The 72,089-nt window shown below is 44.7% G+C and overlaps 1 protein-coding gene across 1 annotated transcript; it reads left to right on the plus strand.

Annotated features, from left to right (window-relative positions):
- Positions 1 to 1,248: 1,248 nt before the first annotated feature.
- PPP4R3B (protein phosphatase 4 regulatory subunit 3B) lies at positions 1,249 to 58,728 on the plus strand. The gene is given in 18 exon segments (XM_040351159.1): positions 1,249 to 1,602; positions 19,833 to 19,888; positions 21,024 to 21,122; positions 23,147 to 23,770; positions 29,277 to 29,354; positions 29,479 to 29,595; positions 31,356 to 31,472; positions 33,253 to 33,384; positions 35,944 to 36,046; positions 37,080 to 37,121; positions 37,391 to 37,549; positions 42,523 to 42,692; positions 50,382 to 50,521; positions 53,854 to 54,038; positions 55,976 to 56,116; positions 56,119 to 56,177; positions 57,082 to 57,094; positions 57,097 to 58,728. Coding segments are annotated over 18 exon segments (2,457 nt in total). The 5' UTR covers positions 1,249 to 1,460; the 3' UTR covers positions 57,177 to 58,728.
- Positions 58,729 to 72,089: the final 13,361 nt, after the last annotated feature.

Here is a 72,089-nt window from a genome sequence, read left to right on the forward strand (position 1 = left end):
CGCCACCCCGGGGCCGGGTCCTTCGAAGCTGCCCCCGCCTGCGCAGTACGGGGGGGGGACCTTATCCGCCGGGGGACTTTTTCGGGAGGACGCTGAGAAGCGGGGGGGTGGGTGCTGCCGTCGCCGCCGCCGCTAATGACGTTGAGAAAAGGGGTGGGGGGTTGCTGCTGCCAAGAACTATCTCACCTCCTCTTCCCTCTATTTTTTTCTCTTTTTAATATGTGTTTTCCATGTGTGTTTTTTTTTTTCCCTGCATCAAAAATGTTGCAACACACTGGATGTGGTGTGAGTAGAGCTAACCTCATCAATTTATTGGGTTAAAAAAATAAATAAAAATTCAAGTCTTGATGAGTAGGTACACCTATGTGAAACGTGTCCACTGAGTACCTTTTTTTTTTTTAAATGTTGTTTGTCATGGTCAAAATAATTTATTGAAAGTCCATAAAATCAAGCGATTTTATTTCCGCATGTGCTGCCGTTCTTCTTTGTCTCCATGCTGGGAATGCTAACTGTCACATTGGCTGTACTATCACCCAAACTGTCAAATGATCAACTGACTGTTGTTCTAACTGATCACTTGTGACCGTTGCGGATCAAGCAAATGTCAAGGTGGAAGCTTCCTTGGCTACAAATGATAGGAGCAGATCTGTGTGCTCTTAAAAAAAAAAATTATAATAATCCAGTTTACTTTATTTTTTGTGCTCTGTTTGAAAAAAATCACCAAAAAGATGCCTTCTATCATAGTCAGTTTGAAATGCACCATTGTGGGGTTTTTTTTGGTCATGAGTAAACATGTTTACCCATGGAAGCTGGTATGAAACGCATGTAAAACGTATTATTCATTGCGTTAAAATGTAATGCAACACATTGAAAACACAAGATGCCCTTTTTAAAAACAAAATGCATATGGCATGTTACAATGCACTGGTAGGAATGGGTCCTTAGGGTGAAGGTCTGCTTTAGAATTTATTGTACATTACTTGGTGCCACTAATATAGATTGCATAGCTGATCAGATGCTGTGATAAAGTCAATGATCAGAGAGCACTCGGGAATAGAGCAGTATTGGGGTGCCCAGCTCCTCTATGGCTGTATAGAGGTGACAGGTTCTCTGCCCACACTAAACATGTCCTCTGCGGCTTCCTCTAGCCTGGTAGACTGATAGCGCCCCCTGCCGGCGCTCATATTTCGGCGGAAGTCACAGGGGACATTCTTGGCCCCTGAGCGACACCGTAGCCCCTGCCAAGCCGGCCCGTCCAACCTGTTCCATTTCTCGTTGGAGGAAGAGAAAGGAGAGAATCGGGTTACAAGATGGCGGCGGTGTGATCGAAGAGCAGGACGGAGGAGGCTGGGGAAGGAGTTCGCCGAGGAATCGCCCACACTGATACCGGCAGCCATGATCGGCGGCGGAGGGAGCCGGGAATAGAGCCGAGCCGGGGGGAGGAGGAGGAGTGCGCCATCATGTCCGACACCAGGCGGAGGGTGAAGGTCTACACTCTGAACGAGGACCGACAATGGGACGACCGGGGCACCGGACACGTCTCCTCCACCTACGTAGACAGGCTGAAGGGGATGTCCCTGCTGGTCCGGGCTGAGTCTGACGGTGAGGAGGGGGGTCGGGGGTACTACAAGTCCCAGCAGGCTCTGGGGGCCTTTTATTGTATGTCATGGGCACTCCATTACTGAGAAACTACAAGTCCTAGCAGGCCCTGGGCTTCACGGCTGAGGAGCTCCAAGGATTAGTGTGCCATGGGGCCCCAGGACTGAGGGACCACAAGTCCCAGCATGCTATGGGGGCCTTTTAGTGTATGCCATGTCTAGTACTGAGAGAGAAAGTGATGTGAGCCTGCTGTGTTGAGGGACCAAAAGATTCTGGGGCCCCTCCAGGACTGAGGTACCACAAGTCCCAGCGGGCTCAGGGCTTCATGTATGATGTGCTGAGGGACCAAAAGATCCTGGGGCCCCTCCAGGACTGAGGTACCACAAGTCCCAGTGGGCTCAGGGCTTCATGTATGATGTGCTGAGGGACCAAAAGATCCTGGGACCCTCTAGGACTGAGGTACCACAAGTCCCAGCGGGCTCAGGGCTTCATATATGATGTGCTGAGGGACCAAAAGATCCTGGGGCCCCTCCAGGACTGAGGTACCACAAGTCCCAGCGGGCTCAGGGCTTCATATATGATGTGCTGAGGGACCAAAAGATCCTGGGGCCCCTCCAGGACTGAGGTACCACAAGTCCCAGCGGGCTCAGGGCTTCATGTATGATGTGCTGAGGGACCAAAAGATCCTGTGGCCCCTCCAGGACTGAGGTACCACAAGTCCCAGCGGGCTCAGGGCTTCATATATGATGTGCTGAGGGACCAAAAGATCCTGGGGCCCCTCCAGGACTGAGGTACCACAAGTCCCAGTGGGCTCAGGGCTTCATGTATGATGTGCTGAGGGACCAAAAGATCCTGGGGCCCCTCCAGGACTGAGGTACCACAAGTCCCAGCGGGCTCGGGGCTTCATGTATGATGTGCTGAGGGACCAAAAGATCCTGTGGCCCCTCCAGGACTGAGGTACCACAAGTCCCAGCGGGCTCAGGGCTTCATGTATGATGTGCTGAGGGACCAAAAGATCCTGTGGCCCCTCCAGGACTGAGGTACCACAAGTCCCAGCGGGCTCGGGGCTTCATGTATGATGTGCTGAGGGACCAAAAGATCCTGTGGCCCCTCCAGGACTGAGGTACCACAAGTCCCAGCGGGCTCAGGGCTTCATGTATGATGTGCTGAGGGACCAAAAGATCCTGGGGCCCTCCAGGACTGAGGTACCACAAGTCCCAGCGGGCACAGGGCTTCATATATGATGTGCTGAGGGACCAAAAGATCCTGGGGCCCCTCCAGGACTGAGGTACCACAAGTCCCAGCGGGCACAGGGCTTCATGTATGATGTGCTGAGGGACCAAAAGATCCTGGGGCCCCTCCAGGACTGAGGTACCACAAGTCCCAGTGGGCGCAGGGCTTCATGTATGATGTGCTGAGGGACCACAAGTCCCAGCGGGCTCGGGGCTTCATGTATGATGTGCCCCAGAACTGAAGTACCAAAAGTCTCAGCTTGTTTTGGGGCTTTTAGTTAATGAGGAACCACAAGTACAGTGTGCCATGGGGCCCCTTCAGGACTCGGGTACCGCAAGTCGAGCTTGGTATGGGGGCCCCTCCTGTACTGAGGTACTAAAAGTCCCAGCAGGCCTCTTAGTGCATGGCAAGGTCTCTCTAGTACTGAGAAACCACAAGTCCCAGCATGCTCTGGGCTTTAAGGCTGAGGAACTAAAAGACTCTGTTTACCATTGGGCCCCTCGTGGACTGAGGTACCCCAAGTCCAGCATGCCATGGGTCCCAGCTTTTAGTGCATCCCATGGGCTCTCCAGTATGAAGGAACCACAAGTCCCAGCATTATCTGAACCTCCTAGCTGCTGTGCTGAGTAATTAGAGGACCCAGCGTGTGCCTTGTACCTCAGTCCTGGAGGGGACCCCAAGTCCCAGCGTGCTCCGGGGGGCTTTTACTTAACAAGGATCCACAAGTGCAGCATACTTTGGGGTCCTCCAGCACTAAGGTACCACAAGTCCCAGCGTGCTCTGGGCTTCATGGCTCATGAGGCTGAGGAACTAAAAAACTCAGTTTGCCTTTGGGTTCCCTAGGACTGAGGTACCAAAAGTCCAGCATGCCACGGGGGTCCCCAAGACTGAGGTACCAAAAGTCCAGCATGCCACGGGGGTCCCCAAGACTGAGGTACCAAAAGTCCAGCATGCCACGGGGCCCCCAGGACTGAGGTAACAAAACCCCTGCATGCCACGGGCCCTCCCCCCCCCCCCCCCCCAGGACTGAGGTACCAAAAGTCCAACATGCCATGGGGTTCACCAAGACTGGGGTACCCCATATCTAGCATGCCTCCTGGACTGAGGTACCCCAAGTCCCAGCTTTTTCTAGGAACTTTTAAAGCATTCCATGGGCTCTCCAGTACTAAGGAACCACAAGTCCCAGCAGGCTCTGAGCCGAGTAACAAGATCCAGTGTGCCTTGTACCTCCAGTCCTGGAGGGGCCCCAAGTCCCAGTGTGCTCCGGGGCCTTTTACTTGATGAGGTTCCACAAGTGCAGCATACTGTGGGGTCCTCCAGCAAAAAGGTACTACAAGTCCCAGCGTTCTCTGGGCTTCATGGCTCTCATGACACTAAGGAACTAAAAAACTTAGTTTGCCATGGGGCTCCCCAAGACTGAGGTACCAAATGTCTAGCATGCCACGGGGCCCCTCCTAGATTCAGGTACCCCCAAGTCCCAGCTTGTTCTAGGGACTTTTATTGCATTCCATGGGCTTTCAAGTACTGAGGAACCACAAGTCCCAGCAGGCTCTGAGCCTCCTGGCTGCTGCAGTAACCCAGTGTGTCTTGTACCTCAGTCCTGGAGGGGCCCCAAGTCCCAGCGTGCTCTGGGGCCTTTTACTTATTGAGGATCCACAAGTGCAGCATGCCATGGGGTACTCCAGCACTTGGGTACAATTCCCAGCATGCTCTAGGGCCCTGTAACTGAGGAGGAAAAGGCCGAAAGAAGTCTTTGCTTCTTGAGCCGAAGAGCCAAAACACTCGGCATACCTTTGGGCCCTTCTGATGAGTCTGGTAATCTATGGAACCCAGCATTCCCTGAGCCCTCTAAGCCGAGGCGCCAATGTTCCAGTGTGCCTTGGGGCCCTCCAGCTGCTGAGCCAAGGGATCCGAACTCCCAGCAACTCCTGGGCTCCTCTGGCAGCTGAGGAACCAGAAATCTCAGCATTCCCAGGGCCCTCCAGCTGCTGAGCTGAGGAATCGGAAATCCCAGCAAGTCCTTGGGGTTCTGTGGCTGCTGAGGAACCCGAAGCCCTAGCACTCTGCGACCCCCTTGGATGCTGAGGAACAAGAAATCCCAGCATGCTCGGTCCACTAGCTTCTGAGGCACTGCATGTCATAGCATGGTGTTCCTCCCTCTGTGTGCTGGTAACCCTAAACCCTGTGGGGCCCGCTGGCATTTGAAGAAACTGTAAAGCCCATTGGCTGCTGAGGGACTAGATATCAAAGTGTGCATTGGTGCCCAGAGGCTGCTGATGTGGCCAGTGATCTGTATGGGTTGGTAGAGCAGAAATCCTGCCATGCCTTGAGGATCTATACCAGTGTTTCTCAACTCCAGTCCTCAAGGCGCCCCAACAGGTCATGTTTTCTGGCTTTCCATTATTTTGCACAGGTAATTTGATCAGTTTCACTGCCTTAGTAATTACCACAGCTGTTTCATTGAGGGAAATTTAAACATGACCTGTTGGGGCGCCTTGTTGTCGGAGGGCAGCGTCCTAACACGGCAGCAGCTGGTGTGTATGGATTGCAGCACATTGCACTGTTTACTTTTTCTTCTTTTTTTTATCAACTTTATTGGAATGCCACAAAATGACATTCCATTCATGTTTGTGGGTTGCGATTTAGGTGTAGCGTACTGCATGTCCAACTTCTCTTTTCTGTAGCGCACACCACTGCACTGTGAAGTAAACAAATAGGACATAAGGCCTTGAGACTACGCGGGGTGAAGGCAGCCCAATGCCCCTGCTTTTTCCACACTTGCCAAAACTCTGCAATGCCGTCCTCGTCACACTGAGGTGAACACAAATGCTGGACTGTCCTTGTTTACTTCCTTACCACTCAGCTAAATGTTGTGCATATTCCACGAGCTGGGAGGAGGCCTAGAAGTGTGTACAGGAGAGCACACTGCTGAATGCAGAAAGCCCATATCACCAGCACACCATGGATTTCAGCAAGTGATGTGGGATCCCTTCATGGGGTGTGTGTCCCCCAATCTTGGATATCGCATGCCTGACAAAGGGATCCTGCACAGCTCCAGAATGCTGCACTTACACATGACGTGATTGATTAAAGCTCTGGCATTATAAATGGATCCATGCAGTGCTGGTCACATAGGCTTTCTTGTATATTGGTCATCCAAGCAATCATTGCTGTAGCACCCTCATATTCAGAGTGTGATGGCAATACATCCATGACCGATCCCTAATGTGGGCACAGTGTGATAGGAAGACATCCATGGCCGTTCCCTAATTATGGGCAGAGTGTGATAGGAATACAGTATATCCATGACCGATCCCTAATGTGGGCAGAGTGTGAAGAGTAACTTGATTTATAATGCTGTAATACTCCTTTGGGTGTCATGGCGGTCCCCATCCCCCTTCCCAATCCTAAAGGATTAGTTCACCTTCTTTACCTGCAGCCTGTAAGGCCTCATGTACACTGCTGCTGGTAAACTGATGTTTAGGAGCAGTTGGGCATTTCTTTCAGCTGCCCCTGAACTCTCCTCTGTTATCTTATCAGTACAGGTACACAGGGTCATTTATAGTCTTTCTAGGCACTAGAGTTTAGAAGCTTTGTTTGGAATGCAAAAAAAGCGTTCAAGGCGGATGTTCTGAGGCATTTGAAACGCTAAATGTCTAACGGCTTGTAATCGCTGCTAAACGCACTAACTGGCGGCTTTTATCAACGTTTCTTTTTCATTTTAACATCATTTTTTTTATACCTGTGTGTGTGTGTGTGTGTGTGTGTGTGTGTGTGTGTGTGTGTATATATATGTATGTGTGTGTGTGTGTGTGTGTGTGTATGTATGTGTATGTGTGTGTATGTGTGTGTATATATATATATATATATATATATATATATATATATATATATATATATATATATATATATATATATATATATATATATATATATATATATACATATATACATATATACATATATACATATATACATACATACATACATACATACATACATATACACAATGTGTGTGTGTGTATATATATATATATATATATATATATATATATATATATATATACATTATACTTCTAGACACAAACACAGCTAAACAGACATTTTTAGACGTCAGTTTCTAGCTGTTAAATAGTTCAGGAGAGGTTAAATCGCATCCTGTGTATATGAAGTTCAACCACTTGCTTACTGGGCACATATACCCCCTTCCTGCCCAGGCTAAATTTCAGCTTCCGGCACTGCGTCGCTTTAACTGACAATTGCGCGGTCGTGCGACGTGGCTCCCAAACAAAATTGAAGTCCTTTTTTCCCCCACAAATAGAGCTTTCTTTTGGTGGTATATGATCGCCTCTGCTGTTTAAATTTTTTGTGCTATAAACAAAAAAGTGCCAGTTTTGAAAAAAACTAAATTTTTACCTTTTTGCTTTAATATCCCATTTAAAAAAAAAAATACAATTTTTTTCTCAGTTCAGGCGATATGTATTCTACATATTTTTAGTAAAAAAAATCGCAGTAAGCGTATAGTGATTGGTTTGTGCAAAAGTTATAGCGCCTACAAAATAGGGGACATATTATTATTATTATTATTTTATTTTTATTTTTTTTACTTGTAATGGCGGCGATCTGGGTTTTTTTTTTATTGGGACTGCGACATTATGGCGGGCACATCGGACACTTTTGACACATTTTTGGGACCATTCACATTTATTCAGCGAACGGTGCTATAAAAATGCACTAATTACTGTATAAATGTGACTGGCAGGGAAGGAGTTAACACTAGGGGGCGAGGAAGGGGTTAAATGTGTTCCCTGCTAGTGATTCTAACTGTAGGGGGAGGGGACTGACTGAGGGAGGTGACTGATCTGTGTCCCTATGTACAAAGGACACGGCATCGGTCTCCCTGACCGGACATGGATCTGTGTGTTTACACACACAGATCCACGTCCTTATCTGTGTAAAGGCCGATCGTGGCCGCCAGGCACGCGCATCGGCACCACAGTGATGCGGTGGGCGCTAGCGCGCCCCCCAGTGACCGGAGGAGCTGAGGACATCCATAGACGTCCTCCCGGCATTTGAGAGCCACCTTGTGGCCGTCTTTTGCCACTGTGGTTGAAGCATTGCACCTGTTACCTGCAGATCTGGCCCTGCAATGCTGTGTCTTTTTTAAATTGTACCAGCGAGTGGGGTAGGGGGTTTCCCTGGTCGCTGTCACAACAGAGGATTGGCGAGTGCAGGGGCTGCTGCATCTGTAGCATGTTACACCCTGAATATGGATGTACCATGTTATCCACCAAGATGTTCCCTGTGTGGCTTTTACCCCAGAAATGAAGGTGACTGTTTAGAGAAAAGGCTGTGGTGCAGATCTCAGCAGTGTAAGGAAAGGAACTATAAAGCCAACCATAGATGGGAAGAATCTCAGCTGGTTCAGCAGGGACCACCCGAGAGTCGATCCATCTATGGACAGGCTGGTTGTACTAAAGTCGATCCATTAATCTAACAGGCTGGATGTTCTGAAGTTGATTTTGTTATGTGAACACTGCCACCGGCTATAGCCACCAGCAGTGATCGTTTCCGGCAGAACACAGCCTTGTGGGAGGGATTCCATCCATTGACCATCTATGGTGGAAGGAAAGAAAATGGAATAATCTGAGTTGTTTAAGTCCTGGTGGGGGAAGTTTATGGTAACTGCAGTAAAAGTGATTCATAATATTGGAGCCGAAGACAGCCAGGCAGCTGAGCTAAGTCATCCGAAATGGAAAGCTGCATAGTTTTCCATTAAAAGATATTTTTTTTTTTTTATAATATGCATTTATTTTATTGTTTTTACTAGGAGCCTGGAAAGCACTGCACCCATGATCAGCAGATCACGGGTGTTATGCAGGACTCCTGCAGCCTGTCAGTGTAAGCTGTTTTCTTGTACATCGTAGGGGCAGGAAGTTACACAATAACAGGGAGAGACCATGAACTATCAGAGCTCAACAGAGCCCATGGTACTTTATTGAGAACTACAAGTCGACAGCAGCAATGTTGTAGTTGTACTATTCACAGAACTCAGCCGGGTGCATCATTAAAAAAAAGACAGTGAGTTTGGGGAGAAGATCCCCGGCTCGATGTCACTAGAGGCAGTGGATTGGGGAGCGGCTGCGGGAGTAGGAGCATGTTGCATGTTCCTAATGGTGATATTATCCTTTGGGGCATCCAAAAGTGTATGCTTGTGTAGGGCCATATTTACCTAGAAAGGGAATGCAAAGGTTTTCCATGCATCCCACTGATAGAAATTGGGACGCAGCTGCAGTACGGGCGCAGCCACTGCTCCCAATCTGCGTGGGTTCAGAGACATGCACCCATACCGACGTGATTCTTGCGGGCGGCTGTAATCGCTGTTGCACAGTCTGTGTCTAGGGTTGACGTGTCTGCAGACAAACTGCTGCTGGGCTGTATACAAACTGGCCGCAGCTATTCAGCCAAGTTTGTCTGCAACCGTAGAAGACACTGCTGCTGTGTCTACAGCCAGTATTTTAGCTGATTCCGGCAAAGTGTCCGCACATGAACTCCCATGCGAATGTAGCCGTATAGATTTAGAAATATGTCTTTTTCCACATTACATCCTGCCTATAGATAACTTGGGAACTGTCATGGTGCCTAATGGTAAGTTCATTTAAGATAATGCTCCTGGGGAATGCCTCTATCCTAAAAGTAAAGAACTACACTATATTAGTAAAAGTATTGGGACACCTGCCTTTACACGCACATGAACATTAATGGCATCCAAGTCTTAGTCAGTGGGGTTCAATATTGCGTTGTCCCACCCTTTGCAGCTATAACAGGATGAGCGAGTTTGGGGTGGAGGAACTTGATTGGCCTGCAGAGTCCTGACCTCAACCAGATAGATAAATTAGAGTGCAGACTGCGAGTCGGACCTCGCCTAACTACAGTGACTGACCTCACAAATGGAAGAATGGTCAAACACTCCTAAACCTTGTGGACAGCCTTCCCAGAAGAGTTGAAGCTTTTATAGCTGCAAATGGTGGGCCAACTCAATATTGAACCCTACGGACTAAGACTGGGATGTCATTAAAGATCGTTCATGTGCGTGTGAAGGCAGGTGTCCCAATACTTTTGGTAATATAGTGTATTTTCTTCACTAAATGCTGCACTGGCTCGAAACGCTGTATGTAGCTTCAGCTATATACAGTTTTGGGTTTCAGCTGTGAGACAGAGAATTCCCGTCTCACACCTGGAACAAGAGTCCGTCTGAGTATTGGCCAAGCCGCAGTGACGTCACTCCTGTGCACGGGAGTCACGGCCGTTGCACAGAGTTCTGACTGGACTGTGCTTTTTCTGGACTTAACAGCCAGGCTTATAGGTTGGGATAGGAGCTTTCCCTGCCTATGTCCAAACTGTGCCTGTGTAGTATGCTGTGGGCAGAGAGGCATGTGAACTAGTTACCAGGCTACAGGCAAGCTTAGCAGATGATATCCCATTGCCAGGTCTAGTCTGGCTGAGATCTGAATCAGTTTTCTATATTTTAACGTGTTGCAATCCCTTAGGCACAGAACCCACGCCACTTTCTGGTTCACTTTGAAATGGACACCAGCGGGAATAGACCTGTTGTAGGACCATCTACATGCGTTAACCATTTCCTGCACCATTCTAATGAAAGCTTCAATTCCCCCATTGTTTGGGCTTTGGAGCTGTACTCTACCACTCATCTAACCAAAGTAAGCGCCATTGTTTACAGTTAGGGTGTTAATGTGGGTGGGGTATGGTAGTTACAAAGTCAAGGATATAGTTGACATTAAAATGAGGCAATCACCACATATAAGATTCCAAAGTTAAGGGGTGTCGGAGGGCAGAACAAACAATGGAGTCCCTAAAAGATATCAACTTCAGTAGAACGGGAACCTGGTTTTGTCAGGTATCCTCCCCATCTCCGGGAGACCTTACTACTGTGAGATCTCTCGGGACACTAATAGAAGTCACAAGACTGCTATATACTGCTGATGAGAAAAAGATATTTATCAGTTTATATTTACTAAAATAATTGTATTTCCATGTACTGTGGGAGACTAGATATAAGGAATGCAGGGTCCTGGGTTTAGTAACACATTAACTGACCTGGCAGTGAAATAGCAAGGATTTGGCCCCAGATTGCCATTTGATTTATTGTTCTAATGGTTGAAGAATTGCTTCATCTGAGGGGCATGTACAATCTCTGCACACTTGCAGGCTTTTCATAGAGCAAAATCCTTTAGCACTTTATATCTTTATACATTTGCATCATTTTCAGTAGCTTGTAGAGTGTTTTTGAAGTTGTTGACTTGTTGGCAGACACCGCCTTTAAACTTGTTCCATAGCTTCCAGATTCAGCCATACAGTTCTTTATTTTTTCTCCTCATTCAGCATGGATGAAGGAATCCTCTCTGCCAGATAAGATACCTGGTAGTGACCACACTGGTTTTGATGCAGTCACTTCAGCAGATCATAAGCTTTTTCCATTTCTTTTTTATGTGACTTGCCAGGAGTGGTGCTGACAAGGCTAGCCACGGCTCGATTTTCAGACAATGCAACAAGAATTGGGTCAAAATTTGAGCTGTGTTGTTATGCTTGCACATGATGAGAAAATCGGACGAAAAATACAGCTTTTGGAGCGATTGTACCATAATCTGATCGTTGGTACACAGCTTTCGAGAGCCGATCACAACAGTTTGTGCAAAATTAATCGAAGCAACAAACACAAAAATGTTTCTCGTACGATACCAGAACGCACAATTTACATCTTAATGAGTGCAGTATTTGTCCAAACAAAATCGTAAGATGAACACCACGCATGCTTGGAAACCAAATATTAATTTCAATACAACTGATTACATCACTTACATAGTTGTATTCTGTCGTACAATTTTTTTTTCTAACTTTAGCAACCTATTGGTTTTCGATGTTGGACTAGCATGCAAAACAAACAAATGATCATTTGTCCAATAAAGCGTGAGACTTTGGGCTTGTTCAAAGCAGACCTTCACACTGAAAGGTTACTTGGCTCAAAACCACTATTTTTATTTTATTTTTTTCTTCATTTATGTTCATGTAGGTCTGGACTTCTGGAATAAGTGACATGTAGGGTTGCACCATTAATGATTTTTCATTACATGACATGCACCTCACTGGACTAAATTCATAGTTAGCCAGGACATTTTAGAAGGTGGACGAATTCCTGAAGTTCAGCTTTTACGGCCAGTTCACACCACATGCAGTCCAGTGCATATTTTCCTTGGAACGTGCAAAAAAAAAAAAACATGCTTTGCACTTGCATTGCCATTTATTAAGTGCAGCCTTAGTTCACACTTGTGCGATGCGGGAAGGATCGTATAAGTGTAAACGTATAAGTGTAAGGACTCGGATCGTATAAGTGTAAACGCCTTTGCGATCCGATGCGGGCCAAAAAAAAGGGTCCTGTGCGAGTTTAGTCCGCATGCGATGCGATTTAAGCCATACTATCTGTATGGCTGAAATTGCATCGCACAGACATTGCATGTGATGTGCGGTGTGAATCACATGCGATCTCACACCACGCAGCGGTGTAAACCTTCGTATTGCTACTGTAGTGCGCACAGGACAGCCTAATAAAATGGGCTGCTATTGCTTGTCATGAAAAAAAATGTGCCTTTGAAATCGCTAGGTATGATTGGGACCTTAGAGGAACTTTTCTCAGCCATCAATAAATAAGTTGGTACTAAAGTCCTGTAGTTTCTAACTTTTAAAAAGCATGAACTTACCAGCCCAGAAAGTCCAGCGCTGTCATCTTTAGACTCGGTTCACACCTATGCAGTTTGCTTCTGATCGGTTTTGCTGTGCGTTTTTATTTTTGGCCAATTTGTTGTTGGGCAGATTAAAAAACGCAAATCACTGCAAAAACACACTACGTGCTTTTCTGCAGCCTATCTGTTGGAGTCTATTAAACCAAAGAAACAGTTTCGCACTTAAAAAAAAAAGTCCCAGGCCCTTTCCAAAAACGCAGTGGCTGAAAAAAGCATAGATATGAACGTGTCCCAAAAGAAACCCTGTTAAAAACTGTAGTGTTTCTGCAAAAAAAAAAAAACACATAGGGTGAACCACGCCGTACACATGAATTCCTTGCAGATTTATTTTTTTCTCCTGCATTGCCATTTTTGGTTTGGGAGCTAGCTGTAACTTACTGATCACTTACCTGCCCTTCCACTATGAAGCGCAGCTGCACATGTGAGCAATTGTTGACTGAGAGAGGGTGTCCGGAATCCTCCTGGCTGTAGGTGGTCCAATGATACGTCGTCGCTGCCCTAAAAAATACTTATTTTACTGGTGGGGGGCAGGATTTTTTTTAAGTTTTATTGATGTGTGGAGGTCAACAATAAGTTGTGTTTACAAGCCGTCATTAGTTCTCCGTATTGATTTAATGAATAGTGATTTGTTCATTTGTTTCTTGAAAAAGTGAACACCGTAAGCATGTATTATAAAACCTCAAATCAGAGGTCAGTAGGCTTCTACTTCATAGTGTTCAAGCTTTTTTTTTTTTTTCTTTTAGTTTTTTTGAGCTTAAAGCGGAGTTCCACCGAAAAATGGAACTTCCACTTTAAGTGCAGGTGACCCCCCGACATGCCACATTTGTCATGTCGTTTTTTGGGGGGGGTCCAGCTCCCACTTCCTCCCGGGCTCAGCGGCACCGGAAAGGAAGTTCACCTCACCCCCCTACCTCCCTGCAATCTTCTGGGACATGTCACAGGTCCCAGAAGATTGCCCGGCCATTCACGGCTCGCGCATGTGCAGTGCTTGCCTGGCTGTGAAGCCACAACCGGACGTCCAAGAATGAGAATGCCGGGGAGAGGAGCAAGGCTTCGTTCGCCCACATTGCTGGACGAAGAGACAGGTGAGTGCCCAGTTATTAAGTCAGCAGCTACACTTTTTGTAATCACAGAACTGGCATTTTTGATTGATCGGCCAAATGTTGGGTGATAAATATGTAAATGAGAAACGGATATATATATATATATATATATATATATATATATATATTTCTCAGTTTCTGTATGTTGTCGGTAAACATACCTGGCAGTCAATTGTCCAATTTGGCCCTAGTATGTGTGTAACATGTGATAGAGGGAGCTTAGATTGTAAGCTCCTTTAAAGCAGAGGTTCCGCCGATTTTTTTTTTTAAAGCCAGCAGCTACAAATACTGCAGCTGCTGACTTTTTAAAAAAATCGACACTTACCTGTCCAGCGTGCCCGTGATGTTGTCAGCCGAAAGACAATCAATCGCTCGTCCCTCGGCTGCACCCGCCGCCATCCTCGATTAGGGAATCGGGAAATGCAGCGTTGCAGCTTCACTGCCCGGTTTCCTACTACGCATGTGCGAGTGGCGCGCCATCACTGGCCCCCGCTATCTCCTGGGAACAGTGTGTTTCCCAGAAAACAGCGGGGGCTGCGGGTAGGGGCGTGACTGCCACAGTCCCGTATTCCCAGAAGTGGGTGCAAATACCTGTCTTAGACAGGTATCTGCACCCCCCTCCCCTGAAAGGTGCCAAATGTGACACCGGAGGGGGGGAGGGTTCCGAAAAGCTGAAGCTCCATTTTTGGGTGGAGCTCCGCTCTAAGGCAGGTACTGTTGTAGAAGTGTGTGATATATATTATACTCTCTATAACTACTAGGGTGGCTAAAAATCTCTGGGATATCCGGCAACTAAATTCCATGAGCTGTCAGTGGAATCGCAAATTCTGTCTTGTACATCTATTGGCTGCTAGTCCGCATAAAGCGGTTGTAAACCGCCGGAGGTTTTTTTCTTACCCTGCAAGGTAATGTCATAATGTGTTGGTATGCATCGCTTACTAGCACTTTATGTTAAACTTTCCTTAAAACAAAGCTCTTCCAGCACCAAATGTCAGAGCTGCAGGCGCTTCCGGGTCCGCAGACTTTGTGACTGGCCGGAGCTGCGGTGATGTCGCTCCCGTGCATGCCAGCGGTTACGGCACAGGGCGCTGAAGGAACGGCACGGGTGGCGTTTCCTTCAGAGCGCATGCGCCAGTGATGTCACTGGTTGCATGTATTGTAAATACTGTATTTATTGGCATATAACACTTGCTTTTTCACCTGAAAATCGGTAGCAAATAGTGTGTGCGTGTTATACGCTGATACTGCAATTTGGGATGAGCGCCATCAGAGTACATACAGCGAGAATCTCCGGTTTACTCAGCGGCCTCTGTAATAGGAAGTCCTGTCTCCTGGGCTGGCATTGGACCAGTGGTCTGTCTATCATAGAAGCCAGTCCTGGAGACGGGACTTCCTATTACAGAGGCCGCTGAGTAAACCGGAGATTCTCGCTGTATGTACTCTGATGGCGCTCATCCCGCCCCCCTCCCTGTCTCCTCTGAGTCAGCAGTAATCTGAGGTGAGAGGGGCATTAATCAGGCTGCATTCATGGCAATGGTGAGGCTGCAGATGGCATTGATCAAGCCACATTGATGGTTACTGACCCTTATTTTTCTTCAAAGATCTTTATTTAACCACTTAGGGACCGCCTAACGCCGATATACGTCGGCAGAATGGCACGGCTGGGCACAATCGCGTACCTGTACGTGATTGTTAAAATCCCAGCCGTGGGTCGCTGGCGCACGCACACGGTTCTTATCGCCGCTGGAGTCCCGGGATCGGTCCCCGGAGCTGAAGAACGGGGAGAGGTGTGTGTGTGTAAACACACCTTCCCTGTTCTTTGTTGTGGCGCTGTCATTGATCGTCTGTTCCCTGATATAGGGAAAGGCGATCAATGACGTCACACGTCCAGCCCCACCCCCTACAGTTGGATACACATATGAGGTCACACTTAACCCCTTCAGCGCCCCCTAGTGGTTAACTCCCAAACTGCAATTGTCATTTTCACAGTAAACAATGCATTTTTTGCTGTGAAAATGACAATGGTCCCAAAAAATTGTCCGATGTGTCTGCCATAATGTCGCAGTCACGAAAAATATCGCTGATAGCCGCCATTAGTAGTAGTAGTAAAAAAAAAAAATTATAAAAATGCAATAAAACTATCCCCTATTTTGTAAACGCTATAAATGTTGTGCAAACCAATCGATAAACGCTTATTGCGATTATATATTTTTTTTTTTTCTACCAAAAATAGGTAGAAGAATACGTATCGGCCTAAACTGAGAAAAAAAGTTTATATATATTATATTTTTTCTTTTTTTTTCGGGGGGATATTTATTATAGCAAAAAGTAAAAAATATTGATATTTTTTTTCAAAATTGTCGCTCTATTTTTGTTTATAGCGCAAAAAATAAAAACCGCAGAGGTGATCAAATACCACCAAAAGAAAGCTCTATTTGTGGTAAAAAAAAGGACGCCAATTTTGTTTGGGAGCCACGTCATGCGACCGCGGAATTGTCAGTTAAAGCAGCGCAGTGCCGAATCGCAAAAAGGGGCAAGGTCCTTTACCTGCATTTTGGTCCAGGTCTTAAGTGGTTAAGATTCAAGTGTTTTTTTTTTTTTTTTTTTTTTTCCTGAAACTTCTTAAAATGAAGATGCGTGTTATATACACCTGTGCATGTTCTATGCCGATAAATACGGTATAATGGTGCCCGTTTAGGAGATATTTACACTACCTATAGGTAAAAGTTAGTTCTGGAAGTTTACTTCCACTTTAAGCACTTCTCACATACTTGTAAAAATCCTGTGTTTGTTTTGCTAGAAAATTACTTGGGACCCCCAAACATTATATATGTGTATATCTAAATTTTAGTAGAGGCCCTAGACCTAGAGAATTAAATGATGATGGGTTTTGTAAAAAAAATTTATGTCAAACGGTATTTGCGCAGCAGTTTTTCGAACAATTATTTTTTTTTTTAAATAGTTAAATTTTATTGCACACAAACCCAATATACCGTACTACCCATTTCTTTGGTAAAATGTTAAAGATGTTACGCCAAGTGAATAGATACCTAACGTAACCCTTTAAAATTGTGTCTGCCACTGAAATGGCACCAAACTATAGGGCCAGATTCACATAGAATTGCCCAGGCGCAGCGTATCGGAGATGCGCTACGCCGCCGTACCTTACCTGGCTCTAAGTCGAATCCAGGAAGATTTTGCGCCGTAAGTTACGGCGGCGTAGTGTATTTCTCGGCGCGTATTTCAAATTGGGCGGGTAGGGGGCGTGATTCATTTAAATGAAGCGCGTCCCCGCGCCGATTGAACTGCGCATGCTCCGTTTTGACATTTCCCGCCGTGCTTTGCGCGAAATGACGTCGCACCGACATTTTTTGAACTTAGACGTGAGTTGCGTCCTTTCCTATTCACGGACGACTTGCGCAAAAAAATAATTTAAAATTTGACGCGGGAACGACGGCCATACTTTAACATGGCAAGTCTACCTATACGCCACAAAATAGCAGCTTTAACTATACGCTGGGAAAAGCCGACTAGCGACGATGTAAGAGACTGCGACGGCCGCGCGTACCGCGTGGATCGACGGAAAAAGCTAATTGGCATACCCGACGCGAACTCCACCCAGCGGGCGCCGAAGTATTGCACATACGATCCAAAGGCGTACGAAGCCGTACGCCTGTCGGATTGAAGCCAGAAGCCGTCGTATCTTGGTTTGAGGATTCAAACTAAACATACGACGCGGAAAATTTGAAAGTACGCCGGTGTATCAGTAGATACGCTGGCGTACTTGCACTGTGAATCTGGCCCTTTGTACTTAAAATTCTCGATAGGCAATTGCTTTAAAAATGTTTACAGGTCACCAGTTTAGAGTTAAAGGTGTTCACCATGTTACCTTACGTGTGTGGTGTAATCACTGTTTGCATATGGAACTTGCGTATGCGTTCACAATTACACAAAAAACAGGGAGGGTCAGGGGTGTTTTAATATAAAAAAAAAATTAAAATCATTAGCTTTATTGCCATCGTAAGGGATGAACAACATTACTTTTGACAGCTTGTGCTGTGATAGGTCCTCTTTATGGAGAGATCTGGGGTCTCTATTGGCCTCCAGTGCAGCTGATTAGACACTGATCGGCTGTTATCCTGGCCGCTAATGGCCAGTTAAACAGAGAGGCGGAGCTGTAAGTAACGGAATCCTTGTGTTTCAGGGATCATAGAGAGGGAGGAACAACGTCAGTTCCTCCCTCTGTGCAGTGCAGCCGCCAGCCGCAGTGTTCCTGGGCTCCGCGATTGGACAGGAGAGCCCAGAAAAGACTCATCACTTCTGTCTTGCATACCTTTCTGCAGCTAGTCCGGTCCCACGCTGAGCTGTCAGCGGCGGCTTCTCTACGTCTGCTGGAGAGGAAGCCGACAACAGGAGCCCCATAGTAAGTCATTTCCCAGCCGGCTGTCTCTTCCATACAGCATTTGCTTGCTGCTGGAATGTGCCCGCCAGTTGAGTTATACAAGATCCAAAAATCGGACGACAGATTTTTTTATTTTTTTGCGTGCTAGTCGTATATCGAACCTGAAGAGTTTATTGAAGTTAAAAAAAACTTCTCATACAACAGAATAAAATAATGGAAGTGATGTCATGTGTTGTAATGTATTTGTATTGTATTTTCGGACAACTGTACTAATTAAACTAAAATAGTAAACTAAAAAATTGTGTTTGTCCGATCGGATGAACTGTTGTGATCGGCTCTCGAAAGCTCTGCACCAACGTTCCGATTATCGTACGATCGCGTTGAAATCTGTATTTTTCATCCGATTTTCGGATCGCGAGTAAAGCCTTGTACACATGATCAGATTTTCGGACGACCGAACGTCTGTTTTTTGTGCTAGTCTCATGTCGAAAGTGAAGAGGTTACTCACAATACGGAAATTTTCGTACGACAGAATACATCATCAGAAGTGACGTAATGTGAGTAGTTTTGTATGTATTTTCATTTCTGAGCATGCGTAGTCTTGATCTTACGATTTTTTTTTTTTTTCGTACAAAAACCATACTAAAGAAACAAAAATCGAATGTTGAGTTCACATCCGACAAAGTTTTTTATAGTCTGCTCATCCAGCTTTTGTCTGACGAAAAAGCAAAATCGTCTGTCAAACACCATACTGACTGTCCGAAAATCGGCATACAGCTGGTTGTATGAATTTTTTCATTTGATTTGCTGTGTACGAGGCCTTTAGTTCATTTTTAAGATAAACTTAGACTTTAAGTATCTTCTGTTGCCCTCGGTATCGTCACTCTTGGGTGCTGGCGCCTCCATCTTGGCTTGGCTTTACAGCTGGTGAGAGAGAACTTCCTGCTGAGCTGAAAGTTGGAGTGGGTACCTGACAAAACTAAGTACTTGGCAATTCTGACCAAATTATCTTTCTAGATGTTTGATTTATGCCATGCATGATGTGAAAAATGAATGTCTCTAAAATGTCTTACTTTCCATTTGACATTTTCCAGGCAGGAAGTGGGGAAAATCTGTAACCAAACAAACATGACAATAAAAAGCGGACAGGGATTCTAATCTCCTTAGAGAAGCTCATTCCGAAAAAAATTGTCAGCAGCTACAAATACTGTAGCTTGACTTTTTAATACTGGGACACTTGTCCAGCGGTGTCCTCACCCGAGCCGGTTTACCTCCACTAAGGTAAACTGGCAGTGAAGCCTTGCAGCTGGTTACCTACTGCGCATGCGTAAAGAAATGCTGAGCTTTGTGAATGGGCCAGCTGCTGGGGAAGGAGGAGGGGTCCAGATATCCGGCTGAGTTCCCACAGCGAGTGGGAGCGGGTACCTGTCAAAACCAGGTACCCACCCCCCCTCCCCGCCCAAAAGGTACCAAATTAGATTTTCCTTCCCTACGTGTCCTGAGGACCAATTTTGCCAAACGGAGAATTTTTTTAACGGAGCCTCTGAGAGCCGTAAAAACTCTAATGGGTTCTAATCCTTCACTGCATTATCCAAAACAGAGAAAAAATGTTTTTTAGATGCTTTTTGTTTTGTAACTTTTTTTTAATGTCATTAAATTGGTTTGTATCTCTTTCAGGTTCGTTGCTTTTAGAATCAAAGATAAATCCGAATACCGCATATCAGAAGCAGCAGGTAAGAGCAAACACATTCATATGTATGATCAATGTTCTGAAGTCACTCTAGTCCAGTCACCTGATCTCTCCACCAGCACCGGCTTCAGTGTACAGGAGGGTCTGCAGATAACGCCTCTAGAGCCTGTGTGATGCTTTCACCCATAGGCTTACTATGGGGCATCTGTTGGCTGTCCCTGCTGTACACTGAAGCCAGCGCTAGGATCTGTTCATGTGATGAGGGCTATGATGTGCAGGGAGGAAGGCGCTTGTGCTAGGGAATTTATTCTTCTGGAGTAGTCGCATTTCCAAGTAAATCCAAAGGCACATTACAAGTGAATAAAGAAAAAAAAAATCATCAATTTTTGTCCCCTATGGGGGGGGGGGGGGGGGGAGCTTAACCCAAGCACACAGCATCCCCCTCAAAAAAAAAAATTGAGGCCCCAACCCCCACGTAAACGCACATGTCTGGATGCTTACGCGTGAAACGCTGATTGGGATACACATGTTGCATACCGCTTCACATGCCGGAATTAGAGCAATAATTCTAGCACACGACCTTCTCCATAACACTAAACTGATGACCTATAGGGGGCATTTGAAGCGTTGCCTATAGAAAATCTAGGGTACTGATGTTTGTTCCCATTTCACGGGCGCACACAAATTTTAAGGTTTGACATGTTGGGTATCTTTTTACTCGATGCCCCCTCATTTTTAATATTTTGTCAAAAATGTCAGTAGTTTTTGTGTGTCCTAAATTTCACTTTAGTGTGTTTGGGTATTATTGTATTATTATTATTTTTTACTGAAACTTAGCATTTTCTAGACCATTGCAGTAACATCAAGTGACACAAAAGTGTCTGCTTTCAGAAAATATATGTAATCTTCATACCTAAAGATTTTTTATTTTTTTATTGTTTTTTTATTTTTTTTTAAATGTAATGTGTGAAATAAATGCAAAACTGGCAGTGAAAAGGTTAATGTGTATTTACATATGGTAATCATGTGGACCAAGTGAAGAGGGCGATACACAGCATCATTTGGAATGTCCTGGGCTATGTTCCCAAAACACATTTGATAAAACTTTATTGGTTGAAATAAAAGAAAATGCACCTTTTTATATTTTTAAATGATTGATGTAATTGTTTTTTTCTCAGGATACGCTGATTGTTTGGTCTGAAGCAGAAAATTATGATTTGGCTCTCAGCTTTCAAGAAAAGGCTGGTTGTGATGAAATCTGGGAAAAGATATGCCAGGTAAATATATTTTCCTTTTACTGATAATTCTTTATACAGTCATTTGGAATGAAGAAAGGCTAGCCATAGACATGCAGTAGCCTGGCAGTTCAGTCGTCTGTGATTTACATGCGCAGGAATGCTCACATATCGATGTACTTTGTTTTGCGTGCCTATTTTCTATAGCAGCACCAACCACCATGTACAAGCTGAGTGGCGCTGACTCCCTGGCATTGGTCAGTCAGTGACAGCACAGTATTTAGTAAACATTGCTTTGCCTCTGCTTATTCCAGTTGGGAACCAGAAAGAACCATTGTACTGCTGTTAACTATCACAGAATAATAACAATTTTACATTTTTATTAAAACTATTCATTATTTCCAGATGCTAATTGGCATGTCAGAGGTTCAGAAACCAGAAATCCAGACCATGCTAAAATAATTTGATCACTTTTATTAGGCATTCAAGCTCACTATAGACTTTCCAATCAGAAAATGCAATCTCTATTCAATCTTTTTGAAGAAAAAAAACAATCCAGTAAAAGCCCTGCCTGATCAATTCACTCAGTAGCTAGACATGTAGGCTCTTGTACTACATATTGGTAGATCTCAAAAATATTGTTTATTTAACCCGTCATACAAACCTGGCAGCTGGAGATTCCCAGAGGCTGCAGCCAGCAGGATTGTGTGTAAATCAGACAAGCAGACTCCTCTGCCTGTCAGGTGGAAGCTGCCAGATTGCTTCCACGTGGCCACTCTCACCCCCCCCCCCATGTATCTTGGGCTCTGCTTGTCCCCATCTGTGGGCCCAGGACCGACATATCGGGTGCTGCCGGGTGGGTAGATGGAAGGAAGAGTGCACACACCTCCGATCTCTTTCCCTCCTCCTCCCGTCCTTGTTGCTGACCTAGAAAGCAATGTCTTTGGTGTAAATAGCAAACATATCATACTTGCCTCCACTGTGCAGATTGTTTTGCAGTGTAAGGCCATGAACTTCATCTTCTGGGGTCCCCCGGCAGCTCTCGCTGCTCCTCGCATCAGATAACCCCCTAGGAGAAGCGGTGCCGAGTCCAGCAGTTGAATCTATAGACACAGAATGCCAGACTCGTCGCCCATGTCATTGGATTTGATTGACAGCAGCGGGAGCCAATGGCTGTGCTACTATCAATCTTATCCATTCAAGAGAGCCAAGAACCCCAAAACTGGGGGGCTGCTAAGTGTCAGATGTTTTTTCACCTCAATGCATGGGATGCATTAAGGTAAAGAAAAACAAGGGTTTACAACCCCTTTTAAAGAGAACCTGTCACCAAAAAATCATCACATTGGGGACCTTTTTTTTTTTTTTTGTCCCCTTTGTGATGAAGGAAAAATTCAGGGTAAAAAAATTGAAGTTACGGCCAAGTACAAACAAACCGTGAGAAATATTTCTAGCATCAGACCTCTCCTGTAACCCTAACATGATGACCTATAGGAGGCTTTTAAAGCATCGCCTATGGAAAATATGCTGAAGTTTGTCACCATTTCACAGGCGCACACAAATTTAAGGTTTTGCATGTTGGGTATCTATATACTCTGTGCAATCATGGTTTATATTTTACCCAAAAATTGGGTACTTTTACTACGTTCATGTGCTCTAAAATGAACTTTATTGTATTTGTTTTACTGAAATTTTGCATTTCTTAGACCTTTTGCAGTAATATTGTGTGATATTAAAAAAATTGACTATCACTATCTTATTCTCTTGGGTCTCTGCTTTCAGGAAATATATAATGTTTTGGAGGTTTTATGTAATTTTCAGGCCTAAAACAATTTTTTTTTTAAGCTTTAAGTGTGCAAAAAAATCAAAAGCTACCCTGACAGCTAAAAGGTTGACAGCCACTAGCAACCAAAGCAAAATTTGGCAGAATTCTTTCTTAACTGAATCACAGGTAAATTCTATTCCCATGCGTTAGTATATTTTCCAGTTTATATGAGGACAAAGCTGTAGATTTTGTATACACCTGTATGATTAGTATGACTTGACCGGTCTTTGATTTTGATTTCTAGGTTCAAGGGAAAGACCCTTCTGTGGAAGTCACACAAGACCCCATTGACGAGTCCGAAGAGGAACGCTTTGAGGAGATGCCTGAAACGAGCAGCTTGATTGATCTTCCTGATTGTGAACTCGGTAAACTTGAAGAGATTGCTGACCTTGTTACCTCAGTCCTGTCATCGCCTATCCGTAGGGAAAAGCTAGCCCTAGCCTTGGAGAACGAGGGCTACATCAAAAAGCTCTTGCAACTTTTCCAAACCTGTGAAAACTTGGATAACGCAGAAGGATTGCACCATTTATATGAGATTATTCGGGGAATATTATTTCTCAACAAAGCGACTCTGTTTGAGGTGATGTTTTCGGACGAGTGCATAATGGATGTTGTGGGGTGCCTGGAGTACGACCCAGCCTTGGCTCAGCCAAAAAGACATCGAGAGTTTTTGACTAAAACTGCAAAGTTTAAAGAAGTAATCCCCATAACGGACTCTGAACTTAGGCAAAAGATCCACCAAACGTACAGGGTACAGTACATTCAAGATGTTATCTTGCCCACGCCATCTGTATTTGAAGACAATTTTCTGTCTACACTCACGTCTTTCATTTTCTTCAACAAAGTGGAGATTGTCAGCATGTTGCAGGTGAGTAGACCCATCCCACAGATCTCTTTTCACATGTCCTCGATTGTTGGATCTGTAAAAGGACTCCTTTTTTATTTATTTTTTTATTTATGTTTTTTTTTTTTTTTCCCTTCGCTCTTTATTCTGCTCATAAAAGAAAACGAGAAGTGTTTGACTAATACCATGGCTTTAAAACGTAATTCCAGTTTCAGCTCTGAACTGATCACATAACATAACCTCCCTGTAGTTTTGGATAAACGTACCCTTTTTTCTATAGCACATTTATGTGGTTACTGTGACTCAACATTTACCCGTGGGACCATTCTATCTTCTTTACATGTCATAGCTGGATTTGGAAAAATAAATTTTGTTCTTGTTCCTAAATACTGGTTTGCCATGTTGAGAAGCTAAAAGGAGAATGATGGCCCTGGAGATTGTACCTCATGTGAAGAGTGATATCTCCTTATCTTTAGAATGAAGTGGAAGCCGATTCTGACATAAGGTGCATAATGAGCACATGGCATTTAAACAGTAGCTCTGCCATTAGAGATGTATGTATGTTGCTGACTTCATAAAATGCCAGTTGCCTGGCTGGTGAGCTGACTCCCCTGGCTTTAAGGTGCATAACAAGGCAAAGTGATAATAAATAAGGACGCTTGGTACATCTGCAAAACATGCCCATTTCCATTATGTTTTGTTTCTTTAAACACCCCGATAGTACAAAATAAAATAACTGGATGTGACAAGTAGTGGGAAAAACACACAGGCATAAGGCAGGTGCCATTCTTCCCAACTGAAAAAGGTAGATGATCCTGCTTCTTGTTAGGGGGCATAATCCTCTTTGCATTTAAAACTCCTCACTCCTAATTACCAATGTCTGCACCACACATATGGAGAGGTGGATCTACATGCTCTGGCTCCCTCTGACTATTCCCCCAACTGCTATAATTATTGGAGAAGGCCGAGGGCAACAAAGTACTTTAAGTAGAAATTCAGCCTAAAACTAGCTAACGTTAAGGCCCCTTTCACACGGGGTGATAGAATTCAGCTGCAATAGATGACGTTTTTTACCACACCTAAACTCAGACAATGCTTTGCTATGGCCCCATTCACACACACTGTTTAGCATCGTTTTGTTACATGGGGTTTTCTGCGGTTAGAAAAAAAAATTTGACTGCGTCCAGGACTGATTTATCACAGCTATCTGTACATAACCGCAGGTTAATGCAGTGTACTATTTCACCTGCGAATGGCAGAGGCAACAAGTAAAGAAAAACAGGAAGCACATCAGAAATGGCAACAATGTTCCACCGCAGTTAAATGCAGCCGCATGTAATCGCAATGTACAACTGCAAGTGATCGCTGTGCCTGGAGTCTTGGAATTTCAAAATAACAAAACATGTTATTAACAGCGGCAGAACAGCTGCCAATGTGAAAGAGGCCTAAATCTACTGGCAGACATATTCTAAGAATCTAATCCTGTAAAGCAAAAATCGCTATACGTACATTTTTCTTTAGCTGATCTCCAGGGGTGGATGCTGTGTGGAAGAGACAGCCGGCTGGGAAATGCCTGGGAAGTGAAATCACCCATAGAGTAACTATGGGGCTTCTGTTGTCAGTTGCCTCTCTTGCACACTCCTACACGCTGAAGCCGCCGCTCACAGCTCAGCATTGGACCGGACCTGATCGGCTTGCAAAAATGTGCGTACAGTAGAGCTGCACGATTAATGAGGATAGGACTGACTGGGGGAGGAGACCTATCGTTGTTCCTACTTGGTAGGAACAAACTATATGTCTCCTCTCCCCTGACAGAACAGGGATTTGTGTGTTTACACACACAAATCCCTGTGCTGGCACTCGCGCCTGCCCCCCGGCGGCTTTTAAATGGTACAACGTACCCATACAGGGCTTCGCCCAGCAGAGCCATTCTATACGTAGATGTATATCGGAGTGAGCCGGTCAGCAAGTGGTTAATGATTAAAAAAAAAACGAAACCGTAAAGTTAACCCAAATTTTTTGTTTAATGTTAAAAGATGTTGCACCGTGAGAATCGGGAGCCAATTGTGATCTTTATTCTAAGCAAAAAAAAATGCAAATTTTAAATTTTTCCCAGAATCGTGCAGCTCTAATGTACAGTTTCTCACTAAATAACTCGACACACAGCCAATAATGTCTAAACTGCAGGTAACAAAATTGGTCTCAATTAGCCAGTTTCCCTCCCGGGTGTTATGTGACTTGTTGGTGGTACAAGGTCTCGGGTGTAAATGGGGAGCAGGTGTGTTAAATTTGGTGTTATCGCTCTCGCTCTTACTGGTCACTAGAAGTTCAACATGGCACACATAAAAGAGGAATTGTCGCTCTACATAAAGATGGCCTTGGACTATAAGAATGACAAGACCCTGAAACTGAGCTGCAGAACAGTGGCCAAGACCATACAGCGGTTTAATAGACAGGTTCCACTCGGAACAGACCTCGCCATGGTCAACCGAAGGATATAAGTGCACGTGCTCAGCATCATATCCAGAGTTTGTCTTTGGGAAATAGATGTATGAGTGCTGCAGAGGTTGGGGCAGTTATCCTGTCAGTGCTCAGACCATACGCCGCACACTGCATCAAATTGGTCTGCATGGCTGTCATCCCAGAAGGAAGCCTCTTCTAAAGATGATGCACAAGAGAGCCTGCAGTTTGCTTAAGACAAGCAGACTAAAGACATAGATTACTGGAGCCATGTCTGTGGTTTGATGAGACCAAGATAAACGTATTTGGTTCAGATGGTGTCAAGCGTGTGTGGCAGTAATCAGGTGAGGAGTACAAAGACAAGCGTGTCTTGCCTACAGTCAAGCATGGGTGGGGGAAGTGTCATGAGTGCTCCTGGCACTGGGGAGCTACAGCTGTCTAGGAACACTTCCTTACAAGCCAGGGATGCACCAATATATTGGCCGCCAAAGTGGGGTTATTGGTGTTTTGCCGATAAACCGGTGCTGATAATTGCAGCCAAAAAAGTGCAGGATTTGACTGCGTTTTGATGCTTTTTTAATGCATTTCAGTAGGTAGGTGCTTTTTTTTCTTTTTTTTACCAAAAATGTGGCAAGCAGGATTTTTAACGCTACAATGGAAGCACAACGGACCAGTGTGAAGAAGTGCAAAGTATTTAAAGGCATGCGCTTTTCTTGTGCTTTTTGCTTCTTTTTTTTTTTATTATGCAAAAGCACTTAAACAGCTCAGTGTGAGAGCATCCCATTGGCCGAACATCCATTGATCCTATCTGCTACAAACAGACGGATTGGGGATCCGTTCTCCATCTATCTGGTGAATTGAATGACTGTCAGATGTAAATGGACAGGCGGTCTGTTTACATCTGGCCGCCCATAGAGCGGGCTGTGGCCATATCTGCTCTGCATCACCGGAGTGTATAAGAACCTGTCGTCCGCCTGCTCAGCGGAGAGATTCCCCACTGAACAGGCGGATCTGTGAAAGGGGCCTATAAGTGCTTCTTAAAGGAAATCTGTACAGAAGAAATTAGTCAAACGTGATAGTCTCTTCAGTACTTTTAGTCTCTGCTCTAAAAGGCCAGGATAGTTGGAAAAAATAAAACTTAAATTTAAAAATTTAAATCTAAACATCTGAGCTATCATTAGATGCAACAAGTGGTGTCAGAAAAGGCCAGTCTTTAATAAATATTGTTGGCTGTTGCATACTTTCTAGATCAGTGGTCTCTAAACTGTGGCCCCGGGGGCCAGATGCGGCCCTTTGCTTGCTTTTATCCAGCCCTCGGGGCACTATTTCATCCACTGATGACAAAAATGGGGCATTATTGCCCCCCCCCCCCCCCACTGACACCACTGAAGGGGCACAATTCCTCCCTGTGAAACCAGCGATGAGGCACAATTCCTCCCAATGATACCAAAGATGTTTTTCTCACTGTCAGGAACTTTTCTACTCCCAATGGCTACAGTTCGGGCCCCCCATAAAGTCTAAACTAAGCCCCTTGTTTAGAAAGTTTGGAGACCAACCACTTCCATACTGGGCCTTTTCTTTTTGTTTACAAGTTCAAATCAGTCATTTTTGCTAGAAAATTACTCGGAGCCCCCAAACATGTCTTTTTTTAGCAGAGACTCTAGAGAATAAAATGGTGGTCGTTGCAAATTTTTTTTTTTTATTAACAAAACAGTAAAGTTGGCCAAATTGTTTTGGATAATGTGAAAGCTGATGTTAAGATGAGTAAATAGATACCCACCATGTCACGCTTTAAAATTGCAAACACTTGTGGAATGGTGCCAAACTTTGGTATTTAAAAATCCCCATAGGCGACGCCTTAAACTTTTTTCTCTTTAAATGTTTTTTTTATTTTAAACATCCCTTGTAATAGGAATAGTGCGTGACATGTCCTTTTTTATGGAGAGATGTGGGGTCTATAAGATCCCACATCTCTCCTTCAGGCTAAAAAAAAAAACCTGGCTTGGCCTTTCCTTTCCAGCCATGTCCCCGGCGTTGTTTACTTCTGCCGGCCCGGACTTTCTATCATAACATCATGGCCCGGGCCTCCAAGGATCATAGAGATGACTGGGGACCATCTGGTCACCTGAAATCTCTGATCAACGCCCGGCAGTGGTGGATTTCTTCTCCGGCTTGCCGATCGCACGGGCGAGTCAGGAGAAGCATCGGAGGGTTTTGCACAGGGCAGCCTGGATCCTCCTCTTTTCTTTTTTTGTGCTCCTGTCCCCTCCCTCCTGTTCAGTGCTCCCACAGCAAGGCACTTGCTATGGGGGCACCCGACTTGCAGCTCCTTATGTCCATTCAGACACAGAGCTGCCGTTCAGCCCCACCCCCTCTGATTGCTTAACGAACGGCCACGGAAGCTAATGGCACCGCTTCTGTGTCTTGGCCAATCGGGGGGGATGGCTGAATAACTTGTGGACAGAGATGGGGCTCAGGTAAGTATTAGGGGGTGCTGGGGGCATCTACACACAGAAGGCTTTTTATCTTTACGCATAGAAGGCATAAAGATTTAAAAAAAAAAATCTGACTTTACAACCACTTTAAGGTGACATATCGATAATCAGTCTAAACTACAACACTGCTATTGCAATCTATGCTTGCGGCGATGTCCTTTCCATTTCTCTGTAGGGTTGTGGGGGGCTGTGGTAATTCACCCTACACTATAACTAAACCCACTGCACAGGCTGGAAGGAAACCGACCACCTCATTGAAAGTGATGCCGCATATACTCTAATTCCAGAAGGCAGCAATATGAAAAAAATTTGCAGAACGTTGACAAGCTCTGTTAAAATAGGATTAGTTTGAGTTATATGCCAGTTCTGGAAGATATTCCATCCCAAGTATGGAAACATTGTGTGTATTTTTTGTGCAGGTTACATAATATAGAAATCCTCATTTGTAATTTTTTTTTTTTTTTTTTTTTTTATAGGAAGTGCGTTTTGTAAGTGCACTCCTTTACCTTTTGGTCTACTGACCTCATATGTGTAATCCTTGCCAATCTAATGACTGCATTGTGTATTTTATACAGGAAGATGAAAAGTTTTTGTCAGAAGTCTTTGCACAGTTGACTGATGAAGCCACCGATGATGACAAACGGCGTGAGTTGGTAAGATGAAAGGCCTTGACTAGGGCACCTCTTCCCGTATAAATGACATAGTGATGTGCAGTTTGTGTTACTGTAGTTGCGAGATTGGTTCTCTCATATTTACAGTCATCTTTTCCATCCAAAGGTCAACTTCTTCAAGGAGTTCTGTGCGTTTTCGCAGACGTTGCAGCCTCAAAATAGAGATGCTTTCTTCAAAACATTGGCCAACCTAGGAATACTTCCCGCTTTAGAAATTGTCATGGTAAGACTTCCAACAATGTTTGTTTTGATACTCTTGCCTTGGGTTAGGGTCATACTTGTGCGGGTGGCTGCCACTGCTTGTCCATACCTGTTCCCGCAGCCACTAGCACACCCACTTAAAATAACTGAGGGTACCATTGATGCTAATGCCCACCCGCACACACTGGGAAAGCAGCACGGTTTCCCTGCACTGGCAACCACTCTGCACTTCCAGTTCCTGTGCAGCCCATGGTTTCAGAAAAGCTGCAGGGACCTGAGCTGTTGTGCCCACGCAAAACGCTGGCTCTCAGAGACGCACAAGTGTGAACCTAGCCTACCTGTTTATACTATTGTATTGCGTCTAGAACTTTGAGGTCAAGTTTTTTTTTTTTTTTTAAATGGTTATGGACTTTGAAATGGCAAGTTACTCTATCGCATCAAGAAATTTAAACTGAGCATGATATAAAAAATGTACATGCAGAACTTTCACTGGCGGATGAGGTTTTATGTAGATCTCTTAATTGTGATGTTTGCCATGACCCCATGAATTGTTTTGCATGCCTCCTTGTTGGTCATTTTGTTGGACAAGAACAATACATTTGCTTTGATACAGGAAGCACTTGGAAATGGTAACTGTGCTTAAAAGAAGTATGGAATTGCTTTTTAGTTTTGAATCCTACTTACCTAGCTGGATGCAGCATCGGTCCCCTGCCACCTCTAACACCGAGAACCGAGCGTTTAAACACCATTGATCACTCGGTTCTCACAGCTCCCTGAGCTAAGAGCTGGTGACTGTTGGTCATCGCGGTCTGCTCTGCCTAGGCTGTGGAGGGAGCGGCTGGCTCAGGCTCTCGGCAGTTCACTGAGAGGCTGAGCCAGGTGCTGATCCAGGCATGTGGGCAGATCACGACTTTGACGCCAGCTTGCCCGGGTTTGGACTGGCTCTGTTGCATCAGCCGACAACGGGCTTTAGCCTGCTGTCTGCTGAAAACAGGTCACAGGAGTGCAGAATGGACTGATCCACAGAAGTAGTACAGCCAAATGAGCTTTGGCTGTACTTCTCCTTTAAGCAGTGGCCTGAAGAATAAAGCAGTAAGGAGAAATCAAATGTAATAAATTAAATTAAATAGCATTACAATTAATTCTGCTTAATGTCTGTATGTAGATGTGGTGTTCATGTCTGAACTGGTGTTTTTGTTTGGAGATATCCCCCCTTGAAATTGGTCTCAAAGATGAAGACTGGGATGAGGCCTTTTCGGTAGGCTGAAAGCATCTCTAAAGGCTGCCACAGATTTCTTAAATTTCAGCCAGTTCAAAAATAATTTGAGCCTTGGGTGACCATGATGGCACCACCTGGTTTTTCAAGCAGCCGGGTGGAAAAATCTTAGGCCCAACGGTGACCGCATCAGATGTGGTTACTGTTTGGGTACTTGCTGGCAGGAGAGCTTCCTTCACCTTCGCATGGATGTGATGGATTTCTTTCATTCAGTCTATGGTCTGAACCAGTGAAATCTGTGTGTATGACAAACTTTAACCTCTTCCCATGCAAGGGGGGAAAGTTGTGATTTAGGCAGATTTCCTCTGAATATTAACTGTTTCAGAACCTGTAACCATTTTAAAATGTACACATCCTTTAAGCTCAACTTAAAAATGTTCCTGAGCAGACTAGGTGTCGCTAGGCTTCTGGTTTTTCAGTATTGTTATGAAGTTGCTAACTTTACCCCAATTGTATTCAGTACCATCATATACCTCCAGCCATAGTAATGTTTGCTGTTCTTTTAGGGTATGGACGATTTACAGGTTAGAGCGGCCGCTACAGATATATTTTCTTATCTGGTAGAATTTAGCCCTTCCATGGTTCGGGAGTTTGTAATGCAAGAAGCCCAGCAGAGTGACGATGTAAGTACAGTGATTGGCACAGATTGTAAATCCATTTTATTGACGTTTACTTTGTCTAAAATTAGTCACAAATGTTTTACAAATTACTAGTTTTAGATTGAAATCTCTCTACAATACGAAGTCTTTGAAATTGTATAAGATCCACCTATTGGTTAAGGTTCTATAAACCTGGATGTGTGTAAAGCTATATCAATGGAGTTGGCAAATTACATTTAGCAAATACATTCAAGTGCTAAATAGGTTGTATGCTGGTTTTCAAAGCATGTGGCCTCTTCTTTGGACAACATTGTTGACCTTCACCCATTGCCTGAAGACAAAGGGTTTAAAAAGTCTAATTCAGGGGTGTCCAACCAGCGGGCTGCATGCAGCCCCTGAGAGTTTAGAATGCGGCCCAGGCCCATCTGCTGGCACCAAGAAACCGGTCTGTAGGGATGTCGTGCTAATGTAGCAGCCGTGACAGCCTACATTAACAAGCCAGGCAAATGCACCTCTGGAGGGATGCCATGTTTGCTATAGCACCAGCATCAGGGAATGTAGGGTCACCAGGTAAGTAAATAAATGCTACGTGGTCAAATCTAGGGGAGTGCTTGGGTGGGCTGCTCCCACCAGTCCCCACACACACGCATGCTCAACACAGCAAATACATATACATTCACATTGGCGATTAGGGCTGGTGCGAATTGTAGAAGCAGTTCCTATTGCGTCTCTCAGGTAGGTGTGGCTGCCGGGCCCCGTTCACTATAGTAACAGTTTGCTGACAGCCTCACCTATTTGCAGCTCTCTACACAGCCAGCGATTACCGGCGATTACCTGCAGTGATCACTGTTGGATGCGCTTTGTCTGCCGCACCTGTCATTATAGTGAATGGAGCTGGCGGACGCACTTACCAGCTAAGAGCCACAGGAGGAAATTGCTCATCAGCTAACCTTTTTAGTGAATTTTATATGTGGCCCTATGTGCCATTCCTCTTTTTCCAATATGGCCCAGGAAGGTCAACACCCTTGGTCCAAATCCAAACTTTTGTCTAAGGTTAGCACAGTACAAGTACCACTGTAATTTGATTTAATTCTGATGAACTTGGATGTTGGCACATGTCCCTACACACACTGACATGTACAGGTAAACGTAAGCCTTTAAACTGTATAATCTGTTTAGTGGTTATTTGGTCATACACGTGTGCCTTGTGATTTACCTGCTTGTGCTGCACAATAGAATGTTTTCACTTTTTAAATGACAGCTTAGAGAGCAATTTGTCACCCTTCCATCCAGGAATTTGTTGCCAGATCCATTAAAAGAACCGGTTGCTGTCTGAATGGAAGGCAGATAATGCTGACATATATGGTGCATGGGCACTGTTCTGAGCAGTACTCATGTTTGTTTTTAACTCTGTCTGCATTCAGGGCATACATCCCTGTACCCGGCCACCACTCGGAACAGCGCCCGGACGCAGCATATTTCAGCTTGTCATTTTTGACAGGCTGCGGGCCGTGGACTCTTTGCTGTGTCTGTGCCTCCTGGGTGCCCAAAAATGCCCAGGACCACTCGACTGCATGGGGAATCAGAAAGCAGAGGTCTTCGAAAAGCTTACTTCTGGGCAGAAACAGCTGGGGAAACATAATTTCCATTAGTACAATATTTAACAATAAACACGTTTTTTCCACGCCTAGGATCTACACGCTTTTCATTAGCATGTTAGGATTTTGTACATCAAATGGTACTGTGCACCTTTTAAAGCAATGTGTAATTTCTCATCCATTTTTTTTTGTTTTGCCTGCCACAGGACATTCTTTTAATTAACGTTGTAATAGAGCAAATGATTTGTGATACGGACCCAGAGCTTGGAGGAGCTGTTCAATTGATGGGACTCCTGCGGACCTTGATAGATCCAGAAAACATGTTAGCGACAGCTAATGTAAGAACATGCAAATGGGTAAAAGCATCTTCTTTTGTTTTTTTTTCTTTATCTCCCCAAGTGCATAAAATGTAGTTTTCTGGAGCAGTTTTTTGTGCACACCGTCAATTTTTTTTTTTTTTTTTTTTTTTTTTACGGTAAAATATTCAGCATTTGTTGGTTTTCCTGCCTAAAGGGGAGATTCACACCACTGCTTCTGTGTTCCGGATGCGTTTCTGCATGTGCGTTTTTGATGCATTCCAGTACTTGGTCCCACCCAGTCCCCCTGCACTTTTTTTTTAATTATTATTATTTTTCCTTCAATTGTTGTTGTCGTTGTAATACAGGATGTATATAGTAATTGAGAAGTAATGTAATGTGCATTCTGATGCATTTTGGTAATTTTTTTATGCATTTTGCCGAGTACCAGATGCTTCATTTTTTTCGGTATGAAATACATGTTGCTACGCATTAATAACACACTGGACTGCATCTGGTGTGAACCAGCCCTGAAGCAATTTATTATGCCTTGTACATCCACTACTCATTGCTGGCATCTGTAAAGCTGCTTTTCACAAAGCTGTACTACAAAAAGTTGGTAAAAACGCATATGCATGTTTGCCTTTTTTTTGGTGCTTTTATGCAAGGACCTGACTCAATAACGCATGGGTTTTATGCTTTTTCAGTTAATTTCAATAGGGGTGTGCGTTTGCAGCTTGCAGGAGTTGACCTAACCAACTAGTGTGAAGAGCTCCATAGGATTTATTGGTCATGCATTTTTCTTCCTCCTTTTTGTTAAAGCAAAAATGGAAGAAAAACTGATCAGTGTGAAATGGCCCTGAGATAGAGAAAATCAAGTCAGGTTCTGGGGACATGTAACTCTGGCACACATGCCCAGGAATTAATAAGTGGCTGTCCAGTGGCTTGTGCCATTAGAATGCGTGTGTGGAACATAGGTTTCCAGACATTGCATCTCTGGAGGAGGGGGCGCAATATGGCAATACCCACCCTCTCCAGAGCCAGTAGAGTTTAACTTAAAGTAAACTTGTTAAAGTGGGGGTTCACCCCCAAAAAATGTTTTAACATTACATTCAGCCGGGTTGTCCTAATGTCCGGGTATGTCTTCTGCGGGACTGGGCTTTCCTAATTGATTGACAGGCTTCCGACCGTCGCATACAGCGCGTCACGAGTTCCCGAAAAGCCGAACGTCGGTGCGGCTCTATACGGCGCCTGCGCACCGACGTTCGGCTTTTTTCGGCAACTCGTGACGCGCAGTATGCGACGGTCGGAAGCCTGTCAATCAATTAGGAACGCCCAGTCCCGCAGAAGACCTACCCGGAAGCGGCGGTGAATATACGGTATGTACGGGGGGGGAAAAAACAGCCGATTGTCATTAGGACAACTCTGCTGAATGTAATGTTAAAAATGGGTGAACCTCCACTTTAAGAGAACAATTGGGGCTTGATTTCTGTCTCTAGTACTAGCTCGATAATCTGAGTGAATATCCTGTAACAAGTATGAACACTGGGGACATCATGTGAATGGCAGTTAAAAGGTTTACAGCAAAAGGGAGGCAACTTCGTATATTTTTATTTTTTGGTTATATGGTCTCGTGTTCATCTAATCTTTCGATTGGTGCAAAGAGGAGTCGGTCTGGAGTATTATTTCCCTTGTTCCTCAACCGATAGATCTGCCTGTTGAAGACTGTAGGGCGGTAGAATGAGGCAGCTCCAGAATTAAAGGGGTTGTAAAGGTGTTGTTTTTTTTTTGGGTTTTTTTTTTTCTAAATAGGTTCCTTTAAGCTAGTAACCATTGTTGGTTCACTTACCTTTTCCTTAGATTTCCCCTCAAAATGTTTTTATTTTTCTTTGTCTGAATTTCTCACTTCCTGTTTCTTTTCGGTAAGCTGTTCTGGCTGACTAACCCCCAGCCAGAACATGGGGGCAAGCTTACTGAGGAGAAACGGGAAGTGAGAAATTCAGACAAAGAAAAAAAAAAAAAACATTTAGAGGGGAAATCTAAGGAAAAGGTAAGTGAACCAACAATGCACTAGCTTAAAGGAACCTATTTAGAAAAAAAAAAACTTTACAACCCCTTTAAAAAACATGTCATGCTTTTATAGAAAATATTTTTTTGTGTGCACGTTTGACTCAAATTTAAGGTGTGGGGGGTAAACTTTTCCTTTTCCCCAGAAGTTGGTAAAACTGGAGCTGCTTTTTTTTTGTTGCTATAAGCCCTTTAGTTCCTCATCTCCATACTTGTTCTTCAGATTCAGGGTAGCAGCAAGTTGGTTGGCATGATTGCTAGGCAACAAGTTTTTTTTTTTTTTTTTTTTGGTGGCAGTCACCATGTTTATCTTTTGACTGACTTTTAGGGCATGTTCACTCCATGCTTGAGCTATGTTCTTTAGTCCACCACTGCACATGAATGGTGTGAACATGGCACATAAACCGTTTTCTATGTGCCCAGTACATACTATATGTGTGATGTGCAGAAAAACGCAGCTCAACAGACATGTTATAAACGGTAGCTTAAGCTGTTTGTGTATCTAATATGTATATTTTATTTTTCTTCCAACAGAAAACTGAGAAGAGCGAGTTCTTAAATTTCTTCTACAACCATTGTATGCAAGTCCTCACTGCACCCCTCCTAGCAAATACATCGGAGGATGAGCCAGACAAGGGTAAGGTGTCAGTAGTTACTAAATAATCAAGAAGAATAACAAAGAAGCATTATATTAACTCTTTAAATAATGGAATTTTGGAACACTCTTGGGTATAGCATAAACCCCTTACTAACCCGAGTTGTTCGCCCTGAACATGAGGTAAATTAAGATTACTTTAGGTGGGATGCGGCCAAGATATGCACAGTAAGAGGATGGTAGAGCAAGCCTATGCTTTCAGGTCAGCTCAGTGCTGTCACATGAAGGTATTTAGCCCCATGTATTTTTAACTAGTGCAGCTCGGAGCAGAAGGTGGGTATGTGCTGATGGGGAAAGGGGCATTGAAGCAAACTTGTTGATTTACCTTGCATTGGCAAAGCAGAGGTTTGCTTAAAGTAAAAGGCAGAAGTTTTTTTGTTTTACTGCATTCTATGCATTAAGAGAAAAAGCCGTCTGTGTGCAGCAGCCCCTCTAATACTTACCTGAGCCCATATCTAGATCCAGCAATGTTGCAGAAGTGTCTCAGCTGCCCGAGACACTCCTCATTGCCTGAAACAGCAGCGTGGCACCATTGGCTCCCGCAGGTCATTCAGACAATTAGGAGAGAAAAGGGGCGGGGCACGTATGCGCCTAAAATTAAAACATGAACATTGTGGGCAGTCTGCAAGTGGTAGCATAGCACCTGATGATGAAGGCTCTATTTGTCTAAACAAAAAAAGATATAAAGTTTGTGTACAGCGCTGCATGGCAGAGTAATTTTTATAGGGGGACAGGGGACCCATTCTTCCAACACCCCTCCCCCATACCTGCTCCACTCACCTCCTGGGAGCTGACAGCTTGGCAATCCTGGCGGCAAGTAGAGTCGTTTTGGGGGGAGGGGGTGTCTGTCCACCTTTTTCCTGTAAATATGAACTGCCACAGCACTGTAAATGGCCTGCTAATAGAGTACAGTATATACATGCTGATTAAACCTCTCAAGGTATTTTCTGTGAATTGCTTGTGTTTTTTTTAAATGATTGAGATGAGAAACTTTTTTTTTTTTTTTTTTCCCCAGGAGATACTGCTGTCACATCGAAGGGTAGCACGATTTGTCCAGGTACTATACATTTGTATAACATTGCTTGATCATACAGTTAGTCTGTTTGCTTTTAAATTTACTGTACTGATGAAAAGTTTGGTGGATTTTATTATTCTGTGTAGGCTCGGAGGAAGATGTCTGTAGACTGCGGTGCTTTTTGTCTGTAATTTTCATAAGACCGAATTCTTCCTCTCTGTGTATATATTGAGCAAGTCTTCATGTAAAAACACCTGGAACATGCTTCTTTCCTTTTTCTTACTGACTTCAAACTTTTGTGTGTTTTGCAGATAATTATCAGACAGCCCAGCTGCTTGCATTAATTTTGGAGTTGCTGACATTTTGTGTAGAGCACCATACTTACCACATCAAAAACTACATCATGAACAAGGATCTGCTCAGAAGAGTGTTAATACTGATGAACTCTAAACATACGTTTTTAGCCCTCTGTAAATTTTTTTTTTTTTTTTTTTTCTTTCTTCTTTTTTTTTTTTTTTTTTGCAAACCGAGGTTTGTATTGCCCTGCTGATATAGCATTTGTACTCTTTGCATGTTTGACAAATAGTAAGGTGAACTCCAGATAGATATAAAATAGATGCAGATATGTGTTCACCAATACATTAAATGTATTTACGTTTTTCTTTTAACGCAAAGTACGTACTTGAATTTGGCTGGTATCATCTATTTGCAATCCCCGGGACAGCAAAGCTTAAACTAGGAGAGGTGCAAACAGCCCAGGGAACCAGGGAGGGAGCAGATTGACATACTTGCGTTCAGTCTGCTGCGTCTACTTTTACTGTCCATTAACAGACAATTGGGTTGATTCACTGAAACTGGTGCAATCAGAATATGGAGCAGCTGTGCATGGTAGCTAATCGGCTTCTTACTTCCGCTTGTTCAGTTAGGCTGCTTTCACACCGAGGCATCGGGGGCGTCGGTGGTAAAGTCATTATTTGTAGCAACGTTTTACCATCTTTTTTATTTTATTTATTTTTTTATTATTTTTACGTCCCTTTTCAACCGCTAGCGGGGGCTTTTAACCCCCAGCTAGCGATCGAAAAAGTGTTAAAAGCACCGCTGCAGCGTCAGTTTGGCAGCGCTGCCCATTGATTTCAATGGGCAGGGGTGCTTTAGGAATGGTGTATACAGCGATGCAAAGAATGCGGCTTGCAAGACTTTTTTTTTTACCGTCCTACCAGCTCCAGTGTGAAAGCCCTCGGACTTTCTCTTCCGTTCATGGATGGGCACAGCAGCATTGACCTTAGGTTATACACCTTCCTTTTAGGAGAGACTAGGCAGAAAAAACAGCACTTTAAGTGTGTTAAAAACACTTCTCTCAGTACAGCACCTCCCAGGGGGCGTGTCCCCGGGTACATCCCACTCTCTGGAAACATCCAGCCCCAGTATTTTTCTGCCTAGCGTTAGAAGACATGGCCTTTTCTGGAGTCCATGTGCTCTGGAGATTTTTTGCGATTTTTCACTTTTTTTATTTGTCACTGCGGTGCGGGACACTAAAAAACTTGAGGATTTGGCAGAGGCATCAGACATGCCGGTCCCTTTTGGGTTCCGCAAGCCACCCCGCACCGTGAAAGGGTTTCCTTGTGTTCCATATCTGGACAAACTGTTATACAAGGAATGGGAACGGCCGCAGAAAGTTTTTGCAGTGCCAAAATACTTTGCGGTCCGTTACCCAGTTTTTTTAGGAAATCCTCCTCAAAAGGGTATCTCCTCCGGCAGTGGACCCTCTGGTGTCCAGACTGAACAAGGCCACCACGTTGCCTGTGGAAGGGGCTCCTGCATTTAAGGACCCCGCAGATAGGAGAGCTGAGGCTGTGGCCCGCTCCATATTCACAGTGGTGGGGTCAGCGGCTGGAGGCACAGAATGCTTCTGAGCTCTCTGTGGACCTGGCCGACCAGTTGGTGCAAGGGCTAAAATGTGTCTGAGTCGGCCCTGGATGCGCTCCCCTTGCTCTCCAGGGCCTCCGCGGTGGTACTGCGCTGCCTTGTGTGGCTGAAGTGTTAGTCTGCGGACCAGTCCTCTAAGAAGTCCCTGGTGGACTTACCCTTTAAGGGTGAACGGCTTTTTGGGGCGTCCCTGAATGACATCCTAAAAGATGCCACAGGCGGTAAGAGCACTCTGCTCCCGCAATCTGGGAAGGGTAAAGAGCCTCGCCGCAAGCAAGGACTCTCTTTTATTACCCACAAGCGTTTTTTTCCGCCCGCCAAGCGTGGCAGGAAAACATTTCCAGGGTGCCAAGACGTCCACTGAAGGGCAAAAGCGCACCTGGTTCCGCAAGCCCAACAAGCCTGCCTCCGCATGAAGGTCTGCCCCCGCCTGCATCTCGGGTAGGGGGCCGGCTTTGCGAATTCGCGGCTTGATGGAGGTTGGAAAGACGGTGGAGGTCTCTTCTTTCCGACCGTTGGGTTTGCGAAGTAGTTTCCTCGGGGTACAAGATAGAATTTCTCTTGTCCACCAAACAGATTTTTTACCTCCAACCTCCGGCTTCCTCCGGGTCGCCTGAAGGATCTGTCGGGGGCTGTCCAGGATCTGCTTCTGGCCCTGCTACGGCAGCGAGGGATCGCTATCGTGGGATACCTGGACGACCTTCTTCTGAGAGCTTCCTCAAGCTCAGAGTTAGAAGAGGACGTGTCTATCACCTGTTGGACCCTCCGAGAATTTGGTTGGCTGCTGAATATCCAGAAGTCAGTACTGGTACCGTCTCAGCGCCTGGAATATCTGGGGTTGGTCCTGGATTCCTCGGAGGCGAGAGTTTTTCTCCCAATGGAAAATCTGCAGTTTGCAGTGCAGCGGTTGGCGACCCAGAAATGGGCGTCGCTTCGCTTTTGCATGAGGGTGCTGGGTCTGATGATGGCCTCTTTCGAGGCAGTTCCGTATGCCCAATTCCACACTCGAGTGTTGCAGAAAGAGATTCTGTCATGTTGGAACAAACTTCCTTCGTCTCTGGATTACCAGATTCGGGTGAGTCGACTGGTCAAATCCTCCCTAGTGTGGTGGCTGACATCCCCGGTACTTCGGACCGGAAAATCGTTTCTGCCGTGTCATTGCATAGTGATCACGACGGATGCCAGCCTCTCCGGCTGGGGGGGTGTCTGTGGTGTCCAGTCAGCCCAGGGGCGTTGGACTCAGGAGGAGTCCCGCCTTCCAATCATTGTACTGGAGCTCCGAGCAATCAAGTTGTTGTGTCTCTCCAAGTGGACTCTGGGTCTGCAAGGCCGACCGGTCAGGATCCAGTCGGCCGTGGCATACGTCAATATTCAGGGGGGCACACGAAGCTCGGCTGCAACGACGGAAGTCGCGCACATTTTCCGGTGGGCCGAAAGTTATGTTCCGGCTCTGTCGGCGGTGCTGAACTGGCAAGCCGATTACCTAAGTCACAAAAAGCTAGACCAAGGAGAATGGTCGCTACACCCGGAAGTTTTTCGGAGCCTGTGCCAAAAATGGGGCACTCCAGACGTGGACCTTCTAGCGTCCCATCTCAATCGGAAGGTGTCGTGATTCGTGACCAGGTCGAGGGACCCGTGGGCGGACGCGTCAGACGCGTTGGTGGCGCCTTGGGGTCACTATCGCGTAATATACGCCTTCCCTCCTCTGCAGCTTCTTCCTCGCCTGCTGCGCAGGGTGGAAGCCGAGGGGATACCAACAATCCTGATCGCTCCGGATTGGCCGCGCCGTCCCTGGTACGCGGACCTGGTGCGTCTGGTGGCAGACGTCCCTTGGCGTCTACCCCTGAGAGAAGATCTTCTGTCGCAGGGTCCGATCCTTCACCCTGCTTGAACGGCGTGGCTGTTGAGAGCCAGGTGTTGAAGGACCGAGGTCTGTCGGGCTCGGTGATCTCTACCATGCTACGAGCACGGAAGTCCACTTCACGAAAGATTTACCATCGTACGTGGAAGGCCTACATCTCTGTGTGAAGAGATGAAGTGGCACCCCCGTACATATGTGATGTCCCGGATTCTGCTGTTTTTACAGCGTGGAGTGGATCAGGCTCTCGCCTTAAGTACGGTTAAGAGTCAGATCTCGGCTCTAGCTGTCTACTTTCAGCGACCCTTGGCGGTGCACTCCTTGGTGCGTACGTTTGTGCAGGGGGTCCGTCATGTGGCCCCTCCTGTGCGTCCTCCACTGCCTCCATGCGACTTGAATTTAGTTCTTTCGGTGCTCCAAGAAGCTCCATTTGAGGACATTCGGAAGATTCCGTTGTTTACTGTCCCAGAAGGTGGTTTTTCTGGTGACAATTACTTCGGTCAGACGGGTATCTGAACTGGTGGCCTTGTCTTGCAAGGCTCCTTACCTGGTCATCCATGAGGATAAAGTGGTGCTGCGGCCGCAGCCATCATTCCTTCCAAAGGTTGTTTCGGCTTTTCACATTGAGGACATCGTTTTGCCATCCTTATGTCCTCGGCCGAAAAACCCGAAGGAGGCCACTTTGCATTCCTTGGACGTGGTTTGGGCCCTACGAATGTACTTGTCTGCTACGGCTCCGTTCCATGGACGGAAGAGAAAATAGGATTTTTGTACTCACCGTAAAATCCATTTCTCTGAGTTCATGGACGGACACAGCACCCACCTCTCCTTTGTTTGTACTACTTGTCTATGAACTGAGGCTGGATGCTTCCAGAGAGTGGGTTGTACCCCGGGGGACACGCCCCCTGGGAGGTGCTGTTTTTTTCTGCCTAGTCTCTCCTAGAAGAAAGGTTTATAACCCTAAGGTCAATGCTGCTGTGTCCGTCCATGAACTCAGAGAAATGGATTTTACGGTGAGTACAAAAATCCTATTTTCACATTGGAGTGAGAGGAGAGGTTCTTTGCAGGCGCTATGTATAGCACCTGTAAAGTGCCAGTGTGAAAGCTTTGGCTTGCCCCAGATTTTGCACTAGTTTTAGCAAATTACCCCCAAGGTGAGGGACTTGTAACAGAGAGAAATCGGGTCTCCTCCCCAACCAGACAAGGCTGTGCTGGGTGGCAGAGCTGCATACATTTCAAAGCTGGATGAACATATCTATAAATCTTTTGGCTGGTAAACCAACTGTCAAAATATTTTCTTTTGTGTTTAGCGATTTTGTCTAGAGCTCAGTTTTAATGCAAAACTGCACACAAAATCCTTGCTAGGCTCTTGTGGCTTCCTTGCCCACAACCAAAACAATTGAGAGATCGAACCCCGCCTTTTCAGTTTAGGGATGTCTGGCACACGGCAGGTGATACAGCATGATTTGTCCTACAATAGATTGTACTTTGGAACATATTATGGTAATTAATCGGCAGATTGCAGAGGAAGCAGATCTGTCAAAAAATATATATATATATATTGTCTTTTTTTTAAAAGTATTTTTAAGGATATTATTTGTATAGTTTGTAGTCTTTTACATCATTTATTTTAGCTATCTTTGTCTTCCCTCTCTCTAGGCGCCTTACGTTTCATGAGGAGGATAATTGGTTTGAAAGATGAATTCTACAACCGCTACATCATAAAGGGAAACCTTTTTGAGCCAGTTATTAATGCACTTCTGGACAATGGTACTAGATATAACCTGTTGAACTCTGCTATAATAGAACTATTCGAGTTTGTCAGAGTGGTGAGTATACTATAATCCTAAACCCGCTCTTTAATCTAAAATTAGTCTGTTCAAAGTAATACTAACTTGCATCTGTTAGACACAGAAGAGTACATTTCTAGTGCTGGAATGACGTAAACCATCTGAGGCATGCTCTGACATCCGAGTAGTTGGACAGTAGGCAAATTAGTCTGCATTCTAAATGGGACTGCCACAGTACTTTTACTCTGGTGGGGCAGCAACTTACAGGCACAGCCTATGTACTGGTAGATCTTTACCTGTTTCCAGGTTTGAGTGGGTCGCATACCCACCTACTCCCCTTCTCCCCTGTGATTTGACACAGCCGAAATCCATCAACATCCCGGCCAATGAATTTACACTTTAAAAAAAAAATTTTTTACCATAAATGTGTAGCGGAATAAATTTTGGCCTCAATTTATAAAGACGTTGTTTTTTGGGGGGATATGTTTAATAGCATAACGTTTAAAGTTTTTTATATATATATATATATATATATATATATATATATATATATATATATATATATATATATATATATATATATATATATATATATATATATATAAAAAAGTTTACAGTTTTTTTTTTTTTTTTTTTTTCATTCATATAAAATAAAAACCCCAGTGGTGATCAAGTACCACCAAAAGAAAGCTCTATTTGTGGGGAAAAAAATGTAAACACATTTCATTTGTGTACAGTGTTGCATTACCGCACAATTGTCAGTTAAAGTAAGGCATTGTCTGTATAGCAAAAAATTGTCTCTCCGATTTTAAGTGGTTAAAGTGAATATGCGCATTTCCCACAAAGGGTGAAGGAAAAGGTTCATGTTAATGTAGCCCTCCACAGATGCATATCCTTCTTTTCTTTATCGTACATCACGGGACACAGAGCTGCATATTCATTACTATGTGGGTTATAGAGTCTACCTTCAGGTGATGGACACTGGTGTAATCAATTAAACAGGAAGTTCCCTCCCTATATAACCCCTCCCCTACTGGGAGTTCCTCAGTTTTTTCATCAGTGTCTAAGGTGTTGGTCACGAGTTAACATGTGCTCTTAGGAGCTCCACTGGAGGGATCCATGCTGGATGTAAAAAGCCTCCATACATCCGGATCCGTCCAAGGTGCTTCATAGCCAAAGTGGACGGTACCCGGGCCTCGGTACGAAGAACGAGGTTTAGCCTATAATGCCTCTCTGCGGAGGGCTGGATCCTGGGTTCCAGAACTTTGTGCCTTCTAAGGACCAAATGTTTTTTCTGCTGCCAGGGTGCTATATAGGTCCAGGGGTGTGGTGTTCCTGCCATGGACCCCGGTCCCTGAAGGTCTAGGACTATACCCACGGTGAAGGGGGAAGATTGGGCCTCTTGCTTGGCAATACCCTGCAGCGTGGAAAGGTAAGAGAGGGACCTACGGGACTTGGTTCGACAGTAGGTCTTCTGTAGGGGACTATGGGTCTCGCCTATATTATGTTTTTATGCATGGGCAATGTAAACCACAATGTCTTTTGAGACGGGATGGCTCAGGGCACCCATATACCTCCGCTAGCCGGCATGTAGCCTGGGCCACTATGTCTGTTCAGACAGGATGGCTGTAGTACCCATATATCTCCCCTTGAAGGGGCTGGTACATAAAAAAAAAAAAAAAAAAAAAATGCCCTTAATCCTATGCAAAGCATTGTCTTCCATGAGTAGCTGCAAGTCTTATCTGTTTTTTCCACTACTATGGGCAGTAAAAGACATGCCTGATGTTTTCGCTTACCATGCTTTCCAAAGACGGAAGCTTAAGTGTTAGCTGGTCTATTGTGCGTCCCACTTCCTCAGCTTCAGGCTCTACCATGTCGCACGTGCTCACCGGCTCAGTGCAGTCGCAGAGAGGGCTCTTCAAAAAGGCCCAGACGTCAGAGCTCTGTAAAGCTAGGGGGACACAAACGTAAGCACCTTGTGTGAGTTGGATACAGATTCATCTAAGACGCCTACTCCGCATCTAGCTGTGCAGATTAGCAGGCATTGTTGCTGCCAGACTATGTTCAGCTGTTGATGCACCTGGGTTAAGCTCCTCTGCTTTTAGCTTAGGACTTTGGTCTCCCCATTGAATAAGGTCAGGGGTAGGAATATAAAAAGGAATCGCCACCTGAACCTGGTGGCCCCTTATTCTCCCCTGTAGAGACAGCTCACAGATTGAGCCATCAGACCTGTCAGGCAATCAATGCAGCCTCCCCCAACATTGCAGCCACTCTGCATGTGTTTTGTTTTTTGCATCACATTTGTTGTTCTACAAGAGGTTAACTGCTATGTTCGCAGCATCCTCACAAGAAGCAAAAAAAAAAAAAAAGCAGGGTGTGTCCCTCTTCCTGCTTTAATCCTTAAACAAAGGGATTAGAAGAGCTGGGGATGAAGGTTCACTGTCAGAGGACAGGAGACAGGAGCTGCAGCCTAACGAGGAGAAGCTATCAATAGCTCTACAGGTTCTGATTGCACCTGCAGTCTTTTCAGAGATTCATGCTGCATATAATTTCCCTCTGCCTACTCGGCCAAAGCCTCTATCTTCTCCTTAGAGTGTAAAGAGAGGTTTTCCTATAGGTGGCTAGTAAGACCTCCATATGGTCCTCAGCCTGGTGTCGGCTTCAGGCTAACCAAATGCACATCTGAGGGATGCACAGTTGCTGGTACACATTGCTAACGTCTCTTAATTGAGGAAACGCACATCTACAGAGGATAACTTCCTTTTTACCAGTCCGCATGTTGCATAAGATACATGAGTTTGGAATGCATGTGGGATAAAAACAAGTAACAAAGCATGTTTTATTGTGGATCGCATAAGGATACATGTTTCTGTCTGTATGGTGTTGCATGTTTGTTAGAGTTGCATAGAAATGCTTGAGTGCATAAAGATGCTAGTTACCTGATCACTCAAGTCCTGGATTACCCAAGGATATTGGGTCACACAGAGAGACTTGTTTCCACAGAAAGGCCTAAAATCGCATAAAGACGTTTGTATGTATAAAAATGCTGGATCACACACACATGGTTACCTGATCACCCAAATCCTTGATTACCCAAGGATGTTTGGTCACACAGAAGTGGTTTGTTTCCACAGAAATGCCTAAAATCGCATAAAGTTGCTTGGATGCAAAAAAGATGCTGCATCACACATGGTTACCTGATCATCTGCGTCCTGGATTACCCAAGGATATTTGGTCACACAGAGAGGCTTGTTTCCACAGAAGTGCCTAAGTTCGCATAAAGATGCTTGTATGCATAAAAATGCTGGAATCACACATGATTACCTGATCACCCAAGTCCTTGATTCCCCAAGGATATTTTGGTCACACAAAGAGGCTTGTTTCCACAGAAATGCCTAGAATCGCCTAAAGAGGCTTGAAGGCATAAAAATGCTGAATCACACATGATTACCCGATCACCCAAGTCCTTGATTACTCAAGGATATTTTGGTCGCACAGAGAGGCTTGTTTCTACAAGAATGCCTAAAGATCGCTTAAAGATGCTTGAATGCAAAAATAAGCTGGATCACACATGGTTGTCGGATCAACAGCGTCCTGGATTACCCAAGGATACTTGATCACATAGAGAGGCTTGTTTCACAGAAATGCCTAAAGTCGCATTAAGATGCTTGAGTGCATAAGGATGCTGGATCGCACAGGGGTGCTTGGTCACACAAGAGTCCTTGGTCACACAAGGGTTCTTGTCCGCACAGTAGTGCTTAAAATGCATAAGATGTTGATCGCATGGAAGATGCTGAATCGCATAAGGATGCATGATTACTTTAAAGTTGTACATGGCGGCCTAATTAAGCAATACAGGATTCCTTGTGTTTGCATAGAAATACGTGTCTGCATGGGTTCATGTTGCACATTGTTGCATAACACGTTTATATCGCATGCTTGCTTGCAAGATGCTTGTTCCAGAGCACACATGCTATATGCATGTTTTTTCTTAAAACATATTTATATGAATTCATGCTTCCAGGAACACACGCTGCCATGTACACACACTTCCATTGAGGCATATGGCTTTAACACTTGCCACATACACACATGGGGAGCCAGTTGCATATGTGTTTATTTACTTGGGTCTGCAGAGGTTGTCTGCGTTTCGCAGGGGAACAGCACTATCTCCAGTTGGTGGTCTTGCCCTTTTGGGTTAGCCTCCGTGCCTGGGTTGTCAGGGTGCTAGGGCCCGCCTCTAGCAGGTCTGTAGGCCCAGGGTATAGCAGTAATGGCATACCGAAGCAAACTCCTAAGGGTGTCCAGCATGGTCAAGTATCTGGAACTCTAAAGATACATTCTTTCATTTGACAAGAAGCTGGGTATGTTTGGCACAGTCCAAAAAGGAGAGTTTTGGCCTCAGACAAGACCATCGCTATAAGAAAACTGGTCTATGTGGTCACGGCAAGGAACAGTTCCTTACTTTTGGCCTTTTGATTAAGGCACTAGGGAAGATGCTGGCTTTATTCAAGACAGTTCCCTATACTAACTTTTATTCAGGGCTGTTATAAACAGTATTTTGTCGGCCTAGAAAGAGTGGATCTTGACCTAGCATTATCCAAAGAACCCGGTCCCAGAGATATGCTGGAATTCCTCTTGGTGATTCTTAACTAAAAGGGTTTGCCAGGTCAGGAAGAGACCATGGCCCAGGGGAAGTAGTCAAGCTCCAAGGGAGCCTTATCTGTCAGCTAGAGCTACCGATGGAGCATCTGGCTTAGGGGCCTGAACGTTCAGGTGGCAGGTTGGTTCTGTCAGAGTACAATCAGACTATGCCATACTAGTGATTTACTTAATTTACCAAGGAGGAGCTTGTGCCTTGCTTATTGGCATTCGTCATTTCATGAAATGCAGAATTGGCAGGCGATTCGCTGGAGCCGTCAACAAGTGTCTCCGGGAGAATGACCTCTACACCCCGACTGTTTTCCTGACCAAATGTCACAGAAATAGTACCCTGTACATAAGATGTATTGGCGTCCAGGCTCAACAATTGATTGAACAGCTTGGGGTCAAGGATAAAGGATCCACCCGCATGCGGGGCAGATGTGTTTTTAATCCGAGGGGGGGACCAGTTGTCACTGGTTGTGTCTCTCCCCCCAGTGCCGCGACTTTTGTGGCTTCTATGCAACATTTAGAGGAGAACGGAAGCTGGCCTGATTACTCCGGCATAACCCTGACGACCTCTCGGTGCAGGAACAGTAAGGGTGGTAGTAGAGGACCCACAGTCCCTTACATCTTGTCCAGGCCTACTTTGCAGGGGGTATTACATTCTGCCTTGCAACAGGTGAATTAATGGTCTGGCTATTATAGACCACATTCTCGAGGATCGGGACTTTCAGAATCAGCGGCAATTCCCTTGATTCATACAAGAGAGCTGGCCTCCAGGACCAGATAGCCTACGGTCTGGAAGGCCCATGTTCCTGGTGTGAAACCAGATGGTGGCATCCGTGGAAGTTTGTCAAAGGTAAAATTCCTGCCTTCCTACATTTGGAAAGGAGACGGAGCTAGCCTTAAGTTATATCAAGGATCCGATCTCGGCCTTGCTTCCAAAGGTCGATTACTTCACACTCTTTGGTCCGGGCTGTTATGCACGTCACCCCTTGTATAAGTCCACCAGTTAGGTCGCCCTTGTGCTCGGAGGATTGGCTCTAGTTTTGTCGGCTTACAGGGTCAGCTCCTTGGGCCGATGCACCATATTTCCCTTCATCCTTTAACGCGGGAATTGGTGTTCTTGGTTGTGGTAGCCTCCAAGAGTTTCAGTATTGGCAACTTTCTTGGTATAGAGCCATACTCAATTATTCTTACAAGTAGAGTGATTTTCATCCTCACCCAACCTTATTTACTAGAAGGATCTAGTATTCATTTGAATCTAGATATTCTTACCTTCCCTTTTTTCAAAACCTTGTTTCACGGAAGGAAAGGTTATTGCTTTTCTCTCAATTGAGATGAGAGCAGTTAAATACCTATCTGAAGGTTTCAGATATAGAAAGCTGATGTTTTTATTGGGCTGCCAGAAGACCCTAGATGGGCAGGCAGTGTTCAGGTCAGCTATTAAAATGGTTACACTCTCTCTCTCGTTGGAGTAAGAAGGGTCTAGGCCTATCTGAAGCGGCTGCTCGGATACGGAAAACTGATGTTGCGCTACCAGGAGGCCCCAGGAAAGGGCAGGCAGCGTCTAAAATCAACTGTTTTTAAGGTTGATTCATCAGGTTATTATTCAGGCTTGTGGTTAGAGTAGGATTCCCCCTGTTTTTTTTGTGGGGGTGCTCCCTACCAGGATGGTAAGCGCTTTATGCGCAATGCATTTCCAAGCCTTTATGACGCAGATTTTCAAGGCCACAACTTGGTCATCTGTGCCTACGTTCACTAACTCCTATCAGGTGAACATAAGACGGCAAGAGGATGCAGCTTTTTGGCGCAGTATGCTGCAGGCAGCATTATAGGTCCTCACGTCTGATGGCGGTCTGCGTTGTTGGTGTCTCCCTCCCCTCAGTAAGCATTGCTTTGGGACATCCCACATAGTAATGAATATGCAGCTCTGTGTCCCGTGATGTACGATAAAGAAAATAGGATTTTTATAACAGCTTACCTGTAAAATCCTTTTCTTGGAGTACATCACGGGACACAGAGCTCCCACCCCTCTTGTTTGGGGATATTGGGACACTTATTGCTTTGCTACAAAAACTGAGGAACTCCCAGTAGGGGAGGGGTTATATAGGGAGGGAACTTCCTGTTTAATTGATTACACCAGTGTCCATCACCTGAAGGTAGACTCTATAACCCACATAGTAATGAATATGCAGCTCTGTGTCCCGTGATGTACTCCAAGAAAAGGATTTTACAGGTAAGCTGTTATAAAAATCCTATTTTTACCCCCCACTGCTTTGTTTAGCTGCCAGGAGCAAAGGAAATGCCTGTATAAGCAATGAGTCCCAGAGTTCTAGTTTACACAGGGCTGTGGACTCCCCATCTGACAATACTGATTGCCCCAGCCGTGTCACATGCTCCCCGATACCTGAAATTATTGGGTAATTTTTTTTCAGCTCCCCAGTGCTTAAATTAAACAGTAAAATCGGGCTGTATATGCAGTAAAGCATGATTGTTATACTCACTGTGGAACCTAAGGGGTTAATACTCTGCATTGTGTATAAAGGCTTATTGATCCTGTCTTCTGATTCTCTTCTTCCACTGTCTCAAAAAAACAAAACAATAACCTGATATTTACAGAGCCAGTGGACTGACTGCACATGCTCAGTTTGATGTGTATTGCTGGAGTTTTTTTTATTTTTTTTTCCTTGGGAGGGTGCATGTGATCAGCACAGGGCCAATCGGCACTGTCCAGACAAGAGGGATCAGTGCAGTATGAAAACCCCTCCTACAAGGTTTACTAGGAACTGATAGAAGTCACAAGACTGCTATATACTGCTGATGAGAAAAGGTATCTATCAGTTTATATTTACTAAAATAATTGCATTTCCATGTACTGTGCACTGTGGGATACCAGATATAGTGAATGCAGAGTCCTGGGTTTAGTAACACTTTAACAGGGCAGAGGCAGCAGCAAAATAAAGGTAATTGAATGCTGCGGAGGATGAAGGGAATAAAGCAAACCTGTTTTGCCTTACAATGCTATTGCTCAGGTATAAATCTGAAACTGATTGCTACCCTTTTCGTTTTCCACCCTTCTAGGAAGATATAAAGTCTCTGACAGCACATATAGTTGAAAATTTCTACAAGGCTCTTGAGCCTATTGAATATGTTCAAACCTTCAAGGGGCTGAAAACAAAGTATGAACAAGAAAAAGATAGACAAACTCAGAAACTAAACAGGTGAGTCTGATGCCATTTTAATCCTTGGGACATGTTCACATTATGAGCATGTTGCAGATGTGGTCAGATGCATTGTTTTCAGTTGGACCTGTACGCACTAGGGCACTTTTGTTTGGGAGCATTGCAAAAATGTGCGTGTTTTCTTTTCCTATTAGTGTTTGAAAGGAACAATTAATGTCCATATATTATGCAAATGTGCACCCAACATTTTCCAATGCTGTTTGGATGAATGAGCCATTAGACCCTATTATCAGGCCATGCTTTACAGTGACTCAATTAATTGACTAGTGGAAAAACACGCCGGCTGGATTCACACCCTTTGCATGGGAACACATCATGCTGAGCTTCAACGAGCATTATAATGCATGCTGACATTCAGTATAAAGTGCTCTACATATGCATTGTTTGTGGATACATTTTTGTTGGTTTCAATGGAAAACACATAGATGGAAATCCAGCTCAAGAGTTTGACATGCAGAGTTTTAAAATATTGCGCATGATTTGACATTGTTTTCGGCAGAAATGGTTTGCTGTAAATGAATATGCCATTCCACTGAACACTTCCTTTTTTACACAAAGTTGTCATTAAGTTATTTCTAACACACATCATAGGCATACTTGGCATTATACCCCAAATGCATTCTGCTGTTCCTCTCAAGTATGGAGATGCCACATGTGAGACTTTTTCACAGCCTAGCCACATAGAGGGGCCCAAAATCCAAGGAGCGCCTTCAGACTTTCCAAGGGGCTTTAAATAATGCATTTAATGACCTATCACATTTTTTTGAGGCCCTGTAGCGCCAGGACATTAGAAATACCCATACAATTATCCATTTCGGAAAGCAAACACCCTAAGGTCTTTTCTAAGAGGCATGATGTGTCTTTTGAAGACTTCATTTTTTTCCCCACATGTTGGAAACTTGTAAAATACGTAATGAAAATGAAATGTATTTTTTTTTTTTTTTTTTTTACACACAGTAGTCAATTTAATAAAGTATTTCTCACATACAGCATGGGCATACTACAATTACTACATATTACAACCCATAACACATTATTATACTCCTCAGTATGGCAATACCACATGTGTGAGACTTTCATTGTCTGGACTGATTATGTACCGGACATTGTATTTTGTGTATCGTATTAAAATTAAAACCAATGTACTTTAATGGTGCCTTCTATACCAGTGGTCAGGGACTATAGACCAATAAGCCTAGCCTAGTGGTATGTGGCTGCCCCTAGGAATGCCACGTTTACTAGCCAGGAAGTAAAGAAAAAAGAAAACCGTTTTTCTTTGGTTCCAGGAGTGCAGTTGTCTGCAGGAGATAGCTGGGACTGGTGTTTTGCAGAAACATAGTCAGTCAGACATGCAGATGGGTCAGTTCATGCACAGGCAGAGACATAGTCTGCATACAGGCAAAGGCTCGGTCCAGGCAACAAGCAGAAACAAGGTCAATAAATGGGAAAATCAGGAACACTAAATCTAGCTACACTGGTCTGGCGACACTATGGCTGGTGTGGCGGTGATCGGTGAAAGGCTGCGCTATTAGGGCTCCATCACATGTGAGGCGAGGTAAATCCTTGTAGTTGAGTCAGTTGTACCAGCCCTCAACCGCTTCTCGCATTAGCTGCCGAGACAGTGGATGGGGATGTACACATGCCATGGCTGTGGTGGTTGGCTTCGCAGTTGTGGTATATGCGTCACCATAGTGACTCTGCACTACTCCTAAAAGGTGATCTGGATTTTTTTTCACTGATTGCTGTTACAGGGATCACTGTAACGAGCAAACTTTTTAGCTGTTATGAATGGCTTTTATTATTGACAGCTTGCTTACTATTGTTGCTGTGATTGGCTACAGCAATCACATGATACAAGGCCCCTGAGAATTGCCCTGTACTATGTGATTACTGTGATCAATCAGAGATCACAATAGTAAGCAAGCTGTCATAAATAAAAGCCATTCATGACCGTTTTACATGTTATCAGTCATATCGATCACATGGCACCTGGGCTGCTCGCAGCTGCCGGGTACCAGTCGCAGGATCTCACCACTGCTTGGGACTGAAAGGACGTTTTAATGCCCTCCCAGAACTGGAGAACAACCCCACGGCTGTATTTTCACAATACAGTGGACGAGAAGTGGTTCAAATATATCTAAAGCAAAATCCTTTTAATTTCCAATAAAAAAAAAAAAAGCCTGTCAGGACTTTTTTTTTGGGAGGGTTTTCTTTTACTTTTGTTTATTTTCAGTTGTGTTTAAAAAGACAACATATGGCAAAAGTAACCGTTTGTATCATAAAACATTATTTAAAGGCAAAAGTGTCTCATCTTTAGATAGGAGACGTCCGTTCCGAGTTCCATCGGAGTCCTTTCCCTTCACCTTTGTCCCATTAACACAACAGGGTGTTGCAGGAAAGCTCTCTAAAGTAAAATCCCTCTGAGGCTGGGTTTACGCAATTGCAAATTGGATGGCGAAATAGATTTTGATTAGCTCTCTATGGAGCCGGTTCTCCGCTGCGGCTCTGACGTGAATTGCGCAGGTACCTTGTGCCTCTTTTGGTCCATTTCAGGTCCGAATTCAATTCAGCCAAAAATTCGGGCTGTAATCGGATCTGCAACTGTGAACGGAGACGCACCGGACCCCCGCTGAGAGCCGCATGCAAAGCTAGTGTGGACCCAGGCTCACACAGTTGTCACCAGAATAATGCTGATGTCACACTGTTTTAGCATATGCATTTTTGTCACGTTTCTGTTGCATTTTGCTCTTGTGAATAGAAGGACATGTGATTCCAAAAACGCAACTGTGGGTGCATTTTTCCACTTCTTCTTTTTTTTTTTTTTTGTGTTTTCAATTCATATCCATAGAGCGTAACGTTGTATTGATGTAGCGTTTTTTTTTTTTTTTTTTGCCTCACCAAACGTGCACAACAAACACAACTGACCATTGTGAAAAGCTCAATAGGATTTAATGGTCATGTATTTATCTTCTACTTTTGGTAAGGTAAAAGTAGAGAAGAAAAACTGATTAGTGTGAAAGGGGCCTAAGTTGCTCCATTTTGAGGACCCCCCTCCCTCTTTCTGTTTTGGTGACCACTTAAAATTTAGAAATTCCCATCACTTTCTGTCTTGGTGATGGTGGTCAGAGGACAAATGGGTAAGAGTATGAATCTCCCTGGCAGGGATCCTGGCAGCAATATAAACCTAACAAGGGTTCTAAGCCTTCCCTACTGTATCCAAAAGGAATAAGAGCTGTTGGCTCCAGATACAGTTTAACTATTTGTGACGATTTGAAGATTTGCTAACACTGATTATTTTTTATCTTGTATAGTGTACCATCTATATTGCGCAGCAACAGATTTCGCAGGGATGCCAGAGCGCTGGATGAAGATGAAGAGTTATGGTTCAATGAAGAGGAGGATGAAGAGGGTGAAGCTGTTGTACCACCTGTTGAAAAGTCTAAAGCAGAGGATGACTTTCCTGACAGTTATGAGAAATTCATGGAAACAAAAAAAGGTAAAGTTTTGTTATTAAAGAGCTACTTTTACCCAAATAGCTCTTTGATTGGCAGGGTTTGATCCTCTGACAGTGCTTTTACTTTGCCTGAGATCTCAGATGGGAGTTTTCCACCACCATGACTGGTGGTGTCGGACTGAGTTTGGCCCTGTGAAACAACCATTGTTACCAACCTTGGTGATTTGCCTATTAACGATTCCGTTATAATTATAAACCTCTTTTAGGAATACTTAGAAACTGCACTTGGGGAAAGTGAAAATTATAGTGTCTACAAATGACGGTATACAGTATATACTGGAATTTTTATTTTGTATTCTAGTAATGTCAGCTATCAGTGACTTATAGCAGGACTGTGAAAGTATGGCGAACACTGACATTACCAGTGACACTAATACAGTGATTGGTGCTAATAAAATACACTCACTGTACTAATGACACTGGGAGTTGGCATCTAGGGCAATCAAAGAGTTAACTTTGTGCCTAGTGGGTGTAATGTAAACTGTACTGTGTACCGTTTTACTACAAAAACTGGCACGTCGTCCATGTCTGCAGAGAAATATCTGTTGTTTACAACACATCTCTCTCCTGTACTCACTAAAACGATTAGCAGGTTCCAGCCATGACTCATTTGGCAGGGACCCAGTGTTGACATGTAAGGGAGCCAATGAGACCGTAGCTGGCTGGGTGTGGGTGCCCTCTACCTGGAAATGCAGAATCGCAAACTGCTCACAGTGAGTGGGCTGACAAAAGCCCAGGCCCCAGGAGGGAAATTTCTAGTCGCCATGGCGACCTTAGCTATTCTGATTTGTCGAGCCCTGGTGTATGAGCTATGATTAAACAGCAAGTTATGGATGAAACTTTCAATCCATTGAAGATCGCTTTGCTTTTCCACATGAGTTTTATGTATGTGTATATATGTATGTATGTATGTATGTTGGCGAGTACAAAGTGCCGATACTTTCGCTCTGTTTTGTGTCGATACAAAAAAAACAATGCTAAAAATCACGCAGCAAAAAATTATGTGCGATTTGACCAATGTGATCGCTCTCCACGCCCACTTCTCTAGTTTCCCAAGTTTGGCTCAAGTGCTAGATGGTGCTTTAATCCCTTTGTATAACACAACAGGAGTGGGGGGGGAACTCGTATGTGATTCGCACAGGAATCATTTGCATTGTGTAAAAGCCGTTTGACCCTGTCTGCTCTGTTCCTCCCAGCTTCCACAGTCCCCAAACTATCTCCTGAATAGAACAGAGTCAGGGGAAAAGCTGCACCTGCTCAGTTAGTGTGTATTGCTAGATTTTTTTTGTTTGTTTTCCTTGGAGGGTGCATGTGATCAGCACAGGGCCAATCGTCACTGTCCAGACAGAGGGTCAGGGGTCCTGCAGCCTCATAGAGAAGCCAGGGGAGAATGTAAATTCCTCCTACAGGCTTTAACCAGACACTGATAGAAGTCACAAGACTTCTCTAACTGCTGATGAAAAAGGGTATTTAGCAGTTTTTATATTACCAAAATAATTGCATTTCCATGATCTGTGTACGGTGGGAGACCAGAAAGAGGAAATGCAGGGTCCTGGGTTTAGTAACACTGTAACTATGCTTTTCGCGTACAGCCACAAACTTGCCCTTCTTTCGCTTCCCTGCCTAGACTGGATTGGAAAGCCCTGTATTAGGGCCACAGACTACTGTCCTGGCTACTTGTGACAGCTCTAGGCAGGTCACCCAGGCACCAAGCTTTGTCCCTCAATAGAGGAGTGAGTTTACATGCTTGCTCATACCTGGATTGTCCTGAGTACTTAATTTCAGTGGCTAAAATTGAGCAGTATGGTGGCGAAGAAAGTTGATGCAAAAACTGCTTAGATATGGTATATAAAGTTGTTTTTAATTCTCTAAAATACATTTGGCTTTCTGCTCACACAATTATGTATTTTTATTTTTAGCTAAAGAAAGTGAAGACAAGGAAAATCTTCTAAAAAGGACTTCAGTAGGAGGTTTTAAGTTCACTTTTTTCTCACTCGGGCAGTTCGCTAATGGAGCAAATACTGCGAATAGTAAATCGGTGGCAGCTCAGACACCAGCAGCAGGTCTAATGGCTCATCTTCCAAAAACATCAGCTTAACTACCACCGTAGCATCTGCCAAGGTAAGACTTCATATACCTGCTGGCTCATAACATGCTTTGGATTGTTACTAGGTATTCTGTTACCCTTTCCAACCCTTTATGCATTTTCAAAGGGTCAGTCCACCCAAAAACCTGTCGCGTGAAGGACACAGGAATTCACATACCATCTGGTTATACTGCAGCCTACTAAAGGATTGCAATCCAGTTTCTATATTGTACATCCCAGGGCACAGGGCATATTCATGTGATTACGATGGTTCATTGTGCCTCCTTCAGGTGGTTGGATACTGGGAAAAAGACAGGAAATCCTTTCCCAGCTAGTCGAGGCTTCAGTTATTTTTGCCAGTATCTTAGATGATGGTCATGTCAGTGCAGTCTCTGGCAAAAAATCAGCTAACTTCTCAGTTGTTTCTTCCGGGATTAGAAGACTAGCTTTTCTACATCAATTATAAATCAAAGTCAATAGGGGGGCGCTACATAAACAAATATTCCATCCCAAACGTCCTTACTAGTAACAGAATTTCAGTACCAAATGTAAACTACCAACTCTTGTTTATCAATCTCCCTAAAAAGACGTATCCATATACCATATATGTGGACTATATACACATATACCATAGATTTGTGAAAAATGCAGAAATCAATAGAAGTAAAAAACAGTATTGGCAATATTAGTAATCAATCCCTGCTGACACCTTCTTGCCTAAAAAGTTTAGTTGAAACTAGTAGACGGTGAGCTTCTCTCAGAATACTTTGTGATTGATTGTATACCAGTAACCCTGAGACTTCATTACAATTTTGCTATGGTGTCCCTGTAGTTAGATCTGTCTGGTGCTATGCATTCTTAACTTGCACCATTTTTTGAACCAAACAGAAATGTTATTTTTAATGAATATCATCAAGCTGACTTTGTTTTTGTTAGCAGGGAAGTCTCGTTGGCTTGTGGATTATCCTGATGATGAAAGAGGAAGAGGAGGAGGAAGACACTCCCCAAGAAAGAGACCACGGCTTGGATCTTAAACTGATGCTCATCAACATTAGTTGTGGATTAAATGGCAACTGATGTCTGAGTGATTAGTGCGAGTCAGGACAATTTCCCTTGAACAATATGGAAGTAGCCAAACTCCGCTAGAAGGTTGTCGAAGCCAAGCTTTCCTGGGAGCCCTTCCAGCGAATCCTTGTAGGGTTAAAAGGGGTTTAAATGATGGGTTAGCAACGACAACCGAGATGATTGCTTTAGTGCAACTCCAGCATCTTGCGTCTGGGATGGGGAAGGAATGGATCATTTAGAAGGACATCTATTTTAACATTGCAGGGTTACCCTAAAATGTATGTCAACTAGATGAAATAAAAGCGGAGCGCTTTCAGTTGCATACTGGTAATCTTAGTTTTTTAATGGTGCTGGCCATGGTGTTTTATCAGTTGCCTATTTTATATTAAAATATATATGTATAAAAAAAAAAAAAAACCTAAGGGAAGGAAATCTATCACTGAAGGCAAAAGAAAAAACACAATGGAAGTATAACCTCGGGACCATTCTTTGTAAATTCAATTCCCCTGGAGTGGTAGGGATGGGAGGGGGATGACGCATTGTAGTGCATGTTAAGTTTTTAAAGAGAACGAAGAATCTTTTCAGTGTGTATTTTATTAAAAAAAAAAAATCTAAAGAACAGACAGATGTAATAAGTAGCCCGTCCTGCATAACAGCACTTCCACTAATACAGATGCAAGGATCAGTAGCTTCCGAATTCTAGTCTGGAAACTGCCGTCGGCCACCTTACCAGTGCCTCAATCTCTTGCAGTGTTACGTTTTATGTTACATGAACAATGTGTATTTTGTTGTGTTCCCTTGGTTTGAGAACACCATAGCCGTTTTATTTTTCTTTTTGTTCATGCTATACATTTTAGGACTGAATTCACCATGGCTGTGAAAAACTAACCAAAGGGTTAACACCGCAAGCAGAGAGTTACCAGCAGCCATTTTGTTCAGTAACATTGAGACTAATAATGCAGGCCCACAGTATCTTCAGCAAAAGGTGTAATACAGCTGCTTTTAATCCGGTCATTTTATACATAGGAATCCACAGGTCACATTCCATGGATCTAAATGGATAACCATAAATTAACAATGGCTTTGTAGTTAAACTTTAAACTTTTTTTTCATTTCTCTTTTTTTTTTTTTTAACCCGAATTGTAAATAATTTAATATCCACCCGTATATGATCTGAGATCATGCTGAAGAGCTTATTCCCTCTATCATTTAAGACATACCCGGACAGCTCGGAACCTTACTCGTCCCCTTGTCACGTCAACAAATTTGTTTCTCTTGAAATAGTTGAAGCAGGTTTCCTAATTTTGGAGATTTTGTAGTTTTAATTATAATTTTAGTTATTGGTTGGAAAGATGGGCTGTCTGTGTAGATATGAAGTATAGTTCTTTTTTCCATAAGAAAACAGAAGTTTATTTTGTATTAAATACCACTGTACTTGTTCTACACCATTTGTATACATTGTGGTGATATTAATGCTGACCTGTAAAATTCAGAATTAAAATGTGACCCTGTAATTCAAAACAGTTTTTTTGGTTGCTTGATTTGGTGTGTATGGGCTGATTTAAAAAGGAAACACTAAAGGCAGAAACTTTTTTAAATAACAAACATGTTATACTTACCTCCACTGTGCAGCTCGTTTTGCACAGAGTGGCCCCGAACCCTGTCTTCTGGGTGTCCCTCGGCGGCTGTCGGCTCCTCCTCGCAAAAGCTTTCTACTTCATGCGAGCGAGCTTGCATGGTGAAAGCTTTTGCGAGTGCACTCCCATGATACAGCTGGTGGCCATAGCCACCGAGCTGTATCACTCAAACCCGGCGCGCCGCGTCATCCGCTGTGATTGACGGCAGCGCCAGCCAATGGCTGCGCTGCTTATCAATCCGCCCAGCCTAGCCAATCAACGGCCAGGGTGGGAACCGAACAGGATGACGAGAACGCGCCCGGGACTTTCGAGGGGTGAGGTAAGTAAAACGGGGGCTCAGGGGGGGCCGGTGCTGTCAGATGTTTTTTGACCTTAATGCATAGGATGCATTAAAGTAAAAAAACATTTACCTTTATGTAACGGCTACCCGGGCTAGTGAGAGGGTATCAGCCGTTGGAGACGTCGTTTTCCCTGGCAAGCTGCGATATGCAAGTACCGCCGGTATCCCCATCCACGAGATCCAGAGAGAGAGAGTCCCCCTTTCAAGAACGAGACGAGGCTGCGTTTGAAGGGTCAAACAAGACTGTTTAATGGGACATTTCACCTAGCTTATATGTGCTTACAACTGTTACAGGAACAATGACAATCTCCGCCCCCCCCCTCTTCACACAGTGGGGGGCTTCAATACAGATAATTTGAAATAATGACATCTCCTTGAATCAATCAGTCTCTAGACGTTCCGGCATCGAGATCCACTTAACATGACCTGGCCAGGCACATTCCTTTCTCAATAGAATTCGATTAACCTTTAGAACAATACACACTCACAGATGATCACGTTAGCATACACCTGGCAGGAGGCTGTTAACTGGTAATACACAACAGAGAGTCAATTAGCATTTAGCAGTGAAAAAGTCACTCTACAATTAACCCTTTGAGCTCAGAATATAATGTGGTGAATCCAATTGTAACAAGTCATGCAGTCCTTTGTAGGCAGAATAGTTCATAGGTCCGTTACTTTACAACCCCTTTAACCCGATTTATTAAAATGGTTGTAAACTTCCATGTGTAAATTGCACCTATAGGTAAGCCTAGAATAAGGCTTACCTATAGGTACTGTAAATATCTCCTAAACGTGCGCTGTTAGTAGATATTTACTGTACACTGCGTTGATGTCATCTGTACATGCGCTCTGCAGGAACAGCCGCCTGTGCCGTCTCTTTGGCAGCATGTGCCGTGACCAGCGGCTCCCACGTGCATGCGCAGAAGTGACGTTAACACGGCTCTGGCCAGTCACACAGCCAGAGTAGACAGGCGAAGATGGATGTGGCCTGCAGCAGAGATGACGCGGGCTTCATTTGCGATGCATACAAGCATATTATGTCGTTACTTTACAGGGGAGAGAAAAAAAAACATTTACTTGCCCTTTAAATACAGTAGATATGAAAGGGCATTACCAGGGCTTGAAATAACCTAGCTTTTGTTACGGGTGTCGCCAATGTCTCTACTGTAGACATTCAGTGTGTGCTATTTGGACATCTGTGCTTTCATGTTTAATACGTTGTGTCACATTATAGGTGAGCAAAGGGAATGGAATAACAGTTCATCAGCAAGTGGAACTTACCACTCACCAGCCCAGGAGGAAGCAAAGTACCTCAAGTGTTCTCATCTTACTCCATGCTGTGGAGATGCCCAATAATATTTTATGCTGTGTGTAAAATCCCTTTCTCATAGCCAATTCAGGGACACCGCAATCTGATTAGGATACAATTGGTTATACTGCCACCTACAGGAGGATTGGACTCTAGGCAAGAAAAACTTAGACCAGCCCCCCTCCCATACCAAGTCTGCTTGGCTGTAACCAGCAGTAGGAAGAAAGGAGCACAGTGAAACCCGGAGGGGAGGAAGCTATGTCTGTTAATGCAGTGGTCATCAACCCTTTCCTCAGGGCCCACTAACAGGCCAGGTTTGCAAGATAACTGAAATACATCACAGGTGATATCATTTGCTGCCCAGTGATTGCAGTATTCTAGTCTGCATCTCCCCAAGGTAATACATAAAACCTGGCCTGTTAGTGGGCCCTGAGGACAGGGTTGATGACCACTGTATTAATGGACTTAGACATGGTGTCATGGCAACCTGATGTGTGGGCTTGACCTATGATTCACCCTGTAGAGGGGACATCGCTAGCTATACCTTTGCTTTGAGCCCCAGAAGGGATTGGTAGACGCTGGAGTGCTCTGTCTTGCAAGCTTGCTGGTTAACAGTCCAGAAGGAGGATTCTACTGTTTTTAGCAGGCTGTGTCTGTGGCCAGTACTATAGCCATACAACGGTGACAGGCTGTGGAAGGAGCACACCCTTGCTGGGTTCATGTGAATGCATATTTTTAATTCTCAAACGTTTTTATTATGCTGGTGGTGCGTCTCCCTTTAGTTCCAGATCACAGGTGACACATGGACTCTCCTTGGTTCTTCTCTGCTTGCCTACAGTAAGACCTCATTCACATAGGGCATGCTATACTGTATGCCACTTCAGAGTCGAGTTTACCTGCATAGGGATGTACAGGTGTTCTGTGGAGGCAGTCCCATTGATGTCACAGGCAGCTGCTGTCCCAACATGACATCCTTGAGGGTGCAAGTCCTCAAATGCACAGTGTGAATCACTTTAAACCACCTGATCCTCCAGCTACCTGCATCCAGATTTGTGAATATCAAAAGTCTAGTTTAGCACTCCTATTGCATTCTGCCTTGAGGTGTAACATGCCTAGTTCTAGACACTTGGTGGATATTCCTGCTGTACTGGGCGGCGCCAGTGCACTCTACTAAATATTACTGGTGCTACCTGCAGTGTGCCCAACACAAACGGTAGCTCCTACCGGTGCTGTGCCCTGTTAAGACTCTCGGGCCACTAAGCATGCCAAGTTTTTCAGTGCATTTGCTGTTCAGTCTATTTTAACTTTTTGCAGTCAAAATTGAGAAAACCACACTGTTTGTTCTTATTCACACACTACTGTATACCTAAATATTTAACTGGTTCCCGACCGGCTCACACAGATATACTGCAGCAGAATGGCTCTCCTGGGAGAAATGCTGTACATATACAGCTTTGCCCAGGAGAGCCACCAGAGGGCACGTGCCCACTCACACGTGATCACATGCATGAGCGGCAGCACTGTGTGTGTGTGTGTGTGTGTGTGTGTGTAAACACACAAATCCCTATGCTGTCAGAGGAGAGAAGACAGATTGTGTGTTTCTACAAAGTAGAAACGGCGATCTGTCATCTCTCCTAGTTAGTCCCATCCCCCCACAGTTAGAACACACACATAGGGAACACAGTTAACCCCTTAATCGCCCCTAGTGTTAACCCTTTCCCTGCCAGTGACCTTTACATAGTAATCGGTGCATATTTATAGCACTGATCGCTCTGTAAATTCCAATGGTCAATGGTCCCAAAAATGTGTCTGACCTCTCTGCAATACCACAAAAAATCACCGCCATTACTAGAGAAAAAAAATGACAGATCTTTCCCATAGTTTGGTTTGCGTAAAAGTTATAGCGTCTACAATCAATATACGCTTATTGCGATATTTTATTTTGTTAACCAAAAATATGTAGAATACATGTCGGCCTAAACTAAGGAAAAAAATCGTTTTTAAAAATAAAATAAAAAAATTGGGATATTTATTATAGCAAAAAGTAAAAGATATTGTGTTTTTTCAAAATTGTCGCACTTTTTTTGTTTATAGCGCAAAAAAATTAAACTACAAAGGTGATCAAATACCACCAAAAGAAAGCTCTATTTGTGGGGGAAAAAAGGACGTAAATTTTGCTTGGATACTAGATCGCACGACTGTGCAATTGTCAGTTAAAGCGACTCAGTGCCATATTGCAGACAATGGCTCGGTCATTGAGCAGCCAAGTCTTTGGGGCTGAAGTGGTTAACCATATTGCTGTAGCTGTTTGTCGCTCCTTTAAGACGTGCCCACCGCATGTCCCTGGAGCTGATGCGCGTGCCTGGCGGGTGCGATGACTGCAGATCCCGGTTCTCTCAGGGGAGAGGAGACTGTATGTCCATACTAAGTATGAACACCGATCTCTCCTCCCCTAGCCAGTCCCACCTCCCTACAGTTAGAGCACACCTAGGGAACACAGTTAACCCCTTCCCTGCCAGTGACATTTTATACAGTAATCAATGGCTATTTTTGAGCTCTGGTCGCTGTATAAATGTCAATGGTCCCAAAATAGTGTCAAAAGTGTTCAATTTGTCTGTCGCAGTCCTGATAAAAAATTGCAGATCGCCGCCATTACTAATAAAAAAATAATAATAAAAATGACATCTATACCCTATTTGGTAGACGCTATAACTTTTGCGCAAACCAATCAATATACGCTTATGGGATTATTTTTTCCCCCAAAAAAATATGTAGAATACATATTGGCCTAAACTGAGAAAAAAAAAATTAGTTTAAAAATTGTAGTCCCTTGTGGGTATCTCTTGGGTTTGTGGAGGCTTTGAGCAGTAGCATACTGTGTTTTTCCCTATGAGTGCTATGGAGGCAGTGGTGGGGTATAAAAGGGGGGCCTGGTATAGTGGATGACTCGGTACAAATTTTATATAAATCCACAGGATTCAGCCTGAATCTTCACCATCCTGCCTCCAACCAATGACTGCCCTGATGCCTGCTTATCTAGGCACAGCAAGTACAGGGGCACTTGTCTTCTTTGAGGGGTGTTGCCACACAAGTGTTCAAGGTCCAACACATCTCTCAGCTTGGTAGCATGTTCCCCCTGGAATATATAGGTCTAATTATCCCTCAGAAAGGCGAGACAGAGTGCCTGCCATTATCTTGTATCTCCACTGATCCAGAGGTGCAGTCCTCCTTTTCCATTGTATCTACGGAGGAATTCATTACAGCCAACGCTGGACTCTGCGATCATTACTCAGGGATTCTTGCACGGTTGGGCTGCAAACAGCGGTGCTCTCCTTCCCCCTCCTTTTTGAAGGAGGATGAGAAGTCGGAGAATGTTTCTCTGGAGGAGTTGGAAGAAGTGCAAGCCATTGAAGATTAGGAATCTGCTGTAGATTAGTCCTCACCAGGAGGAATCTTGGGGTACATGGTTGTCTCAGAGACGCAACCCCAATGCTTATAATTCAGATTTATGTCAACACAGAGCGGTACTGTGACAAATATACTGTGCCTCGTCCCTAATGTAGTGATATTGGGTGAATAGAGGGGAAAAAAATGGGACTTTAATGGCACCACACCTTTAAAATACATTTAAAAATAATATTTATTGAAATTTAACAAAGTTTAAAAAGATATGTAAACATATAACATGGGTATCGCACTATATTTTCTTAGGCCCAGGTAAATTTTGCTGGTGTCACCATAAATCCTTAGGCCTCATGCCCGTGGATGTTTTAACAGGCCACTTTTATGAGCGTTTTTTTGCAGCTTAAAAACGGCTCTTTATGTTAGCCTATGGCCTCAAGCCCACCATGACGTTTTTGAGCTGTAAATGGCTGAGCAAAAAAAAAAAACAGGTCCAGTGCGTTCTGAAGCTCCAGCGTTAGAGCTGTAAAGATGTCAGGCGCTGGCAAAGGGTGTTGAACGCGATTTAACGAGGCTTAGCGCTGTGTTAAGCCTTGTCCGGCATTTCTTTCTCTATTCAAAATCAATGGTTCTCTATGGGAGCCCATTGATTTGAACAGAGGTCGCACCAGAAGTCGGATCAAGATGGGGCGACTTGTGTGCAGAGAATCTTTAAGAGGAACCCCGCAAATTAACAAAAAAAAAGTGCGTGAGGTTCCCCCCCAGGATGATTCCAGACCCTTCGGTCTGGTATGGATCTTAAGGGGAATCACTCACACCAAAAAAAAAACTGCGCGGGGGTTCCCCCAGGATCCATACCCAGACCCTTATCCGAGCATGTAGCCCGGCAGGTCAGGAGAGGGAGCGAGCGCCCTCTCCTAGACCATACCAGGCCACATGCCGTGTTGGGGCAGGGGGGGGGGGCACTGTGCACCCCACCCCAAATCTCCTTGTCCCCATGTTGATGAGGACAAGGGCCTCTTCCCAACAACCCTGGTTCTCGGGGTCTGCGGGCGGGGGGCTTATCGGAATCTAGGAGCCCCCTTTAATAAGGGGTCCCCCCACCCTATGTGAATGAGTATGGGGTACATCTTCCGACTTTGGGGGTCTCTTCCGACTTCTCCACTCTCTCTCTCCGGCGTCCTTCTTCTCCCGCTCTCGGTGCCTTCTCTGCGCTCTCCGGTTCTTCTCTTGCACTCGGGTGCTTTCTGGCTTCTGCCGGGCAACTTCGCTATCTTCTTCCAGCTCTTTTACTAGCAGCACACTGGTCAAACCCCGTCGTCTTCTTCCCTCTTCTGATGTTGACTCGACGATCTCTCCCGCTGTGATGCCGTGTGCGCGGTCCGCAACGATTTATATAGGCATGGGGCGTGGTCACTGGATGATGTCACCCTGCCTCTTATGTCACTGCCTGGCGCATGATGGGATTGTGACGTCATGAGAGGTGGGGTCACCGGGTGACATCACCCGGTGACCACGCCCCATGCCTATATAAATCGTTGTGGACCACGTACACGGCATTACAGTGGGAGAGATCGTCGAGTTAACATCAGAAGAAACGATGGGAAAGACCGGGTCACCACTCGTAAAAGAGCTGAAAGAAGATAGCAGAGTTGCCCGGCAGAAGCCAGAAAGCATCGGAGAGCGCAGAGAAGTCGGAATAAGACCCCCCAGAGCTGCCTAATAAATTACTTTAAAAACCTGTCTAGTGTGGTTTTATTTTTTTATTTTATTTTTTTGTTTTTTTCTTGACACTTCTCTCTCTCCCCCCCCCCCCCCCCCAGGTGAATGGGTAGGGGGCTCCCAGATTCCGATAAGCCCCCCCCCCTGCCCGCAGACCCCGACAACCAACTGCCAGGGTTGTCGGGAAGAGGCCCTTGTCCTCATCAACATGGGGACAAGGTGCTTTGGGGTGCAGTGCCCCCCTGCCCCAACCCCCCCATGTTGACGGCATGTGGCCTGGTATGGTCTAGGCGGGGGGTGCTCCCTCCCTCGCCCCCTTTCCTGACCTGCCAGGCTACATGCTCGGATAAGGATCTGGTGTGGAGTCTGGGGTTTTTTTTTTTTTCCCCGCGGGCTTCCCCTTCCAGATTCTCCGCGCACAAGTCACCCCGCAAGTCAGATTATCTTGGTCCTGAATTCTGGTGCGACCTCTATTCAAATCATAGGGAACCATTGATTTTGACTAGAGAAAGAAAAATGCGTCTGAAAGCTTTTGTGGCGAAACGTGCATTTAATTCAATGCAAAAAAAAAATTGCGTTAAAAACACAGTTTTTTTTTTTTTTTTTTTTTTTTTTTTACTGCCGCTTGTACTAGCTTTACAGCTTGTTTTTTTTAAAAAGTCTGTGGGCAGCAGGCCTTAAAGTGTAGATAGGGAGCCCCTAATTAAGTACAACACATATGGGATACAGCAAAAAACATAGTTTCCGGGTATCCAATGGTGGCTATTTGAGGGGTGGTGATGTCCAGCTCAAAATCTTGCGCGACATGTTTCGTGTGGCATATGTTTCTTCAGGAGCTTAAAATTACTTTAACCACTTGCCGACCAGCCGCCACAGTTATACTGCAGCAGGGCAGCTCTATTGCGCGAACTGTCGTACCGGTATGGCACTTTTTATAATGAATATGGTGGGTGCGTGCGTGCATGGAGCCAATTCGCAATGTCTGCCAGCCACCCGTGATGGGTCCACAGAGCGACAGAACGGGGATATGCCCATGTAAACAAAGCAGATCCCTGTTTTGACAGAAGAGTACAGTGTGATTGTCTTATCCTAGTGATCAGGAACAGTGATCTCTCTACTTCCAGGCAGTCCACTCCTTCCCACCGTTGGAAACGCCTCCCTAGGACACACTTAACCCCCTTCCCTACCAGTGTACTTTATACAGTAATTGGTTCCTTTTTTTTATTTATTTTTTATAGCCATGATTGCTGTAAAAATGTCTTCTGCAACTCCGCTAAAAAAAATTAACTGCCATTATTAGTAAAACAATTATAATAAAAATGCCATAAATCTATGTCCTATTTTATAGACGCTATAACTTTTGCGCAAACCGATCGATATGCGCTTATTGTGATTTTTATTTTATTTTTAACCAAAAATATATAGAATACATATTGGCCCAAACTGATGAAGACGTTTTTTTGGGGATATTTATTTTAGCAGAAAATAAACTTTTTTTTTTCAAAATTGTCAGACAAAAAATAAAAACCACAGAGGTTATCAAATACCGCCAAAAGAAAGCTCTATTTATGGGGAAAAAAAGGACATAAATTTTGTTTGGGTACGTCAGTTAAAGAGATGCAGTGCCGTATTGCGGAAAAGGGCCTGGTCATTAAGGGACTAAATCCTTCCGGGGCTGAAGTGGTTAATCTATGATAGCAAGGTTAAATATCTCCAAAAAATAATATTCAGTAAGGTACAAATCTATAATGAGCACAGAGACGTGGCAGTACTTATGACGAACATCAGTAGATCAAATGAGGAGAGGGTGGGAAAGGCAATTCAGACCCCCATGCAGGTAGATATGGGAACACACCTGAAGATAACAGTGCAAGTTGGGATGAGGAGGTTGTAAACTAAGTAGAATCTGTTTGGGGAATTAAATATAACGATGAACTTACTAGTGGATCAGTGGTGTAAAGATAAGGGCCCAGATTCAGGTAGATCGGAGCAATATTTGCGTGGGCAAAGAGCAAAGATTTTTCTCTGCGCCCACGCAAATATTTCGATTTGCCCGCGATTCACGGAGCAGTAGCTCCGTAAATTGCGCAGGGCGCTATGCTAATTAGCCCTGCGTAAGGGAATCATTTAAATTAGGCGCGCTCCCGCGCCGAGCGAACAGCGCATGCTCCGTCGGGAAACTTTCCTGACGTGCATTGCGGCAAATGACGTCGCAAGGACGTCATTTGCTTCTAAGTGAACGTGAATGGCGTCCAGCGCCATTCACGAATCACTTACGTAAACGACGTGAAATTTAAATTTCACGAGCGGGAAGCGCAGCTATACTTTAGCATTGGTTGCCCCTGCTATTAGCAGGAGCAACCTTGCGCTAAAGTTGCCGTACGGAAACTCCGTACCTTGCGTGCGCAGGGCCCGCGCAACTTTTGTGAATCGGTGGTAGTATGCAATTTGCATACTATACGCCGATCACAATGGCCGCGCCCCCTAGCGGCGAACGCAAGAATGCAGCCTGGGATATGAAGGCATAAGGAGGCTTATGTCTGTCATATCCTAGGCTGCAGTCGGTGTAACGAGGTTCCTGAATCAGGAGCACTCGTTACACCGGAGCAAGTAAGCACTTGCGCCGCGCAACCTATGGTTGCGCGGGCGCAAGTGCTTCTTGAATCTGGGCCAAGATATCCTAAAATGATAAGACACTAGGTGGATCCCCACGATAGAGTCTAGGCTTACTTGGTACATCAAAGTAAAAATATCCCATGCCTAAGCAAAGAATATATAAGGGCCTTTTCACACAGGGCTGTCCGTGTGCGGGCTTTGCTTTAGCTGAGCGGGGATCGCTCCGTCAATCCCAGTTGAGCAGGCAGATGACAGGTCTGTCTCTGCATATTGTGCAGGCACCTGTCAGAGCGCCGCTCCCCTCTATGGAGGATCGGATGACGACAGACTGTAGAGTCCATTGTCACGCGATCCGATCCGCCAGATGGATGGAAAAGTAGGGTTTTTCCCCCATCGCACTTTGGCGGGTCAGATGTCAGCGGGCATGTCACCGCTGACATCTGTGGCTCCATAGAGGAGCACTGAGCGCCCGTTCAGGTCTGCCTAAAAAACAAACTGGCAGGCGGACCTGACTGGTCCGTCTGCGTGAAAGGGCCCTAAGGCTGTTTTTCCTACCTTCAAAATCATATGACACCTTAACATTGATGCTAAATATTGCAAATTTGTATCAATCCTCCAAAAGTTATCCAGGGGGTTTAGAACACTTTTGGAAATAGATATTTTACATAGTATTCTATGCTGCAGTATAGATGTCCTGGATAGAGGTCTTCACTCTGTGGATAGCAAACACATATGGTGTAACATGTTAAGTGCCAGGCAATGAGCCATTACAGGGTAATCAACAAGCAGGGTCCATAGGTCAGGACCGCTATTGTATAAAACCCGCTTACTGGTGATGTCGCTGCAAGGAATGTGCATCTACCTCCTCGCTAGGGATGAGCCGAACATACCCGGGTTCGGTTTGCATCAGAACGTTCGAACAGACCGCGGGTTCGCGCGAACATTTAGAACCCCATTGAAGTCTATGGGACTCGAACGTTCGAATTCAAAAACGATCATTTTAAAGACCAATATTCAATTTAATGTTGGTAAACGTCTTTCAGAACCCGGGTCTTGCCCCAGGGAACATGTATCAATCGAAAAAAATATTTTAAAAACGTCCGTTTTTAAGGAGCAGCGATTTTAATGATGTTTAAAGTGAAAAAAAAAAATGAAAAATTCCTTCAAATATCACACCTGCTGTGTGTCTCTAGTAGTGGCACGTGTTTAGAAATGTCCCTGCACAACATTAAATTATTATAAGAACAAAGTAATTTAATACTGGTTGCGCACGTGGTGTGTGGGAAGAATATCTCGATGATTTTAGGGGTGGTGGGGGGGTGGCATTATCTTTTTGGGAAAGCAAAATTGTAGAAAAAAGGGCACCCCTCAAACATACTGTAATTGTAGCGCAACAAAGAGCCACGTGCAAAGTATTGCATCAAAAATTGTTATTAGGCGCCCTTGTTACACAGGGTCATAAAAATGTGTCCGTAGGCGCAACATAACACTGCAACCCCTCCCAATATCTGTAATTGGAGCGCAACAAGGAGCCACGTGCAAAGTATTGCATCAAAAATTGTTATTAGGCGCCCTTGTTACACAGGGGCATAAAAATGTGTCCGTAGGCGCAACATAACACTGCAATCCCTCCCAATATCTGTAATTGGAGCGCAACAAGGAGCCACGTGCAAAGTATTGCATCAAAAATTGTTATTAGGTGCCCCTGTTACACAGGGGCATAAAAATGTGTCCGTAGGCGCAACATAACACTGCAACCCCTCCCAATATCTGTAATTGGAGCGCAACAAGGAGCCACGTGCAAAGTATTGCATCAAAAATTGTTATTAGGCGCCCCTGTTACACAGGGGCATAAAAATGTGTCCGTAGGCGCAACATAACACTGCAACCCCTCCCAATATCTGTAATTGGAGCGCAACAAAGAGCCACGTGCAAAGTATTGCATCAAAAATTGTTATTAGGCGCCCCTGTTACACAGGGGCACAAAAATTGTGCCTTAGGCCACGTGCAAAGTATTGCATCAAAAATTGTTATTAGACGCCCCTGTTACACAGGGGCACAAAAATTAGGCCTTAGGCCACGTGCAAAGTATTGCATCAAAAATTGTTATTAGGCGCCCCTGTTAAACAGGGGCAGAAAAATTAGGCCTTAGGCACTGGTGGCGGAGCACAGAAAAACAAAATTTCTTACTAGCTAACAGCATGAAAAGTGAGGAGGAGAAGGATATTCCATCAGCAGCACAACAGGACAGTCACTCAGCATCAGCAGTCTCAAAGGGATCTGATATTTCAACACAAAATTGTGTTGATCGGTGTTGATCCAAGCCTGATTCATTTTGATGAAGGTCAGTCGATCAACAGAGTTGGTGGAGAGGCGTACCCTGTGATCGGTCACAAAGCCTCCAGCAGCACTGAATGTGCGTTCTGAAAGAACACTGGATGCAGGGCAAGCCAGTAGCTCAATTGCGTACTGTGCAAGCTCTGGCCAGTGATCCATCCTCAAGACCCAGTAAGCCAGAGGATTTTTCGTTGGGAAGGTGTCCAAGTCGGATCTTGCCGCTAGGTATTCCCGGACCATGTAAACCAGACGCTGGCGATGGTTGCTGGAACCGGTCAGACCTTGGGGCTGCGGACTAAAAAATTGTCTGAACGCATCGGTCAGACGGCCACCTTCTCCACCGCTCCTTCTCTGACTCACCGAAGCCTCAGCAAGACGTTGTCCAGGGCCAGGTTTTGGTAATCCCCCCGGTTCTGGGAACGCATTGCACAGGCCCTTCTGCAAGGCCTCCCGCAGTAGTTTCATCTTCTGCTCCCTCTGCGATGGCAACATAAGATCCGTTACCTTACTCTTGTAACGTGGATCAAGGAGAGTTGCCAGCCAGTAATGATCCCTCTCCTTGATAGCACGTACACGAGGATCCTTACGCAGGCTTTGCAGGATCAGGGAGGCCATGCAGCGTAGGTTTGCAGAGGCATTCGGGGCACAGTCCTCTGGGTCACTGAGGACGACAGGATCCTCAGCCACCTCATCATCCAGCCACGTAAAAGTCCACGTGTTCCTTGGGACTGTAAATGATCCCTAGAAGACTGCTGCTGTTGATGCTGAGTGCTAGGCTCCACCTCCATGCTGCTGATACAATCCTCCTCCTCCTCCTCCTCCTCTTCCTCATCCTCCTCCTCCTCCTCTTCCTGTGTTCCAGGTGGGCAAGCAGGAACAGTGTCTGGATAAAGGGGGCCTTGAGAGGTAAGGAAGTCCTCCTCTTCCTCCCTCTGTTCTGCCTCAAGGGCCCTGTCCATTATTCCACGTAGGGTGTGCTCCAACATGTGAATAAGCGGGACAGTCTCACTGATGCATGCACTGTCACTGCTCACCATCCTCGTGGCCTCCTCAAATGGTGACAGGACAGTGCATGCATCCCTGATCAAGGCCCACTGGCGTGGTGAAAAAAACCCAAGCTCCCCTGAGCCAGTTCTGCTGCCATATTGGCACAGGTACTCATTGATGGCCCTCTGCTGCGTGTGCAGCCGCTGCAGCATGGCCAACGTAGAGTTCCATCTGGTGGGCATGTCACAGATTAGGCGGTTCTTGGGCAGGTTGTATTCCCTCTGGAGGTCTGTCAGCCGAGCAGTGGCATTATATGACCTCCGGAAATGCACACAGACTTTCCTGGCCTGCCTCAGGACATCCTGTAAGCCAGGGTACCTGCCCAAGAACCGCTGCACCACCAAATTGAGAACATGCGCAAAACAGTTCGGGGGACTCCTCAGGAGGACACGGTGGGACTAGGGAAGGATTGTGTGATCCCATTGTGCAGAGGGTAGAGGACGCCTTGGCAGCTGCTTTGCCAGAAAAA

The sequence above is a fragment of the Rana temporaria genome, chromosome 4 (assembly GCF_905171775.1).
Source record: "Rana temporaria chromosome 4, aRanTem1.1, whole genome shotgun sequence".
Lineage (NCBI taxonomy): Eukaryota > Metazoa > Chordata > Amphibia > Anura > Ranidae > Rana > Rana temporaria.